Source organism: Trachymyrmex cornetzi, unplaced genomic scaffold, assembly GCF_001594075.2.
Source record: "Trachymyrmex cornetzi isolate Tcor2-1 unplaced genomic scaffold, Tcor1.1 scaffold147, whole genome shotgun sequence".
In the NCBI taxonomy this organism is placed as follows: domain Eukaryota; kingdom Metazoa; phylum Arthropoda; class Insecta; order Hymenoptera; family Formicidae; genus Trachymyrmex; species Trachymyrmex cornetzi.
In genome coordinates, this window is record NW_017296059.1 from 34,148 (window position 1) to 106,236 (window position 72,089).

The window sequence follows — 72,089 nt, forward strand, 5'->3', positions numbered from 1 at the left end:
CACGAGGGAAACAAAATGAGGAGAGAATCCGTCGGAGAACGCGAACGTGGAAATTGGATGTGCGCACGTTCACGTCATCTTCCGACTATTATATCGATTCGCGATCGCGACATAGTCGCCGATGACCGACGTACGCCAAATGACTGGACACGTTTGACCATCTGCTCGCTCGCAAAATAGCCAGGGAGGGTGAGAAATGATTCATACCCTCGACTATAATTCGGGCCGTTCACATCAAGTCGATTGTACAGCGATTGTACACCGTTACGTGGCATCATTTGAAATTAATAAGTAATAAGCAAATGTATAAATTGTCTCAGGAAACGAAGCTAACGGAGCAAACGATGAATAATTTTCATTAATAATTTAAAGATTCAGATATGTATTATGTACTTCTCCTTACTTTGGTCCTGCACAACTTCCTCACTTTTCATAGTAAGAAAATTGAATAATTGAATAATCGACACAAGTAAGTGAAAATCATATTCTCGGTTAAAGCTAATCTTGATGTCTAATGATTTATTTTTGCGTGAACAATTTGTGGTTCCTGTAAACTGCGTGCCAAAAACTTGTCGGTATATTGAAACACAATTCTAAACTGGAGCTGGAATAAGTAATATCATAAATTAAATTAACAAGTAATTTCACAACAAATTTTTTACTGATGCTAATAAAATATCTTAAAACACTATAAAGAATTTTTTGCAGAAAATATCAACTCAAGCAGAGTTCAATCTTCCTATATTTATGCAGTCGTCTTTATCAATTCAATCATTGCAAAGCTTAAGGTTTCTAATTTTTAACATCAGATATTCTAGTAGATAAAAATTAGGACAAGTAAAAAATCGTGTTATGGTAAAGTCTGCCAGATAGCAGCGATTACCTTTCATCAAATCATAAATTAGGTATGCAAGTAACTGTGCATTAAATTTCCGTGTATTGTTCTCGGCTTGCACTTCGCGCACAAACTAATCAGTACCATTGAGATTGCGGAGCAGCAGCGTGATATTGCAGAAATCGATTGCTGATAATATAATACAACAAGTGGCAGTAAAAAGGTATTAATTCATCGCGATTGCCATTGTTGTTTGTACAAAGAAACTTCCAAGAGGACTATGTACCGCTTATGGCAATGGAAGCAGCAACCCTAGAAAGTATCAGGGCCGTATAAAAGAAAATTTCGATGGTCCTGGCAGTTTTTGCAGTTCATTTCCTTTTTTTTGGTCATGGTACATACATTTAAATGTATGCACCGTGAGTTACTTTATTTTGAAGAATGGAAAAAAAATTAATTTACAATTTTATATTGAAAGGTAAAATGTATTAAATTGTGGCTTCAAAGAGTGGCCTCAAAATGTACGATATTAATAATATTTTATTCAAAAGACAGAGACCATATAATAAATATTTAATAATTATTTTTTAAAGGAATTATTTCAAATAATAAAGAGATAGATATGATTCACGTTGTATCTAATTTCAAAATTGGTAGTAATAGTCAATCATCTAATCTAGCTTTCAATTGATGAAATTGATGACAATAAATTGATGACTATATATCGAATACCTGTCTTTAAATAGAACCTATTGAAATAAAAAATACTAACTATAATTTAAATTTTTAAAAACGATAATTTAAAAGTTGAAATGTTAATCAGATTTTGAAACTAATAAGATTTCCGAAATGTAAATTACGCTTCAAAGATTCGATGACAAACTCTTACTTTTCACTTAACTTCATGCGGAGTTCATTTTGTAACGAGAATTTAATTTGAGGCTCAATCGATATAATGAAAAAGTTGCAATCAAATTATGGCCCCTCGCCAAATTCCTTTCTGACTTAATCCGCTCCTGATTCAAGTAGTATATTCGCAGCAACGAGCGCTTTGTTCCGCATTCCCCTATTTGCAAACGCGGCACAGTTGCGGTAGCAGCCCCATAATATTGTTCGCGTGATGAACACGCGACATGTGCGACTCGTTACACGTTACATGCTTGATTGCCTTATCTCTCGTTGCATACGTAGCATACGCACGTCCATCAAATGTGAAGAACAGCTGTGATAACAGTTTCTTTCATGTTGCGTTCTTAACAAAAGTAACTTTCAGCCTCTTTTTCTATCTCATCTCGCTCTCTGTTTTCAGCTATCTGTCTATTTCTCGAGAAGAACTTAAAATAGAATTCACTCTACCAGAAATATAAGTTTTATCGATTAAGTATAGGAATTAGAGAAAAAACGTAAGAAAATGTAAGAGAATCACAAAGAAATAATATGACAAATACTAGTTGATTTAATAGATAATCTTAAATGATAATAAACTATTTAACTATTCTCGTTAATTTTTTTTTAATAAAACGGTGATCTAATCAGAGAAATTAGTTGATTTTTTAAATAGATAAAATTATCACAAAAATCAACTTTATCTATCTAAAAATAAATTATTTAAAAAGATATTATAATACAAATCAATTAAATAATTTCTTTAAATCCACACAAAGGTGGCTTGATTTTTTCATGATACACTTATCATTCATATCGCATGTTTCTTGATATCTATATCTATATCAAACATATATGTCCATTTATAAAACCTTCTTGAGACATTGCCTAATTATCTTAAAATTCAAGCGTGCACGTCTAGACAGAGTCGATTGCAAAAATTCCCAAAAAAGAGGAAAACAGTGAGATGAAAGAGAAATTATTTCCCTCAGGACTATTGACGAAACGATATTGGGAAAATCTCGTTTTATGTAACGACTTTCTTTACGACTAACGATGTAACTTCGACAACTTAAATTCGTGAAATAAATCCAACGACAAATAGAGTTGTAGCTCGAAAAATATGAGATTTCTTCAGTACTGTCTATCAAAGACCTTCAACTCGCTGTCGTAAAACGAGTGATGTCGCAACAGTCCTTTCGGAGAAAGTCTGCGAATTGTTGAATATAGAACGAACATGTAATCACGACAGATGATATATTCTTACGTATTATGAAAATCAATACAAATATTGTATAAGAACCTTTAGTCAAACCAAACTGGGACACTTTGTACAATATTCAGTATACGAAACGTGCATATTTGTCAATAAGCACGTCAAATGCATCGATGTATAAGAAAAATTACGTGGCTGCTCTTTTTGTTCTACAACAGGCAGTATTATAAATTACTCTCCATATTGCTTACGTAGACCTATTATGCGTATTCATTTCTCGATTTAATTCCTGAATTCGATTTACGTAACATTGTGTGTGAGATTTCGTTCAATCAAATAGACTATAGTGTCGCGTTACGTCTGTGAGACGGCATTCACGCGATTTATCATTTAATTAATTTCGCGAAACGCAAGATCAGCCATTTCAATTCTACATTACTTCTACGTTGTTCTTATCGAAAAAAAATGTGGAAATGCTCCGGAATTAATACTTTATAAGAAACGTTAAAGTACTTTATTCTCGCAAAGAAAATCAAATGTTCCTTTTACACTGAGGAACAAAAATTGTTCGTTTGACCAAATTAATTTAGTACGTCTTTATTTTTGTTGTTAAAGAACATATGCATTTAAGTCAAATATAATATGTTTACATACATTCTACATCAAAAGAAATTAAGGCGAGCTGAATTAATTTAATCAAATGAACAAATATTTTTCTGAGTGTATCCCTTGCACAAAGCACGACAATACTTAGCATGCAAGCAACTTTGTAAAGGAACGCTTTTAATGAGATACTTCCGATCCCTGTGTTCTCTTCGTATGTCGAGTCAAGGGTTAATAGCGTTACGTAAGCCGTCGAGAAAAAAATCGTAAACACATGGCAGACGTAATCTATTGCTTATTTTCACAACAATGTACAATCACAGTAAAAATGTCAACTGTTTGTCGGTGCAATTTGCCGTTATGTCACTGATATAGTGATTTCACCATACAATGGTATTGTTCGGGAAACACTGTGAAAGTGGAAACTTCTTGCGTCATTCATTACATGTGATACGACGGTGAGATCGGGCCGACAAAAATTTTAATGCAATAAAAAGTAGTCTAACGTTACTGCAAGATGTGGGAACACGTTACGTGACGAGTCGTTGAAGAGCTAGAGAGAGTTACTCCCTGCTCTATTATAATTCAACTTTAATCATCGAACAAAATTTATTTTAATCTAACAAGTTATTATAGAAGAATTGCTAAAGCCTATTTGATAATACTTGGAATCTTTGCTATAAAAGAACATTTACCGAATCGAAATTAATAAATTAATAAATTCGAAGAGAGAGAAAAAGAGAGAGCGCTTATACTGCGTGAATTTAAATGTTACAACAGAAATTACAAGTGTTCCTTTATGTGCGATTTCACGCCCTCTCCGTTGCATTCCAACATCGTAAAAAAAGTGACCACCTGTGCATCCCTCTTCGCATTCCGAGCATTGTAAACAAAGTGAGGGTTGCGTTTGAAAGATTTTTCTGTGACACGCGACGCAAGTTATTGAAGAAAAGGTGTTGTGCTTTTATGCAATGTTATACATTGAGCGTTATTAGTTAGGAGGATAAGTCCAATTATTTGCAAATATGATAACGCAATATTGTTTATGTTAACAAATTCGTTAACAAATTAAAAAAAGATATTTATCTACGAAATTTAATTACGACAGTTAATGTGGAATTTCTTTTTATGTTTCTCTTTGCTTTCTTAAGTCCTCCGTAGTAACTCCAAGAGACACGTCCTAGACAAGTTTCCAGGACGTGTTTGAGATATCCTTTGGATAAAAGTATGCTGTATGGATATTTATATAATCGTTAATACGCGCATCTACAAAATGAACCCTAGACTAATTGTGGATAAAAACAAGGTTCACTCCAGACGACGATATTTGAAAATATCGAACGCTCGCCGATCGATACCAGGCGCCAGGACATTTGTCTCTCGACACGATCAACGCGATCTCGATCGCGCTCGCCCCAGGACAAAAGAGCGATAATGAGAAAAGTGAAGAAAAGTGAGTGACAGTACTGACACGTACCTGCGTCCGAAACGACAACGATGTCGGCACCGCGGAACAGCTGATCGACTCGCTCGGTGGGTGTCGGCCTGTGTCGGCCTCGCCTAACCTCTCCTCCCGACGCCCTGCTGTTACTGCTGCAGCTGCACTTTCTCACGCATCCGATGCACTCCTGACCGACGGGCGACGGAGGATTGGGGGATTGGGGGATTGGGGGAAAGACGTCCTCGACGTCCTCGACGATGCGATTTCGGCGCGCACTGCGATCAATCCATCCGTGATCGCGAGCTTTTACTTGTTATGTTTTCGCCGTGATTCTCTTTTTGATTCAAAACACAAGTTCCTGGATTGACCTCTCGGACGACAGAAACGCTCACCGTATTATTCTAGTTCGGAGAATTCTCGACGATCACTAGAAAATATATCCCAGGAGTATCCCACTCTTCGCGCTGCATTGTAGTACCATGAAATCCGGAGTAATTGCTTTCATAACTGTATGAATATTTGCGCAATGTTACACGATCTTCTCGTTTCAGGTATCTTTGGTGACGTTGCGAATAACATCCGTGGGCAACTTCCGTACTTCCGTCAGGACGTAACGTCGCGATCGGTGCGTCGCGTCGCTTTATCGATGACAACCACACACACGTATCCGCGCGCTCGCTGCAGGACGTCGCTTCGATAACGGCTATTTGTCGGCAGATCGTGTAGTCGGCAAGTAACATCGCTCCCAGCCCAGCGGATACATCTTAATACGGTGACACGAGGTATATATACGCTGCGACGCAGGACGCAGGACGGATTATGAAGATCGAACTCATGCGACGTACTTGACGGCAGGTGCCGAGCGCGAATCCTGGGGCTCGATCATCGTAGAATCCTCGATGCGGGGACGTCGGCCGCTCGGCGCGGTCCCCTACCCTCTCACTGCCCTGAAGTCGACCGTGACGCGCGATGCGTCGCTCGAATCTCGAATACGATGCACTCGCGAATTGCGACTACCAGCAGCGACTACTGGCAGTACTGGCAGTACTGGCGACTAGGCGACTAGGCGCGGGGGGATTGGGGAAGAGACTAGAGAGCCCTGCACTCTCCCTGCAGCCCCGTCGATTAATCCGCACAGCGGAGTTGACCGGAGTAAGCTGGCCCCGCTCTATTTACCGTTGGCGCGAAGAAAGCGGGGGCGACTCTGCTCGGACTTCGGAGCCGGGCTGACTCGGAGTTCGCTGTTCGCGTCAGTTCGGACGAGCCGGACCGAGCGGGCACGAAGACGGGACGGACTGTGCGTGCATCCCGTATATCCGCGACGTAATCCCATACGCGGTAAAGAGAAGACTGATACTTTCTGACACTGAAAGTGCCGTTCGCCGTTCGGCATAGTCAGAGTTTGGACTATATGCGCGATGCGCGAGGCGCGCATGCGCGCGCCCGGCTGTCATCTCGCCGCGCGCCTCACTTCATACTCTCGTATAGTGCTTCGTAGCACTTCAGGCATTAGGAACGATTCACTCTCGTGTACATATACAAATCTTTTTCTAATTGTAAAAATAATATATGCATTTCTAATCTCATTTTATATATATATATACTCATTAATAATATATTTATTTATTATCACATTACTTGTCAAGGTAAATTATAACTTTGTTTCGTTATTTGATAAATTACGTTTCTATTTTATTCTTCCTTTTTCCTATATTTTGTCTTTTACTTTTTGATTTTTTATCCTTTTCTACATTTTGTATTTTTTCAGGCGACATATATAAACAATAAGAATCTTATTGGACCGTACACGTGAGTACATACAATCAATAGGAAATAGAACTCATAACGGTCAAAGTTGGATTTGTACGTAGTGCTATTAAATATTTGAATACTAAAGATCCAGCTTCAATCGTTATGAACTTTATCTCTTATTGTTTATATTTTTTATTTTATAAAAAGAGTACGTCCATGCTCACCCTAATATTGTTTTATTGTTAATTTTTATCAATAAGATAAGAACTTTAGTTAGTTCTTATTAATAAGATGAGATGAATTCTACAATTAGTTATGAAATATTTCTTAAACAATGATAAATATTGGGAAAAATTGAATCTTTCATAATGTACAAATAATATACAATAAATAAATAAATATAATATACAAATAAATTTTTGAGGCTTCCACGAGTACTTTCCATAAAAAAGTTACCTAGAATACTATTCTAGCTATGGATCTAGATACAGAGATAGAACCCGCAAAACGCATATAGCCTTTTTATATAAATAAATTTCGTGATTCAATTTGATAAAAATTGTACAGTGTCAAAATTTTCATTTTATTGTTTCCGGAAATCCGGATGTAATTCAAGAGAATCTTTGAAGTTAATTAAAAATTTACAATAGGCCACTAAACTTAGGAACATGGCAGACGAATTCTAGAAAGTCATAAGAAATAATTTTTATAAATATTATTTCAATAATAAATATTATTTCGTAAAATTGAATAACGGTTTAATTTTCACAAATTCACTAATCTTCACTTAATTTTAACCAAAAAATAGCGATAAGGTACGGTAATGATCGCATCATGCATGTAACAAAAACATGATACGACTAATAGACTCTAATATTTATCACCGAATGTAATATAGAAATAGATTTAGCATTTGGTAAATATTTAATGCGACATTTGTGAATGCATTTTATAGAAATCGAAATAAAATATTCTGTTTTTGGAAGTTCTACTTATCGTTAGTAATTCCGAATTTCGCAAATAATTTAGTCAAATATACACAATAAAAAATATTTTATATTTGTGTTGAACCCTCAATTGAATCGATTTTTGTTAATCTTTTTTTTTGTTGTGTTGAATTTTTAACATATCCATTAAAATTTAATAGAGAAAAATTGCCGATATATACGGCAAGTCTCTTAAAGAAACACTGCCTTATTTCTCGAAAACTAAACATTTCACTTCATTAATACCAAAATTGGATAAATTAATGTTTTTTTTAACCAAATTAAATTAAAATTAATAGCTCATAAAATTTAGTTAAATTAAAAATTGAATGAACAAGAAACTAACTCAGTTAAAGTTACGTTAAGATTGAACTTAAGTTAAATAAAAAATTTATTTCGAAAAAACATTTTTATTATATTAGAACATTTTAATTTGTTTTAAATCAGATTACTTTAAATAATAAAATAATTACAATATAATTATAAGTCAACTTTATATTTTATTTATAAATTATATGAAATAACAAAAACGCAATCTCTTGTACACAATAACAAAGACAATTTTTTGTATAATAAAAAACCGAATTTTAGTATTTTTACATAGGTATTTTCGTATTTTGATATTTATAAAAAAAAAATAAAATGTAAGTAATCTTGTATCTCCTCTTTGTGCTAACCATCAGGACTCACCGACTTCTTGATATGGTATGTGTTAGACAAGGTGAGAGGAGGGGGCACAACAAAATTTTCATTATTATCTTTACATCACGACATCTTTATAGACTTCTTTATAGAATTTCAATATTAAGATCATAACGGAATAATAAATAACGAAATTCTCTGTCTCTCTCTCTCTCTCTCTCTCTCTCTCTCTCTCTCTCTCTCTCTCTCCTAATAATAAATTCTTATAAATATTTTTGTCTAACTTGTTGAGATACTTGGAGCAAATATTCAAAAAACATTGAATATTATTTCTTATAATGAATTCATCCATAAGTGAATCAATATCCAAAGTCTCAGCGACATCGGAGTGCATATACAATATAGATACTGAATTTAACTTGCTGCATCATAAAATGCAAATACGTTTTCAACTTTCTCATGGCACCACCTTGATAGCAAAATACTAGAAGTAAAAACACATCGAATGAGCCTAATTTCATCAAAATTGAAATGGAGAAGGGCGTTCTAAATAATTACCACGAATTCATGCCCTAAGATATCAATTCATTTCAATCCAGTTTCCGGATTCTAAGAGCCTAAGCACAAAAATGGCCGTAACTGAGTCATGGAACGTAAACCATAGTTCTATAGATTGATCAAAACATTGTGCGTTGACCTACGACTACGGCTGCGTTCCGTTTCATGCATGATGCGCATGGAGAGCATAGAAGTCGTTCCGTTTCACTTCATATACTTCTCATCAGATCATGTGCTTCTCTTCTTCTTATTTATTGGCTTCTGCCTCCACCGGATAAAGAGGCAATACGGCCAGATTACATCACAAAAGTTCGTCAAATAACTTTTAAGCCTTACATACACTTAGGCCCAGTTTCACAACTGACTGTTAACTTTTAACCGAGGTTCAACTTATTTCTCATCTTTTTCCAATTCTAGAATTGAAAAGAGATGAGAAACAAATTGAACTTCGGTTAAGAGTTAACCGTGAGTTGTGGAACTGGGCCTTAATCGACAGATCATGCGCGCATGGTCTATACGACATGCAGCGTAATGCCCGTATCACACTATTGATTGGAGATTGGGTCTGAAAGAAAGAACTTTATTGTGAAAAAACTTCCAAAATGAAAGAACTACAAATTTATGTAGATAACAGATTATAAGTGTTCGACGTATCTGATACTGAATTTCTAGCGGTAACAACTTGCAATAAGTATTAACAAACAGGCACAATGAGACATCCGCCATATCTGTTTATGGCAAGCACTCATGAGCACGCATAGGTCGCAATGGCTAAATATTCCGTTTCTTCATGCACATGGAGAAACGGAATGAGCCAATACGCTCATGTGATGCGCTGCGTTTAATGCGGTCCATACATGAAATGGAACGCATTCTATGACTCATGTTTCACGACTCAATTATGACCATCAATAGTTGCTTTCCATTTACATCTATTCATAGACAATTCTCACTTGTGACTCATTGTCTGTTAAATGCGCGTTCCTTTTACATTCTGATAAGTGAGATTCAACTGAATTTTTACGTACAATCTGCACAAGATCGAGATTGTATGCTTTACCGAGTATCATAAACTCACTTTAAAAGTTGTCATGTGATAATTTTTTACCAAAGTAAGCAAGTAATGGTATCATTAATCTGAGTATGAATACTCAACTCACTTCAGACTGTTTCGCTTGTGTATAAATGGAAAGTAACTTTTATGCTTAGGCTCATACCAGATATCACTAAACATTACGATATCTATTATATGTTCCCGTTAAGTTTAAATGAGATTCACTATTATATGTATCAACGTTTTAGGACAAAATAATATATTTTTTATACAATTTTAAACATCCGTACTCCATAGAAACATGATGATAATTTTTGGCATTTTTGATAATTCTGACTTGTTCCGAATTCTACACGAATGAATCATTTTCAAAAGTTGATTTGCCTTATATTAACATTGACTTATGTTTACATCGAGCACTTGATACAGGTACTAATTAGTAACTTTCTATTGAATCATCTTAATTTCGACGATACATGTAAACATATATATACACTATACATTATATAATTATTTTGATGCATATTATACCCCAATTTAGTACATCATTCTTTAAATACATTGCTGAAATTAAAATAATTTAATAGAAAGAATAGTTAATAGTGTATCAAGTGCTTGTAAGTTCATTTTTTAAATATTTTTAACTATTGCTGCCAGCATTCGGTAGAAACGTGTTGTGCCGATGATTTTTGACACTTCTGATGATAATTTTAGCTTGTTCAACTCGAGTTCTATACGAATAATCATTATCAAAACTGTATGTTCATATTTCTTATGCAATAATTTTATCTCCTTTATCAATCGCAATATATATATAAAGTTCGTATGCAATAGAATATTATATTAAAATATAAATGCTGAATCTACAACAGAGTTACACGTTTGCATTATGTATATAAATATCTTACATATTTAACTTTTACCGTCTGTACAGCAATCATTCGAAAAATTGGTATTTTTGAATACTTCAAAAAAGTTTTTCTACACGACATATATACACACCTCACGCTTTTAAATTTATCTCATACTTGTTGAGCTTATATTTTCAAATTCGACAAGTATATATATATATAAACACGAATAGACATTTCCAAGAAAACGAAACTACAATTTCTGATGCAGATTACGATTTGAAATTGTTCGGTGTGTATGTACATAATTTTCTAATCAATAAAATCAGAAAAGAATTACTCATAATAATATTTCGTGGTTCTAAGATCCGCTGAATCGAAAAATGCGAGAGGCGTGTAAGAAATTTCAAATATTATCTAAGATTTCATGTCAGGATACGCGATAAACTTTTTTAGATAACTCCTCACTACTGTTCGTCCTTGTCTTTCGCACCGTGCTTCAGGATTCGAGTGAATTCCAAATAGTCAAACATAGAGCCCTTGATTGGCGCTTCGCGGTACATTTCGTCTACATCGTCGTCCGTAAATCTAAAAAAAAAGCAAGTTGATTTTACATAATCATTCAAAAATGCCAATTATTTACAATAAAACCTACAAATTTTAATGTTTTTTTTCTTATAAGCTTGATAAAAATCTTTGTTGCAACTCTAACAGTGATAATTAATCTAAGGAGATCGAGAATCTAAGAGTACAATAATTATTATTCGTAATATTATTATGAATTTGTCGGCTAATTATTTCCTTGCCTGCTATTTGTTTTTTCAATAAAATTTGTGTCCTAAAAAGAAGCTAAATTTTATTCGTAAATATCTCTTTAAAATTGGCACAATAATCCAATAAATCACAATAATTTCGTAGTCTTGAATTGATCAGTTTTGGTACTATAAAATGCAATAAAATGTAATTACCTGTCGCCCATTGTCGTGAGCAGTTCACGAAGGCGTTCCTCATTTATATGACCAGTATTTTCCTCATCAAAACAACCAAAAGCATTCTTGATTACATCTTCAGGGTCAGTTCCTTGTAGTCTCTCTCCAAACAATGTCAGGAACATCGTGAAATTAATAGGTCCAGGTGCTTCATTCATCATCGCCTCTAAATACTCATCAGTAGGATTTTTGCCTGTAAAAGATGATCTACTTTTGCTTATATTCTATCTATATCGTATCTTAATCTAAAAGGCACTATACATATAATCATCGATATTTATATAAATCTGCGTGGATATATCTTTAATTTTTTCTTTGTTTCTTTCTTTCCAAAGTTTTTATTTACCCAAAGAGGCCAACATATCGTGCAAATCCTCCTTGTCGATGAATCCGTCATGATTCTGGTCAATCATGTTAAAAGCCTCTTTAAACTCGGCGATTTGCGCTTGGTCGAACATCGCGAAAACATTCGATGTCGCACGCTGAGCGCGTTTCTTCGTGGTGGCACGGCGACCGGCAGTTTTGCGGGAAGACATCTTACTCTCAATATCTCACCTATTGAAAGTTGAAATATTAGTCACGATTTCTTAGGCAGTCTTAAAAAGTCTTTTCGTTTTAAGACGAATCTAATATATTATACAAATTAAACGATACTTCTCTTCTTCAAAAAGAAGTGCGTTTATGAAAATTTATATATTTTATGTATGTTCAATAAATGTAAGTTGCAGACGCCCGCTGATGTAAGATGTCGACTGTATTGTAATTTTGAATTATAAATAATACCAAATTGGCGAAAAATCTTTTTATTAATATCTATTGGTAAATCTTTTTATTTGTAACCAACATGTATTTAGATGTGCAAAATGCGTCGTTCAGGGTAAGAGTTCTCGAGACTCAAATGTGAACTTATGGATTCTTCGATAAATTTTAAATTGCATTTTTCTCTTAGCAAAAATTCGCAAATATTAACAGTTCACTGGCGAGAATATGTATATTTTCGGATTAAACTAATAAATTACAATCTGACAGTATCATTGGGTATACATTCTGGTAGAAACAATATTCCCCCTATCCTCTGACGCGACTTATTCGCAAACCATATATATATATATATATATATATATATGTAACTCAATACAACGATTACAATGTTCATATAACTTTTGGAAGCATTTTATAGACTTCTTTTAAAATTCTCTTTAATTCTTGTGTCACATTAGCTTGGATGTCCTTTAAATCATAGTAACATTCTCCCTTCGTGTGCAACTTGAGTTGAGGAAACAAAAAATTGGAGTTAAATCAGGCGAATATGGAGAGTGGTGAAGCACAGAAATGTCTTCGTGCTAAAAACTTGGATCACAATTCCAGCAGTGTGGTCGGGGACATTGTCGTGCAGCAAAAAATCTCTCCTTCCATTGATCTAGTCGAACACGTTGAATCCTTTTGCAAAGACGATCCAGTACATCTAGATAGAAGTGGGAGTTCACGGTGGAACAAATTCCTTGTGGATAAGGCAACGTTTGTGTCGGTCAAACTCATGATGGAACGTCCCAGCCTTTCACCATTCTCAAACAATTCTTGGCCCTTTTTGAATTTTTTAAACCATTTAAACACTTTCGAACATGACATTTATCATCATGAGCAATTTTCATAGCCCCAAACAATTCCGTAGTTGTTTTCCCAATTTAAAAATTAAATTTAATCTGTTCTTTGTTCCATAATTATTTTTATAATATCAAAAAATCTGGAAAAATTTGATTGTCTCGTTCTCAGCACAGAATAATGATAGCTAACTGAATGCAATTGGATAACGCACATTTGCAGAGGAATGATGCCATTAAAAGATTTCACAAGTTCTCAATGGATGGCGCAACTAGTATGTCTAGAATAGTGTTCCTATAATAATTATAGGAACACTAGCCTAGAATATAATCACTAAATTTATAAAGTATCGCAAACTCGCCATCATTTTATGGAAAAGACCGGGCCATTTCAAACTTATGTATTTGTGCAAACGTACTTTATTTGAGAAAATAAAACCATAGAATACATAAATCAATTTTTTTCTTTTGTAATCAGTTATGAACAAAGAAATATGTACGAATGCTTAATTTATGTATTCATTAGTCTAATATTTGTCGTTGAAGTTTTAGTATATAAAAGTACACAAAGGTACAGTTCAGTAAGTACAGTTCAGAAGATGAAAATACACATCACACGTGCAACAACCTCAATATTTTTGAACAAAGCTCGGTCGGAGCAGACTGATCGCCCTGATCCGACTGTTGTCATATCAGTATTTTTTAAAAGCGACTAACTCCAACGATGAATTTATTCACACATAGATTTTGAAACCCGCCATTCAGGTTTCTTCAAACACAATAAAATACCAATAAATATCTCGAAAATTTTGCACAAATTAGGACAGTAGCATCTAGCAGCACTACTGTGTACGTGAAATCACATAAAATTGTGTGAATCATGCACATAGTATAGATCTACCATATTGTGGCAATCGAATTGAGAAAGCTATTGCAGTATTTTATAAATCTGTAGTTACTTTATAGTCTAGAAAAAAATCAGTCCCGGAATTTTTTGGACAGACTGTGTATACTCCATATATATATATTCGTATATCATACACATATATTCACAAGAATCGATTGTATGCTTAAAAATAAATCACAATCCCTTTTTTTCCATAGTCATAAATTCCCGTTGTAGATTTTAGCGAAACAAAGACGCATTGTTTTAAAATTAAAATAAATATCGCGACTAGACGATCCGAGTTGCCAAGTCGCCATCATCATCGGCATTTATTTTCGAATAATCAGTTTACGATACCCGACGTGACCGAAAAAGGGGTTAAAAATAATACTTGGACGAGACAGAAGGCACGACTAAGAGTACGTTCGGAGAGATGCTATTAGCGCTATTTGTATAACTGTATCCTTGTTTTTGTCTAATGAACGATGAAGATAGAACAAATAGCGTTAATAGTGTCTCTCTGAATTCATCCTAAGGAGTTATTATTCTTCTCATATTCCTAAATGTCTTTTATACACGACTTTGGGTTTGAATACGGTCAACGCAATATTATAAATGCTTTTAAAGCTTTAATTGTTCAATTTGTAAATTCTTTCTTTTAATTAATTAATCAATCAAATGTTTTAAGGCATCTATGGTGAGACTTTGATCACAGCATTTGTTTTGCCGTTAATATAACTTCTATCAGTCACAAATTGTCTAGTTTAGGTAAATTTGCTCATCTAAGAATTATATGCTCTAATCTCAAGCTGTCACACTTGCAATTGTGCAATTATAATTAACGATTAACAATTATCAACCAATTAGATTAGAACAATCAATAACTGCTTTATTCTAAATGATTTAAAAAAATCATCAATCACTTAATCACAATCGCGCAATCACAACTTAAAAGAAAAAACATAAAAAGAATATTGGGATCGTATTACACATAAATTCGACTCCGATCTCCTTAAGAGCAGTATTCATACTCAAATTTCTTATATTTAATCCAAACAGCACCATATTTATAAAATGTACAATAAATATTTCATAATATTTGTATTTATCTAATAATATTTATATTATTTATATATTATATAATATAAATATTTATGCAATATTTAAGAAATCTAAAACCACAAAAATATTCACAAAACAAATTTTACAAATATTTTATAAATATTTCTGTGGTCTTAGATTGCTCAGATTATAAACGTTTATTATAAATGTTATAAAAATATTTAACAAGACAATACAATCCCAGCAAAAAATATTTATTAAAAATATTTCTTTATATTTATCATAAATATTCTGTGCTATCTGGGAAATACAATCTTAAGATATTACAAACCAATCAGAGAGCCGTAGATATTTTAAAACATTTCTTAAAACAGTCTTACAACAAGAACAAATTATATTGGTCTAATATTAGTCTAACAATAAAACACGTGAGTGTTTTATTATAGAATATATTTTATAAAAACATATGTATTTAAAAAATGTCTTCACGCATATAAAAATATTCTGTATATCTACCTGAGATTTTTAATTAATAAAAATATATAGTTTTTTGAAATATATTTAATAAATTTATATACTTATAAACGAAGTTTCTTTCGCAATTGTCTTTCGTGAATTTTGCAGTTGCAGTAGTCTACTCAAGCATGCGCTTACTTCTCGAATCGCGTCCTACTTTTCCTTCGAATCTCGCATCTCTCTCGCGCTCAGTGCCGTCGCGATTAGCGTAGACTTTTGGCGCATTGCGAGTCGGACAATTGACATAAATTTAGTCTGATGAAGTAAATTTAGTCTGGTTCGTCGTAAACTTATGTCCACGGCAAAAAATTTTTTATATTTCTATTTTCAACAATGCATCGAGAGGCTCATAATATGATAATCGCACCGATCTTGAATGCATTGCACTTACTGCGTCCTCCAATATCTACAGCATTGCACTCGTCTGTGTTTATACACGCTTCCTCACATACATCTCTCCGATCGATACATAACCTGGCCAAGAAACATCCAACTCGTCGTTCATCCTGTTCTGATAGAAATAACGATTCTAGGTCTTACAAGCCAAACGAGATTTTGGAAAGCATCAAATGCTTTGCGAACGGCAATGGCCGCCCTTTCGAGAATGAAACTCTCTGTCAAACATCGTCGCGCGTACTACAATAATCAGGGATGGAAACTCGTTCGTTCGGCCCGATTATTCCACGATTTAAACGAAACATACTCACCAGTAATAGTAACCGAGAGAAAATGGGGCTTAAAGCTAGAACGGATCTCAGCCTTACGAAGCACACTGTGAATCACTTTACGAATCACTCCGTAGTCATTCACCACACCCGCTGTGGCCGCTGTCCGCTGTCAGCCTGCTGAGCCAGCACCATCTGCTGGAAACGCTGGAAGGCAGGAAAACAGAATCGTAAGCCGCGAAAATCGCGGCTCGAAAAGAATTCAGGTCATCGGTCAGGATCGCGTTCCAATTTTTCCTCTGCTTCGCAGGATATTCGCGATTCGCTCTTTCATTCGGTCATTATTCAAGACCTTTTGCTTGAATCGCATTTTTATTGATAAACACGTACGAAAAGTAAGAGAACATTTACCCTGGCCGTAACCGTATTTACCGTATGTCGTAGTCATAATCTATATAAGAATTGACCAATCACAGTAGAGTATTTCCTGCTCATTTTTTTCTGTAAGAGAATATTCGACTGTGACTAATCAATTCTTATAGACTACGACATACGGCATATGGTTATGGCCAGTATAAATGCTCAGTCGAAAATGAAAAAACAAAAGCTGATAAAAAAAATTTGTTTTGCAGATGAAAATGGAATTCTTGGATGTGTGTGTGTGTGTGTGTGGAATTTTAATCTGGAGTTTCTTAAAAATGCATATAATGTAGATAAGATCCATTCTTTTTAGTTATAAAAGTTCTTGCACGCCGGATTAAGGGTGGGGGGATAGAAGTACCTAAATAATCGAATACAAATAAATAATTAAAAATTTTAATTTGCTTGTAACAATAAAACACAATATTCGGCAAAAAAGAACATATTTCTATGTTTTTTTTATCTAGAAACATACATTTTGGATGCTTTGTACATTCGTTTAAGCTGATTATTGATTGAATGATTTAATCAATGAATTTGCGCATAATAAATCAAGAAAAAAACTTTTGTTAAGTACCATTAAAATTAAAAAAAAAAATGAATTATCTTTATGTCTTTATTTTAGCATCCAGAATAGTATTGTCTCTTGTAAGCAGAAACGACAAAAATCGTTATACGAATAATCACACTTCTTAAATAGAAAATGTAATATAATGTTTATATTTTGTTATTATTATTATTATTCATTAAATAATTTTTATTGAAAATAGGTATTTTAGTATCTTTATTGCTATAAGACAATAATTCTTATGAGTAAAGGGGACCTAGTCTTAATATCATCCTTGGGTCAAAAATACCTTAAGCTGGCTTTGCTCGCACGGTTCATTTTTCTTCCTTTTCTATTCACGTTAGAAAGAAAAAGAGAAAAGATGAACTGTGTGCAAAAAGTTCAGCTAAAAACAATAGGCTTTTATATTTACATTGAAATATTTCATGTTGTTAAAACATTGTGGCAAACAGCAAAATGATAATCATGCCGTAATTACTAAAAATAATATAATTTATATAGACTGTTGGAAAAAATATTTGCGATATTTATATAGCCAATAGCTCACGTATAAATGTGGTATATAATTAACTTAATTAGAATTTTTTTAGGCATGGTCCATGAGTTATTACAGCCCTGTATCGAGAATCGCTACCATACATGGGTCATTTAAATGCATCTTGTACCGACTCGCAACCATATAAGGCCATGAGCGAGACTAATACAAATGTCGTTCTGTAATTTTATCTTTTGATATCAGAAAAAATCTTGATGAAAATCTTGATGAAAATAATTTTAATAGAAGATGCAAAGATATTTTTAAAAATTACAAGAACGAAGGAGTCTTAATATAATAAAACAACAATTAGAGAATAAAGGACACATAAGAGTCAAATCATTTCCCGAATCTATTTTATATTTTTAGTTATTTTAAATAAGTCAGTTTTTTACCGATTCCTACGATTTTATATTTTAAATAAGTTTCTGAAACTCATTTTATATTTTTTATTTTAAATAAGTCATAACAGTTATTTTATCGAGCCATGATTGATATTACACGTAAGTTTAAAGAATTTTTAAAACACAGAATAATTTACAGCAGTGTCATAAATTAATTTTTTAACTAAAAAATTAAATAATTATTAACAAGTTATTTAATACTTTTAGCGAAAGCTGCATTTAGCGCAAATTGTTCCGCGATATTAATAAAATTTGCCTGTACCTTTATATAAAGGATGTATAGAATATTATCAACCTTTATTATTTATGAATTATTTAAAAGAATAATAAAAATTGAGACATAATGTTGGAATATCAAAAATACTCCATGCACGCAAACACAAGTGCTGATTACGTTTACAAGAACCTCGACAAGAACCGCGCAAATATTATAATATAGGATTTAAAAAGGGCTAGAGATGCCAAAGCAAATCGCGAAATGTACGCAATACCCGTTTGTCAAAATGCGAAAAACGAAAAGTGAGGGGAAGGATCGCGCGGTGAAAAGCGAGAGGGAGCGTTCAGCGTGCCGATGGTTGACTACGTCATCACTTCGGAATTCGCTCGGCGACCGCACAGGGAGACGGACGTGTGGTCACGGTCGCTCCGGGGGTCGCGCATTAATCTACGAAAATTTGATATTTACGAACGCGAATTGATGATTAATTACGTAAGGATGCCCAAATAGTAATGTTGCTCAAAACTAAGGTGTGTACTAAGAGTTAATTATATCTCAATCTTTATTACTCTCTTTGATGATTTACATTCAAAGATTAATAATAAGTTATACATTTTTTAAATAAAGATAAATGCAAACATTTTTTAAATTATAAACCAATTTGCACTAAATATAATAATGGGTATATTAATAGAATTCGTATTATACATTTACAGTACAGATATATAAATTAGAGATATCCAAGAGCGGTATTTATAGTCCGTTTTTATTTCAAGACTGTCTCAAGTAATGTCTCAAGATGCTAATACGGGCCTCTGATTTGTGACTTCTTAAAATTGTACTTAAGATGGTCTTGAATATGTATAAGATCTGACTATGAATACCGGCCTAAAATATAGATGAGTTGTGTGCGTAACGAATTCAAGAAATAAAACATGAATCGTATAATAAAGCATCGTGTAATATTCATCGAAGAATATTAAAACGTAACGAGTCAATTATTTTCCTGATTTTGTAATATGCGTTAACGTTAATATTTCGACAGTTAGATTATCGGCGCGCAACCTTGGAGTGGGGATGGCACGGGGTGGCACGCCCGCACGGAGCGGCGCGTCATGTTTACGCGTAGCGTGTAGTTACTGTGTTAAGTCATTCCCTTACCAAAGCTCGTACAGGCAGGTAGCCGTGTCGCGTGCCGCTCTTCTTTACATTTCCTTTTGAAACATAATCGCGAAAAATACTAAATATAATACGAAACTTTATGAATAATTAATCATACTAGCAATCGTATTATGTGAATATTCATAAAATACAACTTTCGTATTATATCTAGCATTTTTCGCGATTATACGTTTCAAAAAGAAATGTGAAGAAAAGCGGCACGCGACACGGCTACTTGTGTCTGTACGAATGGTATCACACGAGTCATACAAAAGCAATGTTAATATGAATATTCTCACGCAAATAACGCAATTTCTGCTTTCATAATTAATATAGTTTAATAATTTAATCAATTTTTTGTTTTTGTGCACCTTCGGTTATACGATCCGTTTAAAAATTTACCGTAATATTGGAACTATTTATCAGTAATAAAAGAAACATTTCTCTTTTTTATTAATCTCTATCCTATTTCATTGATTCTAATCATATCTTACAAACATCATCTATGTATAAATAAAAGATTCAGCCTTTTTATCTGCTCTGACTTTATTTCGCAATGATAACGAATGGTAGACGTGTGTTTGATATTTGTTTCTAAAAGTTAACCCATTGCATAGTAATTGCATTGTAATATAGATAATAGCTATATATTACATTTTTCAGATTACCTTCCCTCTCACGGGTACGACCTTGACGTGGTGGGAGGGCTCAGTACTCTGAGAATATTTACACAAAAAGAACGGTTTTTCTCAAGTATCTAAAAATTTTCGGATATATTTGAATGTATATCTAGATAAATTTTTAGATATTGAGTAAAACGGTCCTCTTCGCGTAAAAATTCAACGGGGAAGCTAACGTACCTTCGTCGCCGATCTACTTGAAAATGAACGAACCGCAGTCGGTTCGTCGCGTCGCGCGTTTCGGGAGTGCCGTTCAAGTTATCGGACTCAAGTTATAGTCCGCGCGCGACAGTTTATTATTCGCGAGTGTGTTACGCGAGTGTCCTGTGCGAGATGTTAATTCTGAGAGAAGGAGGAGGTCTGGGAGAGACATCAGGCACCGGTGGAGCAACCTTGCGGTAAATGTTATTTTTTTACTTGTGTAAAATTAACCTTTTTTTACTTGTTTTTAAATTATTTTATTTAACAATGATTCAAAAATGATTATTTTAAATCATTGTTAAATAAAATGATTTAAATAATTATGTATTCTATATAAAATAATTCTATAAAATAATTATATATTCTCTAAAGTAATTATATATATTCTCTAAAATAATTATATATGTATTCTGTAAAAAAAATCTCAGCAAAAATAAATTTGTATAAAATTTTTAAGTGATTTTTAACTTGTTAAAATTAGACAAAAGGAGAGTTATTTAAAAATTACTTTGAAATTTTATACAAAAAAAATTACTTTACAATTTTATACAAATTTATTTTTGCTACAATCTTCTTTAGAGAGAATATATATAATTATTTGAGAAAATATACATATATAATTATTTTAGAGAATATATAATTGTTTTGTATCTAATTAAACAATGGGTACAAAATTCGATGCTTACAAAAATTGTATTTTCAAAATTGCGTGATTATTTTTCAGCAAACTGCATGCGTTCATATAGCAATTATTTTTTTAAGTAATGATTATTTCTTTACTCTGTTTTAATTTGAATTTTAACTTATTTATTACAGAATCGTAGCGACGCGACGTTGCAGATGTAACTCCACTGTTGCGCATCGGGTCGGTGAGTGATAAATCAACATTTTTATTGAGGTAACGGATGTATGATAATTTTATTAGTATATTATGTACATACCTGAATACATGTACGCATGAATTTATTAACAATATACGGACACATATACGTATAGCATTGCATATATGTACAGCATACATCCGTTTCCTTAAAATGAACATTTTTAAACTGATTGATATCGTGTTGTTATTCGGATAAATTTAGTTATGTATGATTCTCTGGCAAATCTTATAGATCCGAATTTCTAAAGATTAGCGTTAAAAAAATAGAGAAATTTTAGAAAACTTAACTTGAAGGGAAATTAAGCGAGATAATGTGACAAAGTGTGAACTTATAACAAGAGCATTGATTTCTTTATTCGCACAATTGTAAACTTACGCTACAACATGTTACTTAGAGCCTACGTATAATAAACCTAAATGATTGATACACCGTATATACAGAATCATACAAAACAGTTGATCCTCAGAGAAAAAAATCTCGTTGGTGTGTAATCCTTCCCACACATTTCTCTTCTCTTTTTCATGAATTATTTACATGAATTATTGCGCCTTTAGCAGGCAGTTATATAAATAATAAATTCTTCGGTGTTTTCTGTACACGTCTCGAGAGGCGGAAGTGCGCCAAAGATCGGCAGTTTTCTGCATGCGATTCTCGGCATCAAGAAAGATAAAGCCGTGGTGATGGAATTACGAGCTATCGCACAGATACTCCGTTGATAGTGATTCCGTTTCTGTTGGAAACTGGTTCAGCCTCATAATGTCCGGATCTGCCGTACATTCTTCTTGAATGGCCGCCGTATCTGTTGCGAATACATATCAATTTATATAACACGATATCAATTTTATTTATCTCTTATTTTATTTATTTAATGGTATTTAATAATTAAAAATAACCTTCGCGCACAGAAAGAAATGTTACGGCTGCCATAATCGGAAGTAATGATAATTTTTGCCCATCAATACATCTGGTTGTGATAACTGTAAGATAGACGTATTCTTCTTTACAACCATAACCATTAAAATATGCCAATTTTATAGTTATCACAATCATATTACAGTTCTTGTAAGCAAAAAATGTATTGATGGGCGACTTTTGGTCGTGGCAAGCATAGCTATTTTTTTCTGTGTATATACAGTATACCTTAATAAATTATACACCTTAATAAATTTTCGATTCGCTGTCTATAGTATATTTTAAAATAGCTTTGAGTAATTATCTCTTATGGACCGAGTTACTCTTTTATTTCATAATTAGCTTGCTGAATTTTTATGAAATTTGGCCTGTAGGATAATTTGATAAAACTATTCGAATTGAGGTAAAAATTCAAAAATTCAAAATAGTAGATTCATTATGACGAATGGAATTTCGAAAAAGTAATTTGATTATCATAAAACTCGGTTTTAGGAAGTTTTTTATTCCGAAGTAACATCAAGTCTCCAATTTTGCTTTGAAGCTCTTCAATACTATGTAAATAGTTAGTAGGTATTGATTTCCAAACTCTGACTTTTTCAAACTCTGATTTTGAACATTGTGACATTAGAGCCTTCTTCATGGAGATTACTGTCTTTTTAAAATTCGATATTTTTAGGCTATATTCAAACTCAGAAATTCTAAGAATCTTCTAAAACCAAGTTGCATAATCAGATTATTTTTTTGTAATTTAAATTTTAGAACTCTGAAACCAGAATCGAATTCAGTGCCCTCTTTAGAAAGAAGAGTCTTCATTAAGTTACTTTATTAAAAAGCTCCGATCCTCAAAAGATTAAAATTAGTTGATTTCATGAGATTGTTATTTAACATGACAGATTCGAACATGAATGGGATAATTGCATTTTACACTGTAAAAAAATTACATGTAAAATTACAACAATATAATGGATAATTTTAGGATCCATTATTAAAGATGTATCTTTATAAATACGTAAAGTCACAACTTACAAATAATATTATTTTTTTTATAGTAATTAAACAATTGGCGAAAATAAATTTACAATGAAAGTTAAATTTATAGAAATCTTTACATTTTAATTCACCAACGAATTTCATAAAATTTTTTTTAAGTTATTTTGTTGATATATATATATAAATATAAATATTATGGTATACTACCATTATGTTATATGATATTACAAAAATTTATACATTTACATAGAAATTATAAAATATACTATTATTATTGTGTAATTTTCTTCAAAACATAAGAATTTATTTATTACACAATTAGAAATAAAAGTATTAATTTTTATTAAAAAAGCATAATTTTATATATTTCCACATATTACTTTTACACCTATTCTTCATGTAATTTTACATACTTTTCTACAATGTATGAATCGAATTGGTGCGTCTCTTTAAATTGTTTTGCACAGTTGTGATTTACCTGTACGCGTTGCCACCTAGACTATACGGATTATCATAGAGACCATCCTCGGGGACGTTCTCGTACATAGTATTATGTGTGCCGTCATTCAATGTCGCATAAGACATGACAGCGGCGTTTTGATCCTCCTTTCGTTCCGCGGCTTGAACATTTTCGGTGTTTTTGACTGGCGTAGCTTTTCGTCTACGAATATAATTTATAAATGTTTTGAACAAAATGTACATATTATCTCGAAAAACAATACTCACAGCCTAAGATAAATTAATCCGAGGATAATTAATATAAAGATAATGACACCAGCTCCGATGCCAACGCTCGTGCCTACACCTTGAGGTTCTGCTACCTCATTCGTGGCTACTGCAATACAAACAACAATCATATAACTGATTCAAATTTTTCATCATACTTATTTCCTCGACGGGTAAAATAAATAATTCGTAACATTAATGACATTAAGTTTATTTTGAATAATCTACTGTCAATGGATCTTTGATGAAATATTTTTTTAATATTTAGTTTTTAAAAAACTTTGGAAATTAGCCGATAAAGTTTGAAGATTTTTCGTAGTATAAAAATATCATATCTCAAAAGCGGTATTATTTAGATACATATTTCAAAGATATGATATCGGTATCTTTTATTTACATTCGCATTTTGGTTCCTCGCTGCTCCAATATCCCGTGTCTAAACATTTTCTTAGAAATATGCCAATCCTTTCGTACTGCGGTAGGCAATGGTACTCTGCGGCTCCTCCGTAAGTCGTCGATCCATTCACTACTATCACTCTACCGTTCTCTATCGGTCCCGGATGCTTACAATCAACCGCTAAAAAGATATTGCGAATAAATTTTAAATTCTTCTAGTAGTTCACCATATAATACTTTAGTTATATATTTATTAATTTATTATATATTATATGTATATAAAATTATTTATACTGAGTGATAAAATTTAATGTCTTCAAAATTTATTCACAAAATATTTTTTATTCTTTCAGATAACGAAATTATATTCAAACGAGAATTTTGATTATGATGAAGATTATATTAATATTTTTTACTAAAAATATTTGTTATTAAATTTTAATAAATACGCTGCCTGAAATTGCAACACCAAAAAATAGATATCCGATTAGAACGAAACTCTATTACCATTCATGGAACAATATAAATAAATGATTAAAATTTCAAAGATTTATGTTTAGTATAAACTTTTAAATCTTTGTGAATGGGCAGTTCTGTTTGAGGTCACCCCCTTTTATTTAGTAAACTACTTTGATTTTCATGAAACTTGGTCTATGGGATAATTTGATAATGCTTTGTTCGAATCTGAGATTAAAAATGAAAATTTAAAATAATAGATCCAATATGGGGAGGAGGGGTAGGGGACAGAACTTATAAAAATAATTTGATTATCGTAAAACTTGATTTTAGGAAATTCGTAATTGCAAAGTAATATCAAATTTTCAGTTTTTATTTATAAAATATTAGATTATTGAATATCGTAAAATTTAATATTTTTCAACAAATTGTGCAATAAATCTTTTAAAATCTTAATCATTTATTCACATCGGTCCCCCTAACATATTTATAGATTTTTATGTTAAAATAATATTTTCTTCTTGATGTTGTAATTTATTTCTGGCAGTACACACTATAGCTTTATATACATATGTATATTGAAAATAAAAATAATTAATTGAGAAATTCCATACAAAAACAAGCAGGCGTTGTCCCACTCCAAGATCCACTTTGCAAACAGATTCTAGTTTCGTTTCCCTCCATATAGAACCCACGTGGACAATTATAATGTGCTACACCACCCACACTATGAGTCGACACTTGCGTCGATAGCACGCCAATTTTCTCCGGATCTCTGCACCGTATTTCTGTAAACATTCGTTGTAATTAATCTTTATACGATTTAACGACTAATTACCATCTCTTAATTCCGCTAAGCGAATATATTTTCAAATAAAATCATTAATATAAGATCGAAGTTAATTTAAAATCGAAACATAATAAGATTTCGTTATTTATCTTTCACAATCTTTTTTTGGAGAAATAAGTATTTTCGACCGATTACCTTTACAAACGGGGGTATCGCTGCTCCAGGTGCCATTTTCAAGACATAATCTTCTAGCAAATCCATCTAACTCAAAATTGCCATCGCACTCATAAAGTGCAGCTGCTCCATAATACGTTGCATTCGACGTCAATGTATAACGTCCATGTTGAATGTGTTCGGGTTTACCACAATCGACATCTGTCGAAACGAACGCTTGTATTATACATTTATTTGCATGTAAATATCGTGGACTGATTCTTCGATTGCGAGATTGTGACAAATATTGTATATTTTATAATATTTCACAGTATATTACCGTTTTAAACAAATGTTTATTAGTTATTTGATTATAAAGAATAAAAACGAGTTTCTGTAAGTCGTCAACAATTATTATTTATTCATTATTGTATCTATATAATTTAATATACACTCTGTATAAACAGCTGATTCGGTAAAATGGACTTTTCGGTGAATAAAATAGGATATTTAGAGATACTTACAGACGCATTGTGGTACTTCGCCACTCCACTTTCCATTCTCCTCACATGTAGACAAAGGTTCTCCGACTACCTTATATCCTCTTTCGCATCTATACTTCGCCAGGGCCCCAATCTTGTACGAAGTCGCGCCCGTGTTCGAATTCTCCGCGGTTCCCGTGCGAACCAATGTCCTTCCGTACATTCGATCATTTCCAGTAACCGAGAGAATTCCATGTTCGGCCAATACGGGCTCCGGACAACGAATTTCTAAGATAAGAAATATAATACAAATGCACATACAAACGTCGGGCCAAATTTTTATGATGATTGATATTCTTCTCGGTCACTTAATTCCAAATTCTACTCTATTTAGTCTAATTGTAAGTGTAATTACCTTCGCATTTCGGAGTAGCGTCACTCCATTGACCATTATCGAGGCAGTACCTCCTTGAGATTCCATTCAGTCTGTAATTCCTCGTACAACTATACGTGATTTCGCTGCCAAGATGAGTCGTATCGTTCGCGTAGTCCACTGCACCATTTAAAATTGGAAGAACCTTGCCACAGTTGACATCTATACGATAATGATTTCATTCAATAATTTTAGAAAAGTATTATCACAAATTAAATTGTCAAGGAAATATATAAGATATCTAGTAACGATAGAGAACTTTTCGACTCAGTTTAGTCCGCTCTACTCGCCCTACGAGCATTATCCAGAGAATTACCTGTATATTAAGTATACTAGTATATATTCTCATATAGAAGTTATTAAACACGTCTGTATTCGGGATAAATATTGCTTATTCTACAAGGCATAAAATTCAAATTGACTTTTATTAGCATTTGAAATATTCTGTTTTAATTTTTGATAAAAGTGCTAATTTCAGTTCATCAGAATTATATGATATACCTAAAAAAAATGTTAAATGTCAAATAGTTTTTAATTTCTAAGTGTAGTAATGAAATGAAATAGCTAATATCGTTTGAAATCTGATCGAATTGTAATATTCTTCTATTTGCTTATGATAATAAGCTACTCCGAAGGAGATCTCGTTTAGGGCGAAGGCTATCAATAGTAAAGACACATACACATACACTTGTTTCAAGTTACTCCTTCCATAATTCAACAAGATTATGTCATGCGAGCAGTTTCGATGGAAAAGAGATATGAGAAAAATGACTCACACTCGCAGATCGGTACTTCTCCCGTCCATTCGCCGTCTTTGCCACACGAATGTCTCGCTTCTCCGTGAAGCAAATAGCCCACGTCGCAGTGATATTCGATAACGCTGTGAACGTTTAGATCGTATCCTACTACGTATCCTCCGGTGGGCACTTCTGGTTCTTCACATGTTATTACTGCAAAAAAAGATATTCATCTTCCTAAAATTGTACTGAATAAACAAAGGCAACAGGTTTTTTTTGTATTTTTTACTAAAATTGTATCTTTTTGTAAAATTATTTTTGTCGTTATAAAATAAATTCATTTTTGTTTAAATAAGCTAATTGCTACGTAAAATTATAAATAAATATTAAGACAAACATATATATTCTCCGCGTGAAAGAAAAGTTATTCCTGTTTGTAAATTGATCGTAGCGTTAATTTTTACGAAAACAGTTGAATTATTTTTTTGCATAGGAAGGAGTTCAGTCTCTTCGGCAAATTAGTTTTTAGGTAACATGTTTAGTAAATGATTCTTACGCTCGCATGATGGTGTATCGTGGCTCCATTTGCCCTCTTTGGTGCACTCTTGCTTTCCTTCGCCCACTAGCCAATAATCCTGTTGACACGTGTATACAGCTAAGCTGCTTACCGTGGTCGTGCTGTTAATTAGAACAACGGTCCCAAACTCGATTTGGGCCGGAGCCCCGCAGTCAACAAATCGACATTGCGGCGCTTTGCCAGACCATTCGCCACCGACATTGCACGTGAGGACCTTTATTATCAATCCAAGGGTTGTAATTATAAATTAACAAAATATTAAATACATTATATATATTATAACTTATTTAATTTAATATATATTATACATAGAAAAGAATTGCCAAATGCGTATTACTTAAGTAATTTTTTATTATATTTTCCATGGTATTGATTTGTACGCAAGTAAACATTGGAAATTGTAGCTTGATGTTTCAGGTACTTATTATACATGTTTAGCTTTTTACTGATAAGAATTTAATTTGTTATAAATCTTTTTGAAATATGCTGCAAAAGGTACAATTTAGACAACCAATTATTAAAATCGTACCAACCTGTAGGTTTTCTAAATCGAATTTTCTTTGAAAGTATCAAATTTACGAATGAAAATAATTAAAAATATATCAGATTGATAAAAATCATTAACTAATATGAATAATAATTAACTAATTTTAATTTTATTAATTTATCTAAAACAAGATCAAGTATTTAATAATTGATAAAGAATAATCATAAAAACGTAAGAACATAAAATTGTCTTTAATTAATTTTCTGGCTTTAATAAATTTTGTATTCATATAAATTATTAAATTTATTGTTGTCAATTATCAATCTTGTCTTTTGGAAGTACGATTCAGGAAACTTGAAAGATTTTATAAAAATATCAATTTATTCTTTATAATAATTGCAAATATGCATGTACAATGAATGTAAAACATTCTTTAATGAATTTTAATGAAAATATACAAATTCAGAATAAAACTGCATAATTACATTATTATTAGCTATATTAATCTAATAGTTAAACTGATCAAAAATTAACATTATATGTACCTGATTTTTTTGAAGTATTAGCACGCACAAGCTAAGATGTAACCTGTTAAAATTTTAAAAATTAAATAAATATATAAAGAAAAACTCAAAAATTAAAAAAAATTTTTCGAAAAAGACCAAAGAGACTACAAGCCAAACTGATTGTTTAATTAGTTAGTATACAAAAACAAAGAAACATTATACGAACATCAATAACAAAGATTTTAATCTCTATTGGGTCATTCTTAATGTTCAAAATTATGTGCATTTGATTAATTTTGACTCATTCCCGTTTTGACGACTATTCAAACTATTTTGCGACGGACCGTTCCACCAGCAGATGTAAACAATTGGTTCTACATTAATTAATCGCATCGCAGCGTCGCAAATGTGTCACAAGCGTTGTGGTCCAATCAATGTCAAGCTTGTTCTGATTGGATCGTAATGCTTATTTTAACATAAAAAGTTGTTGCTTATATTAAGTAATGATATAAAATATCGTTGAGATATGATTTAGGCAACCGCGGTACGCATTCAGCAATTCTTTCCTAAGAAAAAAAGTTTTGCAATAACATTATGACAACTATAAATTAATGATTATAAGAACTCACATTATCTCCAAATAAAATAAATCCATTTTGACAAGAGTAAGTGGCAGTGGAACCCGCTCTTTTTCCATTAGTTGTCACGATGCTACCGTTTACTTCCGGTGGCTCGGGACACCAATCGACTGTAATTACCCATGTGACATTAGAAACGCGATTCTTCACTTAACCTAAGCACGTTAACATGAAATTTTCTTCTAATTATAACTTATAACTTATAATTGCGTGATTTTATACATATAGGTCCGTATTCAGAACACGCTTTTATCGATATTATAGATATACGCTTTTTTGCCATAAACTTTAAACAATTATCTAGATATCAGACAAAAATAAATGACAAATATTTGATTATACTATTTATAATTATTAAGTAGGATTTCTCTCTTTCTTTCTTCCTCTCTTATTTTATGATAAAATTTACTTATATAAATATCACATATATATTTTTATGAATAACTTATTTTAAAATGTTTATACTTGAATACGTTTAAAGAAATATTTTAATAGTTAAATGTATCTAATATCTCTTTCAAAAAATTATATACGGAGGACATTGAAAATAAATAATCAAATGTGTGTAAATTATATACTTACACAGGCATTGGGGTTCGTGGCCGCTCCAAATACCGCCGTCGCCACATCTTCTTCTCGTATCACCTTTCAGTGTGTAATTTTCTTTACACTTGTAATCCGCGAAAGCACCGTACGTGGTTCTATTGTCCAGTAACGTGATAACGCCGTTTTCTAAATTCGGCAACGCGCCACAGTCGACGACTGCGAAAATATTCAAAAAATGACTGAGGTCACGCATGACGTACGTAGTTTACGTGATTTGTACACAATATAATATACTTGATACTATTAAATACTACATCTTGAGAAATTGCATGAAATTATCGTAGAATCAAGCGATACTTATACAAAATATAGATCCAAGATAAAGCCATTATATTCAACGCTAATTGCGTATGAGGTTTAATCCTCAGACAGTGATCAACAAAAGAAAGTTTAAAAGAATTAATTAATAGAGTATAAATATACAGTACACATACATTTTTGCGTGATAAAAACGGCACCGGATAAGAAATCGAATAAATATGGTGGACTTCTTTGAAGCGTTATTGAGTTACTCACACTTGCACGTGGGCACGTCGCCGCTCCAAGAACCACTTGGTTCGCACATTCTATTCTTCGATCCAATTAGCATATATCCATCCGGGCAAACATAGTCTATCGTGGAGCCTATTGTTCTCTTGGATCCTACAATTACGGTATTTTCTGATTTTTCGGGACTGCCGCAGGTTGGTGGCCCTGTGAATGGACGAAGCATATTTTTTTATGAGACTACATTTTTATGAGACGTTTTCGTGTTTTTCCCTTTTTTTTTAATTCGCAGTCGAAACGGTGAATTTTCTGCCGAGAATACCCGAACCGGATTTTTCTCTTGTTCATAAACAAAATTCCTCGACATCACTTACTGCTCTGACAGATCCAGTGAAGATAATCGAGGTTGCAGCCGACGTCATTCCAAAGCCATCCACGACCTCCATCGAGCACAACGCAGTTTTGTTCTCCGTTATAGTTGTTCGGTTGGTCCTTGCCCCAAGATGGCTTTTGCACGATCTCGCCTGTAATAGAGTTGATCCACTTTATTTCGATATTAAACCAGTACACATTAATTCAGTATAAATATGACACTTGGATCTTTTGTTATCATTTTTGTGTTATATTTTGTGAGGAAATAGAAAATTAGGATAGGGCGAGATTTTTTCGTCCATGTTCAATAACACATTAATAATATATTAATACATAGTTCAATAATACATCAGTTATGTTTGTAATTTAATTGAGTATGTGAGACATTTTTCTACAAATTTTCGTATCACTTTAAAGTTTAAATTGAATAGTTCTAATTTGTATACGTATATGCATTTTCATATCGTTATCTGTAATGCAATGATAAATTATGTACTTATATTTATGTAAGTTATATACATTCTTGCATCGTATTATAAATAACGATACATAAGAATATATACATATAATTTACATATATAATTAATTATTAATTAACATGTACTACACAGAAGATGTAATTTCCTGTCGAATTGGATATGATTATTAGACATTGGATTCTTATGCAATTTCATATTTTTTTGAAAAGCAGATTGGAAAGTAATATCAAAATAGAAATTTATTAAAAAAGCATTCTAAAAATGCATATTTACTTGTACATATCGTGCATATTTACATATTTGTGCAAATTTGCATATTTTGTGCATGTGTGCAAAAAATATCTGTATAAAAATCCAATGTTTAATGATTATACAAATTTTCACGTACTATTTATCATGAAAAATGCTCCGATTGCATAATTTCGTAATGATTCCACTCAATTCTACTTACGATACGATTTGTTCAATTGACGGTTACATGATACTCGATTGGCTCATCAATACGGAACGAGACCGTCGTTTTATCGAACGCGAAACCCGAATACGAATTTACAAAATTGCCCTCCCGAAATAACGATGTCGTGTAGTCGTTTTGTAATTGTCGGGTAATTGTCGGACAATGAATCGACAATCGAGTTATCGAATCTCACCCCAGGTTACCTAACTCCGCCCTCCCGGCCTGATTCCCACGGATAATCGTTGACGATGGGAATAACTCGCCGAAATTTCAACTACTTACCGTCCACCCATCGCCATGTTCGTGCCGTAATCTGCGGTTCCTTCTGGGCCCCGATCCAGACTAACTGGGTCTTTAACTTATCCTTCCGTTTTTCTAGGTTATTCAGAATGAATACAGATGATATTCCCTGCGATATAAATATCTTTGACTAAAATTGCTATCATTTTTAAGAACATTAGTGATTTTTTTTTATTTTTAACATAAATATGTAGCACTCTATTTTCTACTTTTAATAGCAGGATGTTTTATAGGCTGTTTTATTTGCAAATTGTTTTATATTGTTAATGTACATACTTATAAACAATAAGAATCTTATTGGACCGTACATGTGAAAACACAATAACTAATAGGAAATAAAGGCCCATAACGGTCGAAGCAAAATCTTTAATGTTTAAATCATTCCATATGAACTTGTACGTACTATACATACATATATACTATATATATATTGTATTTGTAGTTATTTGAACTGAGTGCCGAATTAATTTTTTCGGAAGAAATGCAGCTAAACGACTGTAGTAATAATTGATGCTCAATATGCATCTATTAAAGAGATTTTAATATGGTATTCCATATTCCATGTGGGCGTTCTAAAGCTTTAGACCACCAAGGCTTAGGACGCTCGTACGAAAATAGAGATCCGGGGTAGACTCCTGGCCAAGATAATATTTTTCGCAATAAATAAATTAAAATGACAGATTTTCTGTGTGTGCATATTAAGACTTTTTTAATAGATACCTATATATTGAGCATCAAATTTAATTGTGGTATTACTACAGTAGTTTAACTGCATTTCTAAGTCCGAAAAAATTAATTTGACACACAGTTCAAATGATTACAAATAGAGTACATATATAGATATATATGTTATACATATTATTAATTACATATTATTAATATATAATATAGACAAGTTGTCATGGAATTATTTAAGTATTAAAGATCTTGCTTTGATCGTTATGAGCCTTTATTTCTTATAAATATTTATTTAAGAATTGTAAAATTTATTAGTATAGAATAGAATCTATACAAGAATAATCTTGTAAAGAGACAGATAAATTAGAAAAATGAATTATAAAAACCTTGAAACCGTGAACGAGATCGCCACCACGACCTTTGCAGTAATTTCTTGCTTCTTCGAAGGAACCACCTTTCTTCACCATGAATTCGTAACACGTAGAATTGAAGGCAGTTAAATCAGCGTCGGCAGGTGTGTTAGCATGCGCACATCTATCTATTGAGAATTCTGTGAACATTTGTTGAATATTTTTCATGGAAAACGTTTCTCGACCGTTTTGATAAATGTGTACTTCTATGGTGATTTTTCGACTTTTTAAATTCTTAATTGTGTTTATTAATCCTTAATTAATAAATGCAAATCATTCGTGAGCGTATACTACTTATTAGAAGAAAACTTTTTGAATTCGAACTTTATGAAAATTCTGAGCTTACCGTCAGTAGCGAAGACTTCCACTTCGCAGAGGCTCAAGCTACCCTCAACACCGACCAGTTGCAAAAAGACATACTGTCCCACGAGTGCTCTGGCACATATGAAGGTCTTCGTGATACCCTCCTCTGCGAGTTCGATTTATCAATATGTCTTAATTAATTTGCTTCCGTTGTTCAGGGATTTATTAGAACTTAATTTGTCAACAAAATTTAATTATATTATAGACTATAACTTAAAATAAATAGCAGATTGTCTTTGTGTTCATAAAATAATTTTACCAATTATATATTTTTTCAATATTTTATATAAACTGTAAAATTTTTCTAGTATATGAGGAAAAGGTACAGTAATAAAAATTGGAAATATTCTGAACATTCTTTTGTTAATGGTTTGTAATTCTTTCAAAGTACTTACCAATAGTACCGGGAAACCAAGCGCACAGAGGATTGCGCTGCAATTCAGCGCTGCTGTTGCCCACTCTTATCTCAATATCCTGAAGAGGCTGATGACCTGCCGAGCAATCGATAAGTCATTTCTCCAGCTAATCCCACAGACAGCACAGAATATTTATGATAAATATTTATTACTATTTATTTTTTGAAATATCGTTTAAATATTTTATACATATAAAGCTTTATTCGAAATATTATATTATTAAAATATAGATTAAATATTTTATATAATGTTTATAATAAATTTAAATAAATATTTCTAGTAAATATTTTTTATTCGTAATCTCTTATTAAGCATTTTTATAGCATTTACTACATTTACAATAAATATTTCATAATATTTATAATAAATAATTATGATCTGTGCAATATCTATAAGACCACAAAAATATTTACAAAATGTTCAAAATAAATCTTATAAATATTTACAAATATTTTATAAATATTGTGTGCTGCCTGGGGCTGTACTTATAGACTTGAACCAATTTGTAGTTGCACGATAGAAACTTAAGAGAATCTTTGGGGTATTCAATTATCTTATTTTATTTTTTATTAAATTTTATTTTAAAATTAAGAATTTATTTTTGTAGTTTTGTTTCGGAAAAAAAGCTTTTTTTACAGAATGAGGTATATATTTGAATATAATTTAATTGTTAAGATAATAGAGGATAGGAACGTACGATTAATGTGGTTTTTGAAGGAAATTATGTATCTACCGCCTCTGAAAAATTCTGAATATGCTAATCTCAATTTGGATAAAAATTTACTTATAAAGTTTCTGAGTTAATCGATTAAAATGTAAAATAAATATGATAATACGCGGACAGCTTACCGCAACAGCCTCGCGTCGTCACTCGGACAACCTTGACGGAATATGACTTGAGAAGATCGACCCTCCACCAGGGACTGGGCTCGCTTTGAGTTTCCGTGCATCTTTTTCCATCGTGTTCCGTTCCGAAGTCACCATCATTACCGTGATTCGCGTTTCCACCCCTCACGGTCGTTGACTGGTTCGCCGGTTTGCGGAAACCCACGTTCGTACCTATTGCAGTTTCGCCATTACGGTATCTCTTAATGTCTTAATTCAAACCACAGAATTCCAGTTAGTTTCAATGTTGTTAGTTTTTATGTCTACATGTTGCTTCTCTGACAGTTGGAGAGTTCATGAAACGCCGCTTGTGTAACGTTTATTAATTGCAATTTAGTCACGGTCATTAAACAAGTGGCAAAATGACAATATGCTCGTTAATACCAGGATGCTTTTGACAATAACAGTAATTATCGTGGATGATTAGCTGCCGTCAGATGTAGATTTCGCCACTGTTGTTTCACATTGTATACCGATGTACGTATTTTTTTTCCGATGCATATTTGTTTCTAGAAATAATTTTTGTGGCGATCCACAATAAAAAGCATTATTACGCGGAAATGACGTGGATCGTTCCGCTATCGTTGAACAATAACAATTGTATTTTCTTGCGGTTGTACTTTTTAGATAGAGAAAGTCATGGAAGCCAGAACAAAGTCATTTTTTACGGCAATCGTGCAATTTACAAGAATTGTCACCAACCTGATATTATTTATATTGAATAATTCGAAGAAACTTATAATTAAAATTGTATACATTACTTTTCTAAATGATATCCCGGAACTATATATTATCTCTTGGTCGAGAAATTTTTCGGACAATTTGTCCGAGAAATTTGTCAGTGCAATTATTTTTAACAATTATACAATGCAAATTGATATTTTAATTTTGGTGATTAAACAGCTTTCTAATATATGATAAAATTTTATGAAATTATTTATACACAGTAAAAAATATTTTATATTTGTGTCAAAAAAAGTCCATCTAAAACTTTGTATTAAAATGTTACCGTATCCGAGTGTTAATTTGGTATATAATTGTGTTATTTGAATATTTTGTGTTAAATTATAAATAATAGTAATAACAAAGTAATGTATAAATTATAGTTAATTTTTTCTTATAAGAGAATCAATGACAGTGAGACATTTTGTACAAAGTAAGGGAAAGTAGTTTGATTGGCATTTTAAGGCAGGCAGTATGGTGTCCTCTCTGACGAAAATGCGAATCTCGTTCAACGACCCCTCTCGCGTCCATGTCTGCCAGGCATATCACGAAAATAAATTCCGTTTCGTTCAACGGAGAAAGTCGATTGCCGTCATCGAGACCGATAGAAAACGAATGCGATGATGGGTGAATTATGAAGATGTATATAATTAATATAATTAAAATTAATATTCCGAACGATGGGCATTAAGAATTAACTAATCCCGTTAAAATGTGTGTTGAAACACTATGTCGTTCAGAATATCATTATTCAGCTTCGATTGAAAAGGATCAATTGAAAAGAAAGTGAATACTCACCGCAGAACGGTAGGTCACCCTGCCATTTTCCTCGTGGACTGCACACCAAACTACCAATTCTGAAAGAAAGTAACAGTTATTGGGCTGGAATGAATATCGAGCGTATATATTATCGGAAACAGGAACCGATCCAGGAATATCACTCTCTCTTCAAACGTTACACAACTGATAACAGGTGTAATTCGCTCCATTATCCGTGTTATGCCATAGAAAATTTTTGTCGAGTCTTTGGAGCGAAAAACATTACTTATAACTTTTTGTACACAATTGATGTAATAACGTACTCTACGAGAAGAAGGTGCAAGGATGTTATAAGATAGGAATATTTGCACTCGTTCGAACTTTAAAGAGAAAAGAGAGAAATTCGATAAAAAGTTGGCTTTTGTATCAATCAAAAGAATTATGTAAATATGTTTTGAATTTCCGTAATCCGTAGATTTCTAACAAATCTTTGTGCCCCTCTTCTTTGTGTGCTTTGCGCCTAAGAAAAATTCCGGTAACGTTACAATTACACGTTCATGCGTGTAATTACTCATTCCATATGATCATTTGCCAGATATGCACTAACGTCATGCATCATGGCGTACAATATAATTACACGTTTTATTAGTGAGCCTAACTCCAGTAACTAAATCCGAATTGAACTAGTTAATTTAAATACCTACGTAAGAAATCCTTTTTCGGAGCGGAGAAAGGAATGTAGTCACCGGAATCTTTCTTATTGTAAACCATTGCCTTGAGTTTCGAACTGACGAATGTAGCGATGGGAATCTCTGTGTCCCCTTTCGATCTTTCTTAAATATTACCCCGCGCCAACGTTTGAAAACGGAGAAAGTCAGCGATCTATCGCATTATCGATAATCACCATTCTCGACTAGCAGCGTGTATTTCGCCCATCAAGAACACACCGTAATGCACGCATTAAAATAACGCGTAACACAACCACCAATTTTCAATTGCGTCCCTTATGGACGCGCTGACAAAAAATTAATTTTCCCTCGCTTGTCATTTGCGTTTTGTTTCAGTTTTGTATGATAAAAGTGTACAGTTATTGACACCTCAAGTGTTTTCTTTCTTGCTCGTCACGCTTGTCAATGATTTTTTCATCTTCTTCGTAGTACAGAGAAACGAGAATCACTGTAATTTTACATTTTTTCCTTTTACATGATCTTAAAGAACATTATAAAAGAATGGTAAGAAGATGAAACGCAAATCCTTTATAGAAGAAGCGTAGCAGATGACGATAAAATTTCGTCATTATTTATTGAATCGTCGGATTAGCCTTAATTTATTGAATATTATTCATGACATTTCAATTAATCATATATTTATGATGTTATCTAAATAATTTTTACTTGTTACTCTGTTGATATAATACACTTCTTCAAGTTATATGAATAAATAACATAAATCGGCGTAATATTATATTATATTATATTATATATATATTTAGTTTAAATTAATATAAAAAAGACTTTAACGGATTGTTTGAATATCAATAACCAATCTCAAAATCGTCATATAGAAAAAATACTCGGTCTGACGTTGAAGCATACTAGTTTGACGCGATACTATACCAAATAAATTAAGCGCTAATTAACAGTTTGTGAAGGTACTACAACAGAATATACGACATATTACTTGAAATCTCATGTTTAAGATGCATTTCAAATAAATTTTTGGCTTTTTTCCAACGAAATGTTCCAGAACTCAAGAGTTGGAAATTTATCAATTGTGCTAAGATTCTAAAAACGAATTACAAGTAGATATGATTCTTCATCTAGGATGTTCCCAAGTTAAATCGTTAAAAAAATATGAATTTGGACTTCAAAACAAATAAAATTTTTCTTTAAGAAGTTTGCTCATAAACGCTTTTAGAGATATTGACTTCTTCTAACAAGTTACAGAACTATAGAATTAAATAATATCGAAATAATCTATCCTCTTTTTTGTTTTAAAATTACTTAAGAAGTCAATATTTTTTAAACGAAAGCGTACACACAGAGAAAAATTTTATTTGTTTTTACATCCTAAATTCATATTTTAGTTTTGGCGATTGAACCAAGGAATATTCTGTATATCTTATTAATTGTTTTCTGTTGCATATTATTTCTTTCTCTTTCTCTCTTCATAAACATGTTACCAGCTTTCTTAATTTATTCACAACATATAAAATGGCACGCTTCTCGATCTAGATTCTTTTCAGGAAAGCAATGTTATCTGCGGATGTCGCGCAATGAACGTAGCTTCGTAAAATCATTATCATAAAATAAAATAATATATTATCATAAATAATTTATGACGAGTAACTAATAAATAACTAATAAAACTGATATCGCAACAGTAGAAACAGTAGATATTGTTATAGCTGCTGTTCCAATTGCATACTGTATTTTTTCTATTCGGATTAAAATCTATAGATTCTTTTAGAATTTTCATATAAATTCCAATATTTATTTAGCTTCTTATAAAATACAATTTAGTATAAATTTAACAAAATTATAGAAATAAATAAAAAATTTTCATTTTTGCAAAAGGCAATCATTGTCTTGTTTTAATTTTTTTGAGGAACTATAAATTGATGATTTCTCTAATTTCTTCTAGTTTAGGGATTATTCTAATATACCATGTACGTAAAAATATAAACTTACCCAAAGAGTTCGTAGCCTGCATCGCAGGTGTATTTCGCTATGGTGCCGGGCGTCAAGGATTCATCAGACAACGACACCTTGGCGTTCATCGGTACGGCCGGATGACCGCACTTCAGTTCTGTAATCAGCAAAATTACAAACCCTTAGCTATTTGAAAGCGAACCGCGCGAGCGTTCAACGGCATTTCGCCGATAAAAATATCGAACAGCAGGCGCGCAACCATCCATTATGTTTGTAATTTGCGCGAAATCATTTACGGGAGTTCCCACCCTTGCAGATGCATCCGATTCTTATTGCGGACAGGAATTGCGTTTAGAAGCTTTCAATGTTTAAAGATAATTTCGTGAAATTGCACTTTAGTACATAGCATTCAGCAAATATCTGTTTATTTCTTAATTGTGGCGTTCTTAATAACCGATTCTTTTCTGGTGATTTTATTCTTATTTCTAATTAATTTCTAATTAATTTCTAATTAATTTTTAATTAATTTATAATTACTTTATAATTAATTTCTAATTAATTTTTAATTAGTTAACATTCGAGTATTTGTATTACAACCGAAGATAGTTGAAAATTGTTCGCTTCTTGATGACTGTAACTATGTAGGACCGGTGTATATATTGGCACCGCAATGACGCTTTCAGATTTGTAACGCTTCCGTCGTGACTTCTATCAATTGTAATCTACTTCGCGTCCGCCTGTTCGTAACGTTCGGTCGGTCAAATTTTCAGGGCATGACGTGAATCGAGTCAATCCAAAGTGGCTAAGATCATCGGCCGGTCATGCACGAAGAGGTAGACGGGAGTCACACTCACGATAGCAATTTAAATAATAGCGAGAACCCGTTACAGCGATCTCTAGAGAAGTCTTTAAAGAAATGCATAGTATCGTCACGTATTCACAGATGCCATCATTTAAATCGCTGACTTGGTAAAGAGGATCAAATCCGCATTTACTACCAGCAACTTTATAATCGATTCAATAAATAATAGAACGATTCTAAAACGCGCGAGGAAGTTGCTCTTTAATTTTCTCGCGAAATGTCTCGGAATGATTTTGTTCCTTTCTTCTGATTATCTATTCATCGACTAAGAAATAACGTGTACCATGACTTTTCGTTTGGGCGTTACTTCGCGAGTGGATCGGACGGACGTCGTAGGAGCCTTGAACGGGATCCCACGCGCGAATTCCATTATCTATGACTACTATCCAATAGTTTTGCGATTTTTACAATTTTACTTGTCTTATAGAAGCAAGTAAATTCGCACAAACGGTTATCTATTGTTATGACGATTATCTTTATAGATCCTACCTTGATATATTTTTTTTACTTTTTAATCTGAGTGCAGTCACATGTCAGTATATGATCTAAAGAGAAAGCGCACAACTTTCAGGACACCGTGTATATCACGGTTAACTAGGCGAGATATAATGCATTCTTGAGAGAGACCTGCTGATGCGCTCGCATAAGGCAAACTTTTTCTCCATAGGGAAAGTCTATTGGATCGCGATGGAAACGCGCCAAAGACTCGCAATTTATGTCCCGAATTACGCGTAGCAGCCGCATCGTACGACGTGAAATTCACCTATTTGTTCCTATTTCTATGGGAAATCCTTCATGCAGACTTTTTCACGCGTTTCTCTCAGCGCCCTTAAACGCGAATTTCTCGCGTATTTTTCAGTCCCGTATGTCGCGTTGATCCCGTTCATCGTTTACGTTCTCATGTATATTCGATTTCCTTTAACCCTTTACAGTATGGCGATCACGAAACCGCTCTTTCGAACTAAGTACCTATGTTTTCAGATTTCACGTGTGTTGTTCCACTTTTCGGAATTACCTACCATAATGCACCGCGTTTTACTTCATCAGCTAGCTATTGGCTACGTTTGAAAACATCGCTCGGTCATCTGCATGATTGTTTTGTCTTTGTTACTCATTCAATGTTAAACAAGGACAAAATGATACATTCGAGACGTCGGATATTTCCGAACGCAGCCATTGTGTCCGCATGATGTCGAAATCTTACGTCACTAAATAGTATACAGTTAGTTAAAGACAGGCTTTGTAGAGTGTGAAAAGAATCGTGTGAAAAACTTTTTTAATAATTAGGTAGAGCAATATTTTACATACAGATATATCTAATCTATATATATATATACATACACAGAAAAAAATTGTTATTAATTTAAAACTAACATATTCTATTCAGCGCAGTCATTGTTTTCTTCTATACAAGCAACAATATAAAATCTTTTTAAATAAATTTGATAATAATCTCAAATTTTAACAATACCTATTGTATTTCAATTTTAATGCTGCAATAGTTATCTAAAAAGCACAATATCTTAGTAAACAAATGTTGATATATTATGCGTTTATTAAACATAAGTATGATATAAAATTGGTATATGAGTTAAAAATATAGTTCATGGACCATACACCAGAATTTTACAAAATACTTCAGAATGAAAAAATTATCCTTTGTTTACACTATATTAACTATTGTTGGCTATAAATTTTTTAAATTGAATTATAAATTTGTCTATAAAATATAGTTCTGGGTTATCTTATTATCTCGATTGAAATATATACATCATTCTTGCCTATCATAAGCGAAGAAGCGATACAATCTCGTCGATTACATACACGAGTGAGATCGCGCTACTCGCGGAATAATTGTACTTTTAAGGCCGATCGCAGCGGATCTCCTTGGATTTTTTTTCGATAGATTGGTGTCCGTAATTGCCATGATAATGACACACCCTGATTAATTAATTATAATAAGTTCTTCAAGTATTAACGGTAAAACGAAGAGCCACCGTCATATTTCATTTGCAATAATTATCTCGAAAGCAATTAATATTACTACAAACACACAGTTAATAAAGAATATCATCAGAAGAGTTAAGAGTTGAAAGTTATCTATAAAAGTCTTTAGATAACTTTTAGATTTTTTATTCTTTTATTAAATTAATTATTCTTTTCCGTAACGCATCATTCAAATCCAAAAAAGTCATATTTGTATAGAAGAAATCGACAAACATAAAAAGTTAAGAGATAAATTATATCAAGATAAATTGTTTCGAAATAAATTAAATAAATATCTAATTTTAAATTGAGGCATAATGATATAAATCTTAATTAAAAAATAAAATAATATGAACACACTCTTTTAAATGATTTATAAAAAATATATTATAAGTTGTTTATATAAAAATTTTTATAAAATTATAGCAATATACATTTCTAGTGTTCGATGTATACTTTACTTTATAATTTATAAATCGGTAATATCGAATTTTTTGCTTTTCATGTACATTGTACAGATGTTTCTTAAGGAATGTTAATAAAATCACGAAAGGACTCTCACGTACATTCTTGGAAACGGCGTGATCAGTAATCTGATGTTAAAAGAAAAGGAAGAGAGAATCTTTCTCTGCAGTGTCTCCCGGAGGCGTTTCGTTAATTTTAACTCCGCGCGAGACTGACATCTTCAGAGTGAAAGCCTCCGGTTATTATATTCTGATTCGAAACGCGCTCTCGAGAAAGAGAATCATATTTCTCACGAAGTGAAACATAATTCTGCATACCTATGCACACATGCGAACGCTTTAATTACCAGCCAAATTCCACGTCGATGACAAATATAAATCTTTCAGCAACTTGAACGAGATATGTAAGATAATCTTTTCCCGCGATTCAATAGACAAAATATTCAAACAGTGCGCACAAATATCGATTATGTCTTTTTTCCTGTCTTCAAGCGATAATTTGAAATTGTTTTTAATTAACAAAATCGCGATCGGATGGTAAACTCTGAGAAAAATATAGTGACAGCAACTATAAAGATGACAACTGTACAAGTTTTATAAATAGAATTAATATTCATATATAGTTGAATAAACTATTTTATGATTACTATAAAATAGCTTATTCAATTGTATATATTTTATATATATATATGTATATATATATACATATACATTAATTCTACATATAAAATTTATATGTATAGTTATTATCTTTATATATAGTTGCTACCACTATGTTTTTTTCTCTGACAAAGAATGTAGAAGAAAATTATTTTTTGGTTGTATTTGTCAGTTCATTAAATGCATTCGAATTTCTATTCGCAATTGAATCGCTATTCATAATTGTCTCACAAGTTTTTTTCTCTCTGATTCCCATATGATAAATTATTTTCACTCAGCGTTTGTTTTACTTCAGATAATTCCAACAATAGGATCTTCTCTTTTTCTCAACGATTTTTTTCTCGGATTTTAGTTACTTTCCCCATTTTATCGCGATCGATTCAAATATACATACGTAAATCTGTGTTTTTTCACACATGATTAGCGCCTATGTAAATTTTAACTGATTATATACATATACTAGATCGTGCTGATTACTTATAGCAGATTTAGCGACAGTTCTCGTTAGTTCTTGCGGAGTTCTATGCTCTACAATCATTTTTTAACGGAGTTCCAGCTGTTACATATTTTTTATTAATTTTTTAATATCTGGATCTAGCACGACACTTGCTGAAAAAGTGTCATCCATTTCAACTCAAGTGAAGCAATCATCTTATATTATCTCTCCTTATTCTCTCCTTTATATTTTATTATTAACGTTTAGAAATGTTTCCTCTTTTGAATGTAACCACTAATTTCCAATTTTGAACTCAGCAAAAAATTAGAAAAGAAATAACTAAGATTGGTAGGAGCATATATACAGTCCAGTTATATTACTTATAATAATAAAATTTGTTTTTTATTACTTTTTTATCAACAATCAAAAATTGATCACCTTTGTTTACTCAGTTTAATTGATGCGTAGTTTATGTAACTGAAAAATGTACTTGAAATTTATATAAAAGTATTAGATACCAAGATTCAGCCTTGACAATATTTATCGTTTCTTTATTTATTTGTGTTATTCACAACGGTATAGTTTAATTTATTATTGAAAAATAATTTAATTTAAATAAATTAACAAATATATTATACGATATAAATTTATATAGATATGCAAAACGTTTATAAAAGCATTTTACAGAACATTGATTGTAAATAACAGTGCAATTAAAATGGTAATAACTAAAAGGATATAGTTAAGTGTAGTGCTAAATCGAATCGCGAGTACATTGGAGTAGTGATAATTAGAAACTAGTTTTGCGGAGAAGCCTCGACGATTGATGACAGAAACAAGAAAAGTTACGTGAAAAACCGGTCGACGATTCTGTGTAATAACGATGCGCTAGCAACGTGAGTGAGTCTTCGACATGGCTTCTTCGGGTCTGGGTCACTCGGTTACAAAACCTCGAAGCCGAAATAACGGTACTTATACCGACGAAGCTGCTTCAGAGTTGATGGGGATTAACCGCTGTCAGAGCGTGTATGTCACGGTACAGTTCTACGCGCATTATCATTAACGATCGATGTATCGGCTCTGTCACGCCAACGGTATATTGAAAACAAGAATATACCTTCGAAATTCCAAATCTAGACACAGTCAAAGGTTCGTGAAACAGAAAGATGACGGCTAGCGCATAATTCAATTAAATCGAAAAGATTTATATTATATAGATTTATAAATTAAAAAATATAAATAAAATTCTATTCTTCACATTAATATGATAATTTTTGAGCGAATGTCTTCCGTTTTATTTAAATTTACAAATTGTTAAATTTTGAAGATTGATAGTTTTTTGTTAAGTTTCTATTTCGATATTGATTCTTTATTAAATAATGCATGAATAATAATGCTAAAAATTTTATTTATGTAGTGTATCGAACATACACTAACAATCAAAATAATAGCATTGCCATTAATAATCTATTATGATTTAATTTGCACTTATCTTCTTTAATTCAAAGTAAACTAAAAAAATTGGTGTAGTAAAAAGATCATATATCTTTTTACTATACGCTGCCTTAGTCATTAACGATTCGAGACATTGTCTTCTATCGCTCGTTTTATTCTTAACGTTGACGCCTATTATCGGAAACTCCGTTACGTGTCCCTCATTTATACATGTTATCTTTACATGCGAATACACGAAGGAATTCGAATTACGAAACATGATCTGCAATTTTAAGATATTTTGAAGTACATAAGTTACAAGTATAGAGCTATTTTTTACCGATTGTATTTTTTGGTTGTAAAAACATCTACTTGTGGCTCAAAAAAACATTCGAAATTTTTCGATTAAAATGATGATGATTGTTATTCTCGAAGTATCCACCGATAATATCTCAGTATCAAATTTAAGCGAGTAAAAAATTTTTTTAATTTACAAAGTCTGCACGGAGAGAAAAAAAAATTACTATAAACCCTAATCCTCTGTCATAACAGTAAATTCTAATTATTAAAAGACGTTAGAACAATGAAATTCTGCATGAGATCACAATATCAGTTGCCACTTTTGTGCTGAAGTTATATGTATGTCGAGATTATGTGTATAACGGTAGAGAACAGAAACAGTTGTAACAATACATATACCCCGTCACAATCAGTCCAGGCTTGCCATATTTATAATACATATTTTAATTGTTGCTTAAACAATAAATATATTTTAAGATGTCAATGTAACTGTAAGTTATTACTTGTAAAGATTCTGAAGAAATAGTTGAAATTACGATATAATGAGCTGCTTGATAAATGTAACATTTAAATATGCCACTGATTTATTTTACTTTTGGCTATCAAAAATTGAAAGCATTTTCTATTTCTGAAAATACGCTATTTAGTCTGAAATAATTTACTGAAACATTAAGTATACCCCATGTATTAACCAGCCTTGGTTTTCCCTATCTAAAAATTTAGTTAGATACAAATCTGAAAATAATTTTATATGAATTTTCAAGCATGTATGATGAGCAATAAAAAATTTTCATCTTCTAACAACCAGCATCCTACATACGAGTATGTATTTATTTTGATGGTCTAATAAAATTATTTAGAATTGTAATCCAGTGTTTCTGGCTAAAATTTCAAATACTTTAAATGTAAAGATGTAAAAATACAATAAAAATAATTTTGAATAAATGAGACTTTTTTAACTGTTTATGCTTGTCAGATTCGACAACAAGCATGGTATTAATATGACAAAAAATTCACGACAGTAATTAAAGATTAATAAATTAATAATCTGAAATTCTATTGATGAACTGACAATGAGTTACTTACAAAGTTATTTACAATTATTACAAATACGTTTGTGATATAAATTTTTGTAGATACAAGGGGAATAATTAAATTTTTTTTTAACAAAATAATGCTATCAGCTAAATTAAAAAATTTAATTTCAATGATTGTATCAGATCCAGTTGGAGATATAAAAAATCGCGCGATCGTGATCGATTTGCGAGACGAGCTTTTGTAATACCCTCTGTACTCTACATGCGGCACGTTGTTGCTCTCCCGCGTTAAGTAAGAACGTGAATATAACGATCGATCTGTGCACCGCGGATCTGTAACGTTGCACACATGCGCACGCGGTATCAGTAGAATCGATTGTCGAGGAAGTTAGAAAGTAGGTGTGCCCATGATCTATCGCAAGAGGGAGAGGTCGATTCACCGGGTGTGTACGTCGATACAATAGCAGAAGAAGGCTTCAAAACCACATACTATACAATTTCTCCTGCATCAAGTAGATTACTTAACATTTTTCCACGATCAATTTGCGAGGTTTTTGAGCCTTTTCTTTCGCTGGCTCGATAAATTCAAGTATCGCGAGTACTTAAAGGCACACAAATCGGCCATCTGCAACAAATCAGCAATTTGCCACTTTGCGTTACAGTGAGTAACGGGGTAACGAACCTATCTTTGCACGCTGCACTTGGTTACACTTTCTGCGTCTAAAATGAAACAATATATTCGTATTTACGTGAAAATACATGCAATGCAAAATGTAGAAAGTGCGATTGAAATGGATGGCTCTGGTAAGAAAACAAGGAAACAAAGTCTGCCAAATTATCAAATTGAATTTACATGTACTATATGTCTTGAAAATGTAGTGAGGAATTTCATAATTTCTGTTCTACTAGAATGTATGGAAGCAGATTTAAACTTTTTAAATCTAAACTTTTAAACATTTAATTTTTTTAGTACTGAAAAAGTCTTATTTCCTCTTTTCCTTTTTACTAATAAATAAAGATATCGTATTTTTATATAATTACATCGATCTCGAGCTCACTTCTTTCTAACAATTGTGCATTTTTCCATCACTTTCCCTTCGGTCGAAATTACGACATGCGTTGCCAGTCGCACGCTTTGGGACAATGAGAGCTTTCGGGGCTGAGAACAATAGCGATCTGATCACATCGAATTTAGCGGAAGTCGCCTGCGGAAGACAAGACTCGTCGTGCCGATCAAATCAAACACACGACACTTTTTTTTCTTCGCTCCTAACCAGTGATTTTTGATTGGCGTAATCAGCCAGGCTATTACGTGTCGGCTGTTTATGTAAAAACGATGCTATCGAGAACGAACTTTACTGTCGCGAGAGAAACCGGTTGACAATTTTATCCACTGCTATACCTACTTTCAGTAAAAGACTTGACATCTGCGATCGTACAACGTTTATAACAATTATAATGATTATTCGCAATATTTTATGATTATTGCCATGAATACTTATTACTTTGTGTATTGGATTGGTCAGAAAGTTTATGCCATCTTTTTAAGTTGAAAATTATACATAGAATATATTTGTTATTATTATACCATTCAATAGAGCAAAGTTTTAGCTTTAAAAATTGGTTTTTTAAATTACGGTATGATGATTTTTAACAAAGTTATGAGCAATCAAAGTCAAAATGCTTCTTTTATTTAATTCACGATAACTCAGTAACAAAAAATCTTAGGAACATTTTTAAAAAAGATTTTCTAGAGAAAACTTTAAGCTTTTACTTGAAAAGTAAAAAATTTTCACAAATTTTTTTGGGGCAAATAATAGACCCAAAGTTAGACGAAAATTTTCCATCTTTTTCAACTCGTAGTTTTCTGTATGTAAAATTATCAAACTCACTGCAGCAACTCAAAAAACATAGTAACCTTTTGAAAGTAGAGATTTCAATATCGCTTTTTTAAATTTAAATTTTCAACGAAGATATTGTAAATACAATTATATACTAAAAAAAGGCGTGAACTTTTAACCTAGTACATATGATATACCATTACATATAAATAAAATAAATAAGTTACTTTAATATTTTTAATTAGTGGCATTTCTGAAATTCTGAATATTTTATTAAAATAATCTGCGAAGAGAATACAAATCTCGTCGATTACATCATCGATGAATATGATCATCGTTGAACAATATATTAACACGGTAACCTATAAAATTTGCATTTATATTGGAAATCATAAAAATGTGTAATATATATATATACTATAAAAGGTAAAAACCTGTAGTAAATGCGATACTCTGATGTTTTCCTCGTTTGAGAACAATTTGCATTCTAACTTGATCGAATCTAACCTGTCTCTTAATGAAACAATAGAATGAAGTAGAGCATTCCGTAAACGTTTATGACGTTGTTTTAACGGAATATCGTGTTCGGTTGCATAGGTTTCCGTTTTTTTCCCCCCGTTGTCTTTTTTTCGAGCGTTATCGCAGGAAGATTCGAAGAGAGCCCGTTTTATATCAAGGTTTCCTAATCCATTGTACGAAACGCGCGTGGTGTATCGAGCCGTGTTGCATCATCTTTCTACGCTTAACCTGCCGTGAAATGTTATGAAACACGCCTAGTGCAGTGACTCGATCCGTCAAAACTGCACGCCAAGCAGCGGCTTTCTAGGCCGATTCGGCGAGGGTGCATCCTCGCTGCTTCGATGACCTCCAAGGACGACGACGAGACGTCACGATGAGAGTCGCGTGAAAACCAGCACGTGCGAGCTTTTTCGTAATTAGTACAAATTTACGGAAAGAAAAGATACAGCGTATGACAGCGTGTTGTCAGAATTTATAATCTTTTAATGCATTGCACAATACATATATACATCATAAATTATAAATTACGTTCTACGCGTCTACGTATTATTTTATTTGATCATTAAAGTAAAGTTGTAGTATTAGAATCTCTCAAATAGAGAATGGAAGCAAATGAAACTAGACTTCTTTTGTACTGTTTATAATGTTTATTCTTCCTTCCTTTCGTATGCAATTTTTGTGTCTAACAATAAGTATATACCTAAATTAGAAAGAAAAATGTTTTGACTGCTAATATAAAAAAGTTTCGAGATATACAAATTGCATGTCGTATCAAAAGGCTACCCGAGAGTTATAGGTGCGTGAATTGACTTATATTTAGGCACGTCATTTTGACCGAAAATATTTTTGCACATATACAAGGTGTTTTTTAAACAGCTAATCATATAGCGCTACTGATTAAAATTTGAGTCGAAAAATCTTGTAACATTTTACAATTTTTGCAATAGTGGTTGACAAAATATTATTTTCTAAAAATTTCCAAATAAACGATTCACAATGTTATTTCTGACCTAATAAAAAACTGAGTCAAAAAGTCCTCTACTATTTTACAATTTTCGTGATAGTTAATGATTGGAAAACCGCAGATACGCGCTTATTCGGTAAATATTTAGAAATTATTATTTCGTCAACACCATTGCAAAAATCGCAAAATTGTAGAGAAATTTTCGACTTAATTTTTAATTAGGAATAGCTCTATATGACTAGTGTCCACTATTTAAGAAACATCCTATATACCGAGGGTAATCGAAAAATGTGTGACTTACACTTTTTTTTCAATATTCATGATAATCGAAAATGAAGATGAGAACCTACCCTCCAATGACCTTAACCTTGACATATGTTGACAAGATCATCACTGAGTGACGTTGAGGAAGTTTTAACGTCGGTCGTTAAAAAGTTATTAACAAAAAAAGTTTAAAAAATAACGTTTTATTTCTGGGAAAATCCCGTTTGTCTACAAATCAATTGCCTACAGTCTATACAGCATTATTTGCCTACATTACGTTTGTCGACAGTTCGTTTGCGTACAAAAATTTTATTGCCTACAGCTCGATTGCCTACATACACTATTGTGCACAAATATAAAATTAAAGAGAAAAAGCATTTTTGCACACACGACATTATTTCGTACAAACTGCATTGCACACATAATATTATTGCTTATAGATCGATTGCTTACGAGCACTTTTGCGCGCAAAAATTCAAATAAAAATTATATTTTTTATTACTTTTTAGTCGCGCGAATCTTTTTTTTCTTTCGAAAATCCAAACGGAAGTGCATCAAACAGAAATGGTTCGTTCCATTTGCATCTCGTCACGGCGCGGCGTCTGCACCGCATCTCAAGAACCCCACCTAAGCGTCCGTTCGATTATGTTGATTGCACGTTTCGCATTCCATCGTTGTAGCCCTAATATTTAAATGTTACAATCGTCCCAGCGTATCTCGTCTGTCCGTTTCCTCTTTCCCGGAATAGAGAGGGAAAAGGGTTCACCTTCTCCGTCGAGGACGAAGTTTTTACTTCCCATCGCGAACGTGAACGTGAACGTTACATTATGCAGGGCAATCGCGCTGACCTGCCATGCCACCCGCGCGCGAATGCGACCCGTCTGAATCGGCACTAAGTATCGGCAGTAATCGGCAGCGTGCGAACTCTGCTATCTCTCGTCGGACACCTCGCGCGAACAAACACTACTACTACAATGTAAAGGTGAAATACGAGAAAGAGGGATGTGAGAAGGCTCGTGGATTACAAAATCAACTAACGTGGCTGGTGCAAGTCGAAGGTGGAAACGAAGTTAGCATATTTATCTGTAAACCAGCATTTTTCCTTTGCTTATTCTCCACAAACACGCAGATACTCTCCCACTAAAAATGTTAAAAAGCATTATAATTTATATTACGTAGCATTATAGAAAATTATGGCTGTACTTCTTATGTCCGGCATTAACATTTGCAATCTTGTAAATTAATTATCTTTCAAGTATTCGTTTATTCTTCCTCTTTACCAATTCGAAATGCATTTCTTCTTAATAAGTTCCGTGCCGCTCAAATTTTTAATGATTTTACCATCACAGACTCACCAATGGCTCACGGTACTTTATTTATATTTGTTAAATGTTTCATAATATTAAAAAAAATTTTTTTAATTATTATTATTATTGTCAAAAGAAGATTTAATACCAATATATTGCATCATGTATCAATTATGATGTGAATCCGGTATATGATATCATAAATTATTTTATAATTATATAATTATATTAATTATTTAATTATAAAATATAATTCAAAATGTATATATATATATATAATATATAATTACATAGTTATATTAATTATATACCTGAGTATATCTAGCAAATTATATTAGATTATTCGCAGAAAATTCGTTTCAAGTCTTCTATATAAGTTCAAAATGCAATATTTTACTTAAAGAGTAACTTAATTTATTGAAGCAAATATATCCAGCTTTATTCAATGACTTTGGCCCATATTTTGGGTAACTGCATGTCCTTGCCAAAAAAACGAAAGTTTGTTATCGGCGAATAATTAATCGAGGTGAATTTTAGGAAACAAACTTTCCAATTATCTTTTAAAATTTTACACATTATTTATGCTCTCAATTGTCTTCTTTTAGTTATTGATAAAATTACATTTCTTTTTATAGCCAAAATATCAAACGGTCTGAACGGAAAGTCCAACGTGGGTTGTAAGTGACCCACGCGACACGGAATGTATTAATTGAGATTCATAATACAGCCTCCAATGATTTATACTTAATAATACAGACATTCTTAACTTAAAATAGAGAGTCTAACCGCAGGTAATATTATTCAATAGATAATCGCAAAAATCTAAGAACGCTCGGTTATAAAATAATTCATTTTTACAAACTATAATTTGTCTTGCAACAGTTAAGAGAAAACCGCTGGAAGAAGAATCGCCGTTGGAACTTTGAAATTATAAAAATCTAAGAACGATCTCTCGGTGGATAATATAATTTTATCGTTACGAGTTATAATTGTTTGTCGTGTAACAGTTAGGAGAAAATCGCGGAGAGAAGAATCGCTGTTGGAATTTTGATATAATGTGAACACTTTCACAAAGTAACTCTTTTCTCGGTCACGTCCCTGTGCGTATGCGTGCATGCGTATATTACAATCGTTAGTACGAGGGCCAGTTTCTCTGCAAACCTTCTAATCAAGTATATTGTTGCTAAACAAGCAATTTCACGAGTCTGTCGAGACTCGTTTCTTGCAGGATATAGTAAGAATTTATTTAAAAATACGATAAACGCCGTGACGCAACGTTTTAATATTTTAGCTATACCAGTTCTATTTATTACAGTATTATTAGTTTATTATAAATGTGGAAAAGGCTATATGGAATGAGAATTTAAACATGGTGAAAGGTAATATACTGAGAAAATAGAAAGAGAGAGTTAAAGAATTGAAGAAGAAAATAGTGATAAAAATGAAGGTGTAGCCCAGAATGGAGAATTAGATAAAAAGTATGATCGTGCCAATTTTTTTAAAAAGCATTTTAAAGCTTGAAAAGCCTACTTTAAAATACTTTTAAATTTTGTCCAATGATACATGTTTCATCAAACTGTAGCGCTTTAAAGTGAGACTAAACTATTGTATAAAAGATATCAATTTTCAATGTTATGTAATTTAAAAGCAAAATGTCGTGGAAATAATTTGAACGCAGATTTAAAGCCATATCTTTAAAAATAAGAAGAAATTGTATGTTAAATAATATTGATACATTAATTGCTGGATTTTAAATTAGCTAATTATTAGGAATAGATTTGTTGTGTGGTTAAATTTTAAAATATAAACTAAATCTCGTTTTGTACCAAGTATAAGAGCTGAAGGAAATAAATATTTTATTCTATTTTATTAATTCGTTCAAGTTTGCCAGATCGTGCTATGAATTGTCTTGTTGTCACGAATGGAACGTAATTTTTATATTGCGTTTTTATCGCCGGAGGTATGCGTTTTTCTACCTTTTCCATTTCGCAATCTTGAAAGCTCAGTTGAGCAGGTACATGCCTAAATGGAATTTACGCTCGATTATTTCCGAGCACACAGGAGTGTTTTCATCCGGGAATCTGTATGGGCAGCGCCAATCTCCTCCCACACTTCGACATTCTACTCGATATAACGGAAAGTTAAGTTCAAGCAACTTTTGAGCAATTCTCAAGTAGATCTGTATTAGATTCTTTCAATAACCTGAAAATTGAACACTTCGGAGAATATCTCTGTTAATTAATTAATTTTTTGTCCGAGATAAGTAATTGTCTCTTTGTGTAACATTTATCATGCTTAAGAATTTAATTAACTGTATCTAAATTTGTTTAATTTGTTTTAATTTAAATACTAGCTGTTTATGTATTATTTTTGTTAGATATTTATTGAATTTTCTGTTAAATAATTAAGAAACATTTTTTAGTTTTTGATAAAAAATATTCCATGTGCCAAACGCGAAGAGAACATTGTATTCATCTTTCAAATACTTTAAATTGTTTCTTAGAGGCAAATAATTTCTTATGCAAAGAAATTGCATATTCCTGGTGGAATTCTCGATTACGTATACATTAAGGAAGAAATATGCGGGAACAGGCTCGTGCGAAGGACGAAATCAATCTGGTGACAGTAGCAGATCGTACAGTGGGTGATCGGTATGATCTACTTGGTTCCAGACGTCATCGTTAGATAACTCAACGTTTCAAGGATAACGGTCCGTGGAAATATGTAAAAGCAGCTCGCCTCGACGTAAACGTATCATCTACATATCCCGTTTCTCGCGCCGCTACCGATCTAGTTTCGAGCCTGTTTATTTCTTATGCAGAAAATAGAAGGTTTGAAGTGCAAAGTAGGTCGAACGTCGCTGCCAGATCGTGTTTTGGTTGGAACAGGTGGGTCTCCCCTACTTCCGGTGTACCCTGCCACGTACATACAGTTCGGACTCTTTTGACTCTCTGACTCACTCTGGGAGTGCATTAATGTAACTTACGCCATTCAATTTTAGCGAACTTTCAACTTCAAATTTTGATGTTCTAAAACAGATGTATGATTGCCATTTAATATAATAGATTTCAGTATAATTCTTCGATGCACATTTTGTACCGAAGACATCCTAAGTGATGCACGAAATATCATACAATTCAGTGTAACACATTTATTTTTCACAAATTGACACAAAACTGATATAGAATTAATGCAATTGACGCACAGAACTGACATTGAGTTACCAAAGTCTGAAGATTGAATAATTAAATGTATAACATTTTATGCGCCAGCCTTAAGCTTCAAATTCAGACGCAGTGAATTTCAGTATTTCTTCAGTTTACTTGATATTTATATGTTTTTTGGAAAATTTTTTATAATCGCATAGTTTAATCAAGGTGTACGAGATCGCGTGAACACATTTATCATCATATGTATTTCCTCACATTCTCACATGCGAGAGTTAACGACTGACAGTCCGTTTGCGTCATAGCAAAATGTATAATTATATTAAGTAGAATGTGTGCAAAGCACTTTTAATCCATGGCATTTGTTGCTGCGATGAGAAAAATATGACGAATTAACACGACTGTTAAACGGCAACAAAACGCGCGCCACGAAGTAGAACGGGATAGTGTATCCCAAGACTTTTACTCGCTGGCATTTAGAGACAAGGTGTTCTTGCTTCCGAGAGAGTATTCACGAGTGAATATGTTCCGTGGTGTCAGAAAAGAAAACGAATCCTGATAAGAAGCGTTTTCGACTTTAGTTATTTTGTGAACCAGGAGAATGTGCGAAAAGCGACACGAGCGACAATTATGGCAAGACTCTTTATCTATACGGATATATCGGGTGACCTCGAGACATCAGAAAACCAGCGAGGACGAGAACCGAGAGTGGGCGGTACCTGTTTTTGCTCGCTTATACTCCTTTCCTTGCTCGCCAGGGACAAGGCGGATAAAACGCGAGTCTGTTGAAGAAATCCTTTACCTTCCTACTTTCAGGATTCTGAGTTCGACTGCGTTCGGAAATTTTAATAGAGGACGTTCTCACGAATCGAGCGAAATAAATGGATATTTAATTCTCCCTCCAGTCACTGTCAATCTTGTGGCTATTAAAGTCTTATTGTTGATAATTATTCTCGGAAACTATTGCGAATTGAACGAATATTCGTTTGCAATCATCCTTAATTCCGCACATTCGAGACTTTTTTGCTAGTATACATGACTCGCAAATAAAGTAAAATCTAAATAAATGTTTAAAGAGACTTATTCTGATGTATCTTTAGAAGAGTCTTGCCATTGGGAATCGGGAGTGTTGCACTCGGGGAATGCACTCTCCCGAGTAAGACATCGGGGAGACGCAGAGAGGATGCACACTTAGGTCTGTTTTGCATTTTGCAAGAGATCGATCGCAAGCGATAGGTTTTTAGCGAGGAAAGATCCTCTTTGTGAGACAGGTATCTTTTTTTTTCTCGCGTGAGACGCTTCGATTATATCTAAATTGTGCAACCGTCTTTTTACTTGTTCGCAGAAAAAAGGCAAAGAGAAAAATAGAAAATATAATTCGAAAGTGGCGTAATTATTACTGCAATAAGGTTTAAGTAATTCATTAAAAATAATAAAAAATTGAAAAATCCCTATAGCGCGCGTATTTAGATAACGAAACCTAAGCATTTTTGTTTAATTAATTTCAAGTTTGAAAATGCAAATTGAAGCTTAATTAATAAGATAATTAAGATATATCTCATGTTTCAAGTAAACGATAAATTACAGAGAATAGTGGCTTATATCACGTTTTCACAATCGAAGTAGATTTCTTCAATCTTAAATATTGCATATGACAGATGAGAAATAAATCGATAGTCTATATTTATCATTACATAAGTCAGAGACGAGTTCATTAAATCCTTTCAACAAAAATATATTGCGATATAAACTGTTTCGACATCGTACGAATCGCGTGGCCCTAGAGACTCTGTAACAGACCATGAGCGATTTTATTAAACGAAATTTTATTAATCCTATGAGAGAGAGAAAAATATATAATATATTTTTTTCCTACATGTACACTATTTCATTATAACTTATATTATCTTATTGTATAATCTTAATTAAAGAGTTATAAAGAGTAATATTTAAGTTAACTCTAAACACACACACCTTCTGAAAAATTTGGAAAACACGCATAGGTCTGAAAGACCCATTGTAACTTTGATAGGCTTTGGTTTAGATTAATATTTTTTTACACTCTTTTTTTGTTTTAAAGCTGAGATTTAGGAATATACTTGCATAGGTTGTAATACCAAAAAATTTTGTATTATATTAAGTTATACAATAAAACTCTCTCTTTTCTTTTCTTCGTGTACGGAGCAAGTGAAACTTTGATTGGGTTTGGAAGACCCATGTGTGTGTTCTAGGATTAAAGTGAGATAGTATATGGAAGAAGTCCTTGGGAAGAACACCTTTCTCAGGGAAGAATACCTTTTTATCTCGTGGGATTTTGTCAAAATCGCTCGTGGCCAAACTCTATTAGAATCTCTACATGGCCCTAACTTTAATTTGATCTTTGTCTTTATTTCAATTTACACCACATTCAAAATTGTGGAATCTACAAATATCGTGACATATACGTGCCTTGCGTATACACGAGGCTTGCCACGAGGGGCAGGATAATCCCGTACATCAACATCATTCTCCTCGAATCGGCGGGACGACGGCGCGATCACATTGACGATTCAGCGAACCACGAACCACCTTAGCACTCGAATATCTACAAGATCCACTCACAAGGGGTTTCTTGAAAGCACTCGCGCACTACGAACTTTCACGAGAAATTTATTTCTTCCCTCGTCTCCGATAAAGCCAATGAAGTTGATGAAACCGAAACACCGAGTAGAACAATCTGATAAGAATGTCGTGTTTTATCAGAGCTTAAAAGCCTCTCGCTCTTTAGATCCTCCAAGATTTTGTATCTTCCTGATTTTTTAAGGCGCTTAACGATTCTACAGTTAATTCCTTTACACTATGATATTTTTAGTAAATAGTCCCGTGATAGTTCTTTGACACTTCTTTGATTATCTACACACTCGTCACCAACGGTCGCTCCTCGATCATAACCGAATATATTATTCAATCCAAGATCATTTGAATGGTTAAACTTCGAGCTAACTGCGACATGGTCGAGCGATTGCTCTTTCTTCAGGATTCTCCATGACGCGTTCTGGTCCCTCGTCTTTGTCAGCTCGCACTCGCAAGATTATATCCTCGGATCTGATGACATTCGATTAACGCGAACATACGTGAATCTAATGAAAAATTCGCGATTAATTTGACAACGGAATTAACTTGACGGCATTTTACCCGCAGTTTTGCTCGCCGTTTGCAACAAGTCGGGATAACTGACGATGATACGTTCCCTTCACCGGTCGACCATCGAGTGCCCCGGGCCTCAGGCCTGCTTTGCTCTCTCGACGGCGATGAAAGTTTCGCGCCGAGTAGAGTCGACCAGCCGAGTCGGAGCAGCAACTACATTCGTGTACTAACGTATATTATGCTGCTACGTTTTCATGTAGCGTAACATCAGCTTTAGCTAGTTCATTAGACCTTTGTTTGTATATATGTATCTTTAGCCGCCATAGTTTTGTTGCTCGTTAAATGCCACGAGAAGAATAGTGAATATTTTTGAGAAGAAATTAATTTTAACCAGTGATTTTTTTGAAAAAGTACAAATTAATTTTCATATAAAAAAAACACTGAAATAATTTTATTTTTATAATCATTGCAAGTACAGAAATAATTAATTTTATAATTTAACTTTAATAAGCACACGAAAAGAACAAGTTTTGTTCAAGTAAAACCATAAAGTTTTTACATTCTAGTGATCAATTCTAACCTTCTACATAATTATTTTGATAATTCAACAAAATTATTTTTCGATCTGTACCTATAGCTAAATTTTAGAACAAAACCGAAACGTTTATATTATTATTTTTGATGGAAAGTTGAGAGATTTTTTTATTATTAACTGAATTAACTGAATTACACGCTACCATTCAATTTCAGCTCATATTGGTAATTTTAATTTTTGTTTTTATTCGTTAGAGCCTATATTTCTATTTTTGATATCGTAAATTTTTAGATATTTTAGTAAACTGTTCTTTCTGTGGATGTAAGATTAAAATTTAAGAGAAAATAGCATAGAACTTGTTGCAAAGAAATAACAGAATTTATTTTTAAAAAAATAGAATAGATCGACATACATTCTGAGAATAATCGAACAGTAATGGTTCGGTAATGGAAATGTTACGTTTGACAGGTGCTACTAATTCTCTGCAATTTCTTGCATTAATGCATATATTATCTAATCCATACACACACACACACACACGCAAAATGCAGCTGCGTAAACGTATTGTTTTGCTTACTTAAGAACTTTCACGTGAATTTCTAAAATTAAATACATCTCACTTTAAAATTTCAGCAAGAAACTAATATATAAATGATTTTATAAAAATGAGCTTTTGAAATTCGATGCAAACTTCAAAACATTTCGTACAAATAAGAAATGCTTATTCTACTCTCTAAATTCTTTGAAGTGGAATCTCACTCTAAAGGGTGAAAATTAAATCAGTCTTGAAAAAGATCTTTAAAGATTTCACTTTTCAAAGTGACAATTCACTCTAAAAGTTTTAGCGAGTATTATGAAGAGAAGTATCGTTCCGACTTGACATCATCAAGCAAACCGATATAGTTTCCGAAATTTCTTAAATTCATCGATGCTAAATCCTGTTCAATTTTTCTGTTCCAATTATCCTTTGATAGCTTAGAAATATGACTATGTTCTAATCAAAACCGGATTAGACTGAAAAATCGTCTATGACCGATCGACCCCCTTTTGAAGTTTGCAGTAACGTCGGAATGAACCGGTTTCATCGTAAATAGTATCCACGAGGGTGGACCGCTTTTTAATTGTGATTTGGTATAACTGCGGTAATCGTCGATCGACAATAGCGTGACAATGAGAAAATAAAAATTATTCAGGTATCAATAAGTAATCAAATATATTCTTTTTCAGAAGAGGACTTGAGATAGTCATACATTATAGACTAAAAAATCTTCCTAAGATTATTTTAATAATTTATTTAATCCTTCTGAATAAAATTCTATTTAGACTTACAAAACAGAAAAATATAAAAACGATAAAGTTTTTTCTTTAATTAATAAGAAAATTGTAATAATAGTAATAATGACATTGTCCGACAAATATAAGACTATTTTTCTAGACTACGAATGGGACAGCATAATTTTTACAATGTTGCTGAAAATGAATCTGTAAATGAAATTGTTCTATCATGTCATGTTTTTGAGAAAATTGACCTAATAGTACTGAAAATGGCATTTTTTGATACCTTTGAGCTAAAGTATTTTATTTACGGATTTGTTTTCAGCAAAAAAAAATTAATAAAAGACAACTACTGTATTGGCTGCTTTATAAAAGAAGAAACAGTTACACTGAAAAAAAGGAAACTTACATCCATAACAAAAAATTTTCAGCAACAAAAAATCTGTAAGAATCACTTTGTTCAATTCGTGTCGGACAGTGTAATTGTATTTATCGCACTTATACATTTTTCTGTTGTAAATCTAAATAGAATTTTATTCAAAAATATATCAATAAATTAAAATAATCTCAAAAACTTTGGCACAATTTTAAATTCTCCGATAGAAATATTTACAATTCCTACAAATCAAAATATTTTTCGAAAATCTGGTCTTCTCTCAGAGGAGTTCTAGACTGTGCCTCAAGATATAATCGAATATAATTAAAATCTATCTTGACTAAAATAACAAAGTTACTTAAACGCATCGGGAACTCTGGAGCTCTTTTGATCAACAGTCAAACTATTAATTATATTCTACGAAATTTGAAGAAAAGGACTCTATCTTCGCGGATATCAGCTCAAGGAAAAAACACGTCAGTCGTGGTCAGTGACGCGAAGTCGCCAGTAAGGTTACCGTGGCTTTACCGTTAAGAGTCCCCTCTCTGAGCCTTCGGCTCCCTGCCATTTCTCGAATCCATTCCTGACTCTCCTCCATCTCCTTGCAAACCCGCTGCGATATTCCGCACGATCGCGTTTCCACTTCGATGTCTCGCTCCCTTCCTTGTTCGCGTATACCGTCTTTTTTTTAATCATCTACGTAAGCCTGGGCCCCTTTCACCTGCAGCGACGTTTATCTCTTCTCCGTAGACACTCGAGAAACGGAGACACACTCTCACACAGGTACTTCTTGACGTGTCGCATTTCTAGAATAAAAAATTAGCGAAATTTTAAAAAACTGTAGATAGTGTCCTAAGATATTGTCGATAGAATTCCAGAAAACTGATCCTCCAAATTGAAAAATTTGATCACGTAATTAAACATACAGCCGTTCTAAATTTCTTGCTCTATATAATTGTCGAATTTATACCTTACTTTTCTCTTTAAAATTTATTGCTTCTTCATATAAATTTCCATAATGATAACGTCACGAATGTAATGAAAATGTGCGAATTTTCCGCTTTCTGTGGAAAAAAAAGATCACTTTAAAAAAAAAATGATAATTACAGATAAGTTGAAAATATGAAACACAAATTAATTGGAAAAGTTACGTCTGCTCTTCTTCTATAAGATCTTCAGGCTGTTACAATTATAATTAATTATAATTAATATCTGTGTTAAGTATTATAAAGTATTCTGTAAAAAAATTTTGCAATCCATAGTCAGGGCGACAATATTGATTGTTATTCGTGTTACCGACAAGATACTATTAAAAACGGCCAACCCTGGAAAAATTTTCGTGACTATAATACAGTAGGAGTCCGGGGATAATTGAAGAACGATGACATTACCAACAATTGATATGAACAAATAAATAATTATAACCGATTTAAAAATATAAATAATAAAAGTAATAACTTTTTGGTACCAAAACCCAGCGTGTGGTGTATGTTTCTCATTTATTTTTATTAATTGATATAAATTTATGATTATTATTATAAATATTTGGATAATATTTTTTGTTATATGAATGCTGCATAAATAAGTATGCATACTTGTAATGCTATAATATCTTATATATTGTCGTAAAATTACATTTTCTTCTCTAAAGTTATCATCTTATATTTATTGATAATCGAACTCTGACGATGAAATTAAAAGCACAGTTTTTTTAAAAATAAAAATCGAATTTTAAATGAAAATTAAACATATATACATATTTAAACACATATTTACGAAACTAATAAATCATAAAATTAGTACTAAATTATTAATCTTATAAGGTGACTCTACACGATCGATCAATAATACTGAATATCAGTAATATTGAATCAGTAATATGCAACTGACAGTATTATTGATAATATATTTCATTTTACTTTTATGAACATTATTTATTGCACTGTGACATAATACGACATGGATCTTAATAAAGTAATATTGATAGGATCATCTTTTACTCCTAATAAATCACTTAAATTTCAAGGAATTGAAGGTGAACAATCTCACGCGAAATTCCGTAAGATCAGCTGTCTTTAATAGAGTATCTCGTCAGTATTCGTGGTAATTCCATCGTTCCATCTCTTTAAAAAGGAAAAATTCCGCCGTAATATCGATACTTTGGTTGAAATCGCAAGGGACGGAACATTAATACGGAATAATGTCTCTTGTTATTAAAACATAATTTTATCTTTCAATCCATGCTTGCGCGATTCTTTGACGAGAAGAGTGGTGCATCTGACGATCGGCGGATTCACTATTTGATTGTTTAAAATTTGTTTGTGTACCGAATGATCATTGAAATTCCAAATCATTCCAAATAAAGTCACTAGATTTATAAATCTATAAATAATTAATAAATAATTTATAAATAATTTTTATAAATAATTAAATAATAATAATTAAATAATTTATAAATCTAGTGACTTTAATTCCAAATATCAAATAGCGTCATCTGACAGCTTCCCGGAGTACTAGTTTAGGCTAGCATGCACCACGCGGAGCGGTCCGAGCGGTGAAAAGTGGAGTAAAAGTAAAGGCGCAGTGCGCACCAAGGGGCACGCAATTGCTCCGAGTCTGATGTCTCTCATTTTCATATGGCGGATGTCCGAGGGACAACGCCGGTGTCAATAGGAAAAATTATGACTTTTCCACGGGACAATCGATAGCGCAATCCTTTGGTCGTTAATTCAATTAGGAAGATATGTGAGTACTCTCGAAGATTGTATACTGTCATTTAAAAACGGTTCGTCTCACTTAGCGTCGCTCGTATGGCCTACTTTTGTTTCCTTTCAGGAGGGATCTACGCTGCATCAATGCATCAACTCTTGGCTTGCCATGAGGTTGTTGCTTCTGTAATATTCGGTGCGATGAATGTTGTAATTAACTGTGTAGTAATTAAGCGTGTCTGCTTCCTACGTACTCGAAATGTTTGCGCGTGAGGCAGCGGTGAGTTTTATCAGACGATTTGTCTAAAAGAGTTCAGTTATGGCTGAAGGAACGGAGCCAAAATCTATTGATGGCCAAATCTCGAGGGGCCAGTTAGAGATAAATGAATGTCTCGGCAACTGGTTGATGTACTTACAGGTTGGTACACTCAAGGTAGTACTTTCCACTGTCACACAAAATTAAATCTCATATAAAATCGAATTTCTCCTACTGCAGACACTTAATGGCCTATGTACAGCTGGTACTAAACTGGCTCAATCTCTGCAAGCACTTCTCTCCGTGCACGATACTGTGGCACAGTGTCGTCTAACAGGCCAGTGTCTAGCTGGGTGGGAAGAATTAGCAAGAGCTACGCACATAGCCAGCAGCACTGTTAAAAATCATGTGATCACTGCTCTGAGGGATCATGAATCTCGCGACAATGACGGAGACAAGCATGTCAGTAAATTATATTCATTTAGGCTTCGTTGTTAAACTGATTTGGCGTAACTGATAGGACGCTTCCACTCTTTCAGGATATTCTCAGAGAAAATCTCTTGACATTCGTAAACTTGCAATATCAGTTCTGCGTTGCTTGTTGTGAGTGTTTGGGTAAGCCTATATTATTAAAGTTGTATGATTTCTAGTGATATGTATAGTTATTTAAATATAAATCAAATGAAAGAGTATAAGATTATTTTAAGAAAATATTAACATACTTTGACTGTCGTATGGATTTTTGTAATCGGTTTCCTGATACGTCACATTATTATTTTTTATATAACATAATTTTAAGTAACATAACTTTTCACATTAAAATATATATTTACTAATAAAAAATGTGTTTTTAAATAAAAGTTTTCGACAAAGTTGATAGACTCCTCCAGAGTTTACAATATATCATATAAAAACAATTCAAAGTGTTCTTAATACATGGTAGTAATGTATTATGTAGTGTCAAATTAACACTGAAATTGATACGCCCTGAACTCACATAGATGGATTCAATTGGATACACACGGTAGTCAAAGTGTTAAAATAGGTGACCTAGCATTAAAGCTATGAACTATAATAAAAATTGAAGTAAGAAATTTAGCTGATTATATTTCAGAAATTAAGAAAGTTCTGTTTTTAATTGCTGATTCAGGTGGCATGGCGGAATGCTCTTGTTCTCAAAGCGGTAGTGGCGATTGCGACATTGCTGCGCTTCAGCAATGCTTCGAACGTCTTTACAGTTCGCCGGTACCGCCAATTTCCTCCTCGTCCACCCAGCAGTCCACACAAAATTGTCGGAGGTCTCCTTTGCCATATTCGTTGTTTCCTTTGCAGGTAATTTGCATGTTCGTGAGCTCGGCATGCGATCGTTCTTTATCGTATTAAGCGCGTTATGCTTGGTTTCGTGTGTCAAGGTTCAGAGGAGATGGTCAGAAACGGCAGCGGCGGAAATGTCAGGCGAGTCCGTCGAGAGCACGATGAGACGTTGGTCGATGCCCTGGGATTGCAAGCATGTTATAGAGTGGCCACGCCAGGATGCAAGGTCGCGTTTAAGGGTGCCTCAGCAGGATCATAGTAGATCGACCACACCTGACTCGGTGTGGAAAACGTCGATGGCTAGTCAGGACGGTCTCCAGGAAGCTATTCAGCTATTGTCTTGCAAGCCAGGTAGCAAAACCTCAGTCCCTCGCGACGGTTTGCAACGACAATATAGATGACTTTACGAAGGAAATTTCGCGAAAAATTATTCTTTACTGCGTGTCAAAAATTGTGACTTGTATAGCCGAGTCCTATCTCTACGAAATTAAAAATTTTTAATAATTATCTGAAGGTGAACGCTCGAACTGAATATTCAATATCAATATTTTTGTAAAACGACTTGTTTTCCTTCGTAATTTTGTCTGTTCTTTGTAAGATCAAAAGGACATATTTGACGAACTAAATATAAATTGTAGCTATCTCGTTTTTCGCGTTCTCGAATCTTACGATTCGAAGGTTGTACGTTGTGCAGGAGTTCGGTCGTCCAATCAACTCTCGGCTTACACTAGTCAGCATATCCCGGGCGTCACTTTGACAACCTGCAATTTCGACTCGAATTTCGACTCCGCTATTTGGTCGGGGTCGCGTAGGATAGGTTCACCTAGATGTTGGCCTCAGGACTCCAGTGACCATTCCGATCAATCTGGGCATCGTGATAGCGATCACAGTGTTCACAGCGAACATAGGGACTCTGGTAAGGTTTCTCTCATCGTCGTTTACCGCGATGATAAAATGGTTAATCTGAGAGAAATGTAAGAAATCGCGAAGGGATTGATACTGTCGTAATATTGCTGCAGAACAGAGCGGTGCCAGCGGCAGTCACGGTGATAGCAAGGACAGCATTCACTCTCATTGCGATCATAGAGAAACCGAAGCTGGTGAGTGCATTAACTATCGTGGTCGTAATATTTTATATCGCTAGAATGTTTCGAGAGTGGCGTTAAGGCTCGATTGAGCGTGATGATCTCATATCGAACATTTTTTTTAAGGTACAGCTGATACATTGCCGTCTCGCAAGAGCAGCTCGTCGACCGACTCTTGCGTCTCGGCACACAGCCGATCAGGTTCTGAAAGTGCGGGTGGCGGGGTAAATAAATGAGTTCAGTTATTTTCTCACTCATGGAGAGAAAGAAAATTGAGAATAAGTGAGTGAGTGAATGAGAGAGGGGGAGGGAGAAAAAGAGATAGAGAGAAAGAGAATACAATGTTAGTAAATCTAGGTTTATTAAACTGGTATCTTTTCTAAGACACCGATATACAGTGATAAAAAAAGGTGTTCGTACACTGATATTTTCACATCATGAACTTTGGATATCGTGATCCAGAATAAAGATAAATTTTACGTATATATACAAGAAATGTGAAAAAGAAGATTTAAATAAAATAGCTAACAATAAGACGCAATGCTACAAAATGATACATATAAGATGCATACAATTGAAAAAAAGAATGATAGCGTACGAATAACTTTGAAGCCTGTAGCAGACCATGAATTAGAGATTGAGGATTGAAAAATTCAACTAATTAGATTCTTTTAATTTTAATCTGTTTCATTCTGTTCGAATATTAATCTTCAATTCGCAATCATATCTTCAATACATAGTCTTTACTAACATACAGGCTTTACTCGCTGCGGTTACATTCTTCTATTTACACTCTTTTATTATGTTACACGACGTTTCGATGTTATCATAGAAACTATAAAATAGTTATACAGCATAAACGTCGCTGATTTTAGGATTGCACGAGATCACAATTATACTCGATGTGGAGCGGCGGCGATCTGTCCTTCATCAAGTTGCCGGAGAGCAACGAAGTACAAGACGAACATCCACCCACTTAAATATCTGATACTTTTGCTTCATATCCAAAATGTATCCGAGAAAACTCAACCTTTGAATTACTGAATCATGAAATGGCCCTTTCTAAGAAATATCTTTGAAGAAATATTTCGCACACATTGAAAAAATACAACAAACTCAATATATTTCTCTTGAAATTATTTTTGAAAAACATAAAACTTTTTTAGTTTACGCTTTATTTATTCACAAGGAATCTGTTTTATACATATTTTGTTGTATTTGGAGATTTTCTGTATTTCGCGATTCATTCAAATGATTCAGTGATCCAAAATTAAACCACGATAAAACTTGTTGACCCGTGAATTCACTTAATGGAGATGCGATCAATTTTATTTGTGATGTATACATGTTTAATATTTGTGACGGCGCGAGTTAGTACGTGCATATTGAGTGTACAACTAAAGATAGAAAAATATATGTATAAAGAACGTTATACAGATTGCCCACTTTGTAATACTTACGGTACGATCAATCACGCAATGGAGTTCGCAGAAAAGCCTTTAACAAACTACTGACGATTAATTTCTGCTATTTAAGTATACCATATATCTTTTTTTTAAGGGATAAAATATATATATTTTTTTTTGGACAACAGGAACGAAAGTAAATTGATCAATTTAATTATCTAAACATTAAAAGAAAAGTCATGAAAATATTTAAAAAAATATAAAAAATTCACCATTATAAATTTTAGGCATTCTTTTTATTAAAAATCAGTCATTTTTTAACTACTTTGGTCATTCTAATGTTAAAAGCGTTTATCGTATTTAAAAAGTTTTATTAATTCAATAAGTATTACGAAGTGTAATTCCGTCTGTGTTAAAAAAATGAACGTTCTGTATATTGTTAAAACTCGTATATACAGATGTACGCATGACCCAATTGAGGAGTATCGTTTCACTTCATTTACGAGGATTACTCTTCTCCGTTCTCTCAAATCCCACTTAACATCAAAGTGCACGTGCATGCGATCGTTATTCACTCGCTCTGTTGGATAACGCGAACTTTGAGTGTCTTCGCACGCATCTCGTTAAACATCATTGGGTGCTTTCCATTTAATGATACAAGTCGACACAAGTGTCATTATGTCCTTGTTACTCGAGATTCTGTTCTCACTCATCAAAAGGGAACCGTCTATATTAAGTTACTGATCTGGATAACTAATGATTTCTGAACGGATCCTTTACAATATTGATTTAAGTCTTTATTTTGAGATTGTTCTCCACACGAGTTCGACTCATCTGTGGATTTATAGGAGGGACTGTTTCTATCCATATTATCGGCAGGTTAAATCTATTGTGTCATATGAGGTGTAGATTATGGACAGTCTCTCGTCATTTTAAGATTTATACATCAGGATTTCTGTGGGAACTAAAGGCTTGCATGATACTGTTGTCAAGCAAAGAGTTGGATTATCGGATTAATAATTCTAATTTTGGGACTTTTGATGGAGATTCGACAAGAGTAAGAACCGGTCAGCGACAGAATCGTCGAAAGTCGTATAGTATACAGATGGTAGCAAGACTTCTGGATTTACCATCTATATTATACGACCTTCAACGAGGATTTTGTCACTGACCTGTTCCAACTCGGGTTGGATCCTGAGGTCCCGGACATCGTTACGTGAAGTAACGCGGTTTTGACAGCAGGACTCAGGAATTCTCTAGATTGCTGCGATCTAACTAGAGACTGTAGCCTCTAGAGGAGAATGTCATCAGATCTTTGGATCTGTTTCATCGCATGGTGCTATAATCCTTCATAGTGGGTCGGAAAACCATAATGAGATTTAAAAAGAAGTATATCTTTATTTTACTCATTGAATGTTAAGAAAGATAGAATGATGTTTTTGTCGACTTGTGTCACTAAATAGAAAGCACTCATTACAGAATCGATCCTGAAGCGTATCACATTCCATTCGAAGAGACGTGTTCTACCTATCGTTATTGCGTGTACATCAATTGTCCTAGAAATGCACAGTGCTACCGCTCATAAATTTTCGAACACTTCATACATGTCCCATACTACATAAATAGAATTCAGTATATCTGCATATTACATAAATAAAAGTCAAATAAAATAGAGTCATTGTTGATCTATCTCTACGATTTTTATTTTAAACAATTTTAAATTTATTTTCGGGGATCTTTACTCGTCTCATTTTTCCTCTTACATACCTCTTTTACAACTATTAAGCTTTTACATATAAAATATTTTTAAATAAGATAACATTAAACTTCGTCATAGACTACGGTCCAATTTTATAACATCGCCAAAGTTATAACATCCGATATAACTACTGACGTTAAACGCCGTGTAAATGTTATTTTACGACAAAGTCCGTTTTACTACATCAATGTAATAATGTCGTCGTAAAATAGCGTTATACGGCGTCAGTAGTTATAATATCGGATGTTATAGTTTCGACGTAAATCGAGCCATGTAAATGTAATAACATACGGTAAGTGGAAATGCTTTAAAGTTCTTGCAAGTATTGCTTTACAGAATGTCCGGAAATTTATTAGCGGTATTGTAATTTGCAATGCTTCTTCTTAGAAGAATTTTGAGAGAGGTCTTACATGTGTAAAACGATCTCGATTTTCTAATCGAGAGCGATTTGTTGTACAATTTTATGGCACGGACGTGATAATAAAGATTTTCGATGTTATATGAAGAACCTAGCATTGCCCGAGTGCTTAATAAAAAAAAAACAATATTATATATATTATAATATTGTTTTTTACAATATTATATATTATACGTCGCAGTCATGTACAAATAAGACTTGTGGTTGGTCGCATTCGCGCTTGACACGCGTAGATTATTTAGATTATTACTATGACTGTATATTCCCGATACAGTCGATAGTTGGCGACTTTGCGTATTAAATTAAAAAATTTGTTAAAATTCCTTAGAGACAACATTCTAAAATTAGGCTTACACTTAGTTACAACTTTTGTCACAGTTGCGATCGATTTTCCGGATTATTCAAAGTCATTTTCGAGCGAATCGCTGTGTTCAGAGAATCAGATTATAAGGGAAACACCCATGCAAAGTAATTCTAAGTCGTAGATTCACTAACTTATTATCATGAAGTCGTAAACACTAGACGATTTCTCAAAAGATAAAACTCCAAATATCAAGATTGTAGTATAGTCTCACTTTTACACGATGATAAAACGACTTCTTTACAAAAACAAATAATCTCGCGATCGTAATTTTATCAGAATGTCTTTCGCACGCAAACACTTTTCCTCTTGTCGCGTATATTTTGCACGGAAGAATGGCGAGGGAAAGCGTCGGAGACGAACGCGACGGCTAATCCTCTACGTCTTCGCCCAGCACATCTTCGTCTTCGTCCTGACCATAATCGTCATACGCCGTTTGCGTGTCCTTCAGGTCATCTTCCTCCTCCTTGTCCCCCTGCGAGCACAGCGTGCATCTCGATTCGTTGATTCCGTAGTTGATGCACGTATCGCCTATACACTCGCAACAGCCGTCATGGAACCACCTGTAGCTCGTGGCGCCCATGCTCTGGCAGGATGCCCGACATTTGTTCCAGGAATTGCATTGCGCCATGAACGCGACCGTGCAGTTCACCGTCATCACGTTCGGCTTCAACGGATGCGGCTCCTCGTTCGCGGCCTCTGCCAATCAAAACGTATCATTAACTCATGACATCTATAATCAACATCGTTAGCATCTCAATGAGCTTTAACCATCACAGAATCTTTAACGCGTCGCAATCGCCTAATCAAAACAAAAAGCCATAATAACATCAAAATAGTTCCAAAATAATTACACTGTTCAATATCTAAATTCTCTTCGAAGTTTCATGGTACATATTCCGCAGATTTTGTCGCGCTAAATATGAGAGATGCCATCGTTAGAATTTACATAGTGCATCGTGCATTGAGAATCCTAATTTAAACGAAGAATTAATTTCTGGAACGCAGATAAAAAGAATGAAGGATCAGAGCTACTACGACTTTATATATTATATTATAGAAGGAAAAATAGAAGGAAGAAGTATTGGTAGAAGGAAGATATCATGATTGCGGATCGAATCTAAGAGAATGGTTTGAAATGAGTTTTAATTAATTTTTCAGAGCTGTGCAGTCAACAAGATTAGGATTGTCTTGATTATTGCTAATCTCCGATAGGAGAAGGAACATGAAAAAAAAAATCAGGATCGTTTTTAGTAAATTAAAGCCAAAAATCACCTTATTTACTATTACATCCCAATTTATTAAAAATATTGACGTGCTATTTTTTACGATCGTGTTTAGCGCGAAAAAAATTTTGAGATATTATAACACGTCAGAGAAAAAAGTGATTTTTTTAATTGAACTGTGTAGGTATAATTATACAGAAAGTCTAAAATTTAAACAGCTTGATGAAAATGAGTCGTGTAATCATCAACTAAAATTAATTTAAAGACTCTTGAATTGTACTTTTTCATGTCGTGGAATTTATTTAGAAACAATTAAGATTTTGTTCTGCTGTAAAAATATGTTGAAAATGGACAAAAACATCTTTTTTTAGCCTGTTTTACCTTAATTTACTTAAGATTCTGACATGCTACGCAAATTTTATGTGTTTAATATACGTAAAAATCTTCGGGATATTGTACTATGATACTTTGAAAAGAAAAAAGTGGTGACTTTTGGTCAAACAGTGTTATTAAAAGTAATTTTTCAATCAGTCATTGATTAATTTTTGTCATTTTCACATTATCGTGACTTTATTCTGTTTGTGCGGCTCATCGATACTTATTGCGTTATTTAATTTACGCTACGTATTCCGTGAAGAAGTTGTTTCTTTTTCTACGTAATATTCATTCTGATGAATTATTTGCACGCGACACGCATGATCGGTTGATTAACCAATTCGTATGCGTCGACAGTTTCTAGTGATTCTCAGGTATGGTAGGAATCGCGCACTTTCTCTCGGTGGTGTAATTTCGATACTTACGTATATGATATTTCATTTCGTTCTCGTGTTTCGGCGCGAACACCGTCATATCAAAGTCTACCGGATATGTGAAGGTGAGCCATCTCTCGTGCGGGTCCGCTTCGGCCGTGAGTGCTTGGAAGAGTGCTGGCACTGGCTCGCTGAATTCCTCCACGTGAGATTTCCTGCTCAACGGATTGTCGGTGATATTCGGCTTCGGGCATAAATCTGCACACCCATAGAAATGTGTTACATCACTTATGTATAAGGGTCGTGTAAAAATTATCCTTAGAAAGTAGGATTAAACCGGATTAAGGCGGTTTATAAATTAGATACCTGCCCATTCCCTCTCACGTACAAATCATTCCAATAAATTAAAAATCATTAGTAATATTTAATAATTTATAATTATGGACAATTCACATTTTAAGAGCCCGATTAATATTTATAATTTAGTAATTTATAATTATTTTAATTATTATAAATTATATTTTTTTACACAGAGGTTATTTCAAGAGTGGCATTGACATATTTTATAGAATTATAGAGAATATGCTTGAAATAGTGATCAGAGAAGAAATAATTTATTTTAGTTCACATCAGAATGCAATTTATAATACTATTTTTGGCGTACATACATTACAGGCATACCGGCTAGTCATATATGACATTTACCAATATTTATGAAATTGATTATTAGTACACTAGTCAATTAGGAATATTTAAATTGTCTTATCTTTTATA

General features: G+C 33.0%; 4 protein-coding genes across 6 annotated transcripts in view; 1 reads left to right on the top strand and 3 right to left on the bottom strand.

Annotated features, from left to right (window-relative positions):
• Positions 1-10,792: 10,792 nt before the first annotated feature.
• Positions 10,793-16,726, bottom strand: sqh (myosin regulatory light chain sqh). 2 transcript variants are annotated; one of them, XM_018502103.1, is made up of 5 exons: positions 16,585-16,726; positions 13,829-13,831; positions 12,159-12,367; positions 11,792-12,005; positions 10,793-11,411 (listed from the first exon to the last, which is right to left on the bottom strand). In XM_018502103.1, the coding sequence occupies exons 3-5, from the start codon at positions 12,346-12,348 to the stop codon at positions 11,291-11,293; spliced, it is 525 nt and encodes a 174-aa protein (XP_018357605.1). In that variant the 5' UTR covers positions 12,349-12,367; positions 13,829-13,831; positions 16,585-16,726; the 3' UTR covers positions 10,793-11,290. The 2 variants fall into 2 exon arrangements, with proteins under 2 accessions (XP_018357605.1, XP_018357606.1); XM_018502104.1 differs by lacking the exon at positions 13,829-13,831.
• A 5,161-nt stretch (positions 16,727-21,887) lies between these two features.
• On the bottom strand, positions 21,888-57,959 carry fw (CUB and Sushi multiple domains furrowed). The gene is made up of 22 exons (XM_018502494.1): positions 57,170-57,959; positions 39,520-39,637; positions 36,869-36,927; positions 35,312-35,521; positions 34,442-34,537; positions 34,030-34,152; positions 33,660-33,823; positions 32,578-32,704; positions 31,362-31,511; positions 31,018-31,194; positions 30,478-30,657; positions 29,887-30,005; positions 28,244-28,478; positions 27,727-27,900; positions 26,933-27,112; positions 26,560-26,805; positions 26,078-26,257; positions 25,707-25,880; positions 24,638-24,817; positions 24,241-24,349; positions 23,993-24,175; positions 21,888-22,411 (listed from the first exon to the last, which is right to left on the bottom strand). The coding sequence occupies exons 1-22, from the start codon at positions 57,225-57,227 to the stop codon at positions 22,306-22,308; spliced, it is 3,348 nt and encodes a 1,115-aa protein (XP_018357996.1). The 5' UTR covers positions 57,228-57,959; the 3' UTR covers positions 21,888-22,305.
• A 4,603-nt stretch (positions 57,960-62,562) lies between these two features.
• Positions 62,563-66,989, top strand: LOC108757846 (uncharacterized). 2 transcript variants are annotated; one of them, XM_018502497.1, is made up of 10 exons: positions 62,563-62,778; positions 62,869-63,159; positions 63,238-63,459; positions 63,537-63,612; positions 64,148-64,329; positions 64,410-64,662; positions 65,006-65,227; positions 65,331-65,411; positions 65,529-65,620; positions 66,272-66,989. In XM_018502497.1, the coding sequence occupies exons 2-10, from the start codon at positions 63,061-63,063 to the stop codon at positions 66,374-66,376; spliced, it is 1,332 nt and encodes a 443-aa protein (XP_018357999.1). In that variant the 5' UTR covers positions 62,563-62,778; positions 62,869-63,060; the 3' UTR covers positions 66,377-66,989. The 2 variants fall into 2 exon arrangements, with proteins under 2 accessions (XP_018357999.1, XP_018357997.1); XM_018502495.1 differs by having other exon boundaries at positions 62,564-62,778; positions 65,523-65,620.
• A 2,170-nt stretch (positions 66,990-69,159) lies between these two features.
• The window catches only part of LOC108757635 (twisted gastrulation protein homolog 1-B), a 15,923-nt gene continuing 12,993 nt past the window's right edge, over positions 69,160-72,089 (bottom strand). The window contains exons 3-4 of the mRNA XM_018502106.1: positions 71,367-71,573; positions 69,160-70,039 (exon numbers count right to left, since the gene is read on the bottom strand). Coding sequence (XP_018357608.1) covers positions 69,711-70,039; positions 71,367-71,573 — 536 coding nt within the window. The 3' untranslated portion in view covers positions 69,160-69,710. The remainder of the gene's footprint in view (positions 70,040-71,366; positions 71,574-72,089) is intronic.

What these genes read in the sequence shown, in the direction of transcription:
- LOC108757846 (XM_018502495.1), top strand. Translation starts at nt 63,061, where the DNA reads ATGGCTGAAGGAACGGAGCCAAAATCTATTGATGGCCAAATCTCGAGG. An exon ending in TGCTTGTTGTGAGTGTTTGG is followed by an intron (nt 63,613 to 64,147) that starts GTAAGCCTATAT and finishes TTGCTGATTCAG; the next exon opens with GTGGCATGGCGGAATGCTCT. An exon ending in CAGCGAACATAGGGACTCTG is followed by an intron (nt 65,228 to 65,330) that starts GTAAGGTTTCTC and finishes ATATTGCTGCAG; the next exon opens with AACAGAGCGGTGCCAGCGGC.
- sqh (XM_018502104.1), bottom strand. Translation starts at nt 12,348, where the DNA reads ATGTCTTCCCGCAAAACTGCCGGTCGCCGTGCCACCACGAAGAAACGC. An exon ending in CGATATGTTGGCCTCTTTGG is followed by an intron (nt 12,006 to 12,158) that starts GTAAATAAAAAC and finishes CATCTTTTACAG; the next exon opens with GCAAAAATCCTACTGATGAG. An exon ending in CTCACGACAATGGGCGACAG is followed by an intron (nt 11,412 to 11,791) that starts GTAATTACATTT and finishes CTTTTTTTTTAG; the next exon opens with ATTTACGGACGACGATGTAG.
- fw (XM_018502494.1), bottom strand. Translation starts at nt 57,227, where the DNA reads ATGATGTTGATGTACGGGATTATCCTGCCCCTCGTGGCAAGCCTCGTG. An exon ending in GGAAGTCTTCGCTACTGACG is followed by an intron (nt 33,824 to 34,029) that starts GTAAGCTCAGAA and finishes AAATGTTCACAG; the next exon opens with AATTCTCAATAGATAGATGT. An exon ending in TCACTGGATCTGTCAGAGCA is followed by an intron (nt 31,195 to 31,361) that starts GTAAGTGATGTC and finishes GTCCATTCACAG; the next exon opens with GGCCACCAACCTGCGGCAGT.